Source organism: Saccostrea cucullata, unplaced genomic scaffold (assembly GCF_032062105.1).
Source record: "Saccostrea cucullata isolate Sc308-1 unplaced genomic scaffold, CSIRO_AGI_Scuc_v1 ctg1093, whole genome shotgun sequence".
In the NCBI taxonomy this organism is placed as follows: domain Eukaryota; kingdom Metazoa; phylum Mollusca; class Bivalvia; order Ostreida; family Ostreidae; genus Saccostrea; species Saccostrea cuccullata.
Genome location: NW_026923683.1, coordinates 2,942 through 75,030, shown reverse-complemented (window position 1 = coordinate 75,030; position 72,089 = coordinate 2,942). Strand labels below are relative to the sequence as shown.

The following is a 72,089-nucleotide window of genomic DNA, read 5'->3' as shown; positions in this document are numbered from 1 at the left end:
TTTTCTTCAATGCTCTTCAAAAACCTAAACAACAATTTTGAACTGAAATTTAACAAACTAATTTCATACCAGGCATCCGACAAACATCACCATCTACGCACTTACGACGCGCTCTGTACGCATACACGCTTATAAGTTCCCTAGGAGAGGAGACTACAGGTTTATTCCTCCTCTCTCCGTCTGTCTGTTTGAATAGCTATCTGTCTAGCTGTCCGTCTGTCTGTCAGTCTCTCCCATGTGGTTTTGCGCACTTTTTTCTAATTTTTGGAATGTGAGTGTATCTTGTTGAGTTACAGGATAATTTTGCATTTCATTAAGCATCTGATGACCTTTGCCAGAATAACGTCTTTTTCGCTTTTAAGGATTTTCCACATTTCTTTTCTAAACGCTTGTAGATTTTTGGTATGTTGGCTAACCTTGAGGAGTTATAAATCAAGTTCTCTCTTTGATTTGCTACGATGACTTTTAAAAGGAATTACGGCATTTTCAATGTTTTTTTTTTTAATTAATCTCACTGTTTACCTACCGAAGATCTTTCTTTTGTTTATTTAAATGATTTTTCTGTGATTTATGTATTCCTTGTGAATAAAGTGGACAAGACAAAGTTTTCTCCGTGATAGGAAGATTTTGTCTTCCACAAGTGAAAAATAATTCATTCAAAATTCATTCTGTACAACTGCAGTGAAAATATGCTTCAAAGTCATTCTCTTAAATCAAAAGTAAAACGTTTATTTGCCATGTAACATTAATTCATGTACAATTTGGCAATTTGTTTCACAGCACATTCATGCATGTGGCTCTTCTTTGATGTTCAGCAAGCACATATTTTCTTTCATTAAGTTTTAAATCAATTTACGACATCAAAGCAAAGTTCTGTTCAACATAAATCAATGAAATTTTACCAATTTCAAATTATCTGGAAATGTTTCTCTTACTGTGACAAAGTTCGCAGTGCGGAGCGCCCCCTATCAGTTCCTGCCAGTAGAAGAGATCGCCAGTTGACGTGAACGTCTGCGGGGTCCAGCTCACGTACGGGGAGGCGTTTGTGCAACATTCCTGTTTCGTCACGTTCAAATTGAAGGCCCCCAAACACATCTTCTGTTTCGTCATCGACCGCCAACAGGTGCCCGCTAGAAAAAAGTCACATTGTTTTATTTGAATTTTTACAAGACCCTTTCACAACATCTTCATGAAGTCAGGGTTTTGTGATGTCGTTCCTCTAGTCCTTGACAATTGCTATAATTTAAACAACGCGCTAAAAGCTTCATTTCATTCGTTTCCAGTCTTTGACTAGGAACCATCAGAAAACAATGGATTAACTGAAGATTTGTAAACAGAAATGACCACTTTGAATTGTCCGATTTGTGACCAATTAGCTATAAAAGAATATCAGAGGTTAATTGTTAGAAGATAAATCGCTTCTTTATCACATATATTGAGGTGTTAGGCTATGCGTCGCAAGGAAACTACTGTAATATAAATATTTACGGGTAGTCGAAATTTTTTGATTGTTTGTTTTTAAATTAACTTAACAAGACGTCAGAATAAAATCTGAATGATGAAAAAGAACTCTCGAGCTTAGAGGTCAATGTCATCCCCTTGATTTTTCTTCGAAAAAAATTTGTTTTTATCGTAAGTTCTCATTGGTTGGCTTATTGCATTTGTTCTCTACAGTTGGAATATTACATACATGTATGTTGTTATTGGTTGGATTATAACATATGTTGTCATTGTTTGGCTTTTTTACATATGTTCTCATTGGTTAATTCTTATATATGCTCTCATTGGGTGGCTTATTATGATGCTTTCATTGGTTGGATTTTATATATCTTGTCACAGGTTGGCTTATTATTTATTTTGTCATTGGCTGGTTTATTATATAATAAATAATTTATGTTCTCATTGGTTAGTTATTACACATGTATATGTTCTCATTGGTTAGTTATTATACATGTATATGTTCTCATTGGTTGGCTTATTATATATATCTAGTCATTGGTTGGCTTATAAATGTTCTCATTATTTCATGTATAAATGTTCTGATTGGTTGGATTATTACTTATGTTCTCATTGGTAACATTATTAAATATGTTCTTTGATATAATATGCGCTTAGATCAAAAATCAAATACATTTAAATCTTTGCAACATGATACTGAATTTGTAACAAATTCAAACATTCTTAATATTTTAACAGCCCAAATTAAGTCAACTGAACTCTTTATTTGTATGAATTTTCCCAATTTAAATAATTAACGAATTTCAAAGTAATTTCTAGCTAGTCTTTAGAACTTTGTTGTATTAGAACATTTCAGGATTCACTGTGGGTCTTCAACTTAGACTAACTTAACGTTCACGGAATGCTGATAAACTATTTGACATAACATTTGTTGTGTAATGTACCCAAACACTATATACGTGTTTTTTCTTTCGTACATTCTTATTATCGCCTTTAATTTTTTTTTTTATTAAATTACGTCAGAAACGCTGTATTAAACATACTGGTGTTGGTTTACTTTTAATTAGCCTTTGATATTTTCTAACTAATTTCAGACCTTGAAGTTAATTCGAAATTCAATAACAACTTAAAAAGCAATCAATTTAACTACAAATAATTGTTCTTCGTAGAATCCCTTCTATGACCTTGTTAGTTACAGGGTTCAATATTTTCAAGAGAATTATGACTGGGGTAATAATTCAAAATGCCATGTCAATCGATTGTTATTTAATTCTCTGCCATGTTTTAGGGATATATTCAGTTGTCCGGAAATTAGTCGAGACTAAAATTATACTGAAACTAAGTAGTAAACAATAGAATTTCTCGTAACTGTCACAAGGGCCCTATAAAAAGATTTCTATGAATTGTGACAAAACAACGAAATAAGTAGAAAACCGAGACTTTAAACTTCCTCACTTCCGCGTGTTGAAGCCGATGTAAATAATCGTAGTGGGAAAGAGGAAGTGGGAGAGCAGGTATTTTACACGGTCATCGACTGAAGCTGCCCGGCGAAAGCAAACCGAACGCGCCGAATCTAAATGAAATATTAATAGACGATATCTCAATCTGGGTAAACCTAGGACTGTGCTGTATGAAGTAAGTCGATAGGATTCAACGAAACCGATGCTTATTTCTGGGTATAGGAATGGGGAATTTACAAGTTGCCTTTTTAATGATAATTGTTGAATAAATGAAATTGTTATCAGCATTTTTCAAGGTCCAGCAGATAGGCAGAGAACATTCATCATCAAAAGTTATTACAATAAATTTTTTTATTCCTAAAAGTGTAGTTGTCAAATTCCAATTTTGTGTACTTTTTACTGTTCAAACGCACGTACCTAATTCTTTATACGACAAACAGTCAAATCATTCGGGAATGCTTCGTGCCAAGTTTTGTTGAAATTAGTCCATTAAATTCAAAAAATAACTTTAAACATACATGGTATTTTATTGAATAATTCAATAGGGATTAGTCAACAGATAAAGTCTGTGCACTCCCTATCCTTGTATACATGTAAAGTATATAGGTCAAGATACAGATATAAAATTTAAAACATTCCTTAAGTTGACAATAAAGGTGGGGGTTGGGCAAACCTCTGGTGATCTAATAATAAAACAAGGAAATTCCAGCCACCTTTGAAGGCAATGATCCTTGTCATCTATATCAACCTTCATGAGGGAATCTACAATCTACCATACTTTAAGGTTACAAATGCTGAGCTGTCTAAAATCATTCATGAACGTTTGATAAGTTCACATATTGAGAATGTTCAATTAGGCCTTTAGTTTTAGAAGTACGTGCTGATTACTGTTTGATATAGCATTTCTAAACTTAAGCACTCGTTTTATTAAAAGAATTTTAAAAGGCTTTAGTTCCTACTTGATTTTATTTCGGTCAATCGGTGCAGGGCGAGTAATAAGACAGAAGAGACACGTCCGGTAGAAAATCAGGCCTAAATTACTTATATATGTATAGCCTCATCACTCCTACAAAAATCTCAATCTTAGTATTTTGAAATGCGAAAGGTTTTTGTATAGTAAAGAATTATCGGAATCGTTTTGATATTCATCTTCTTATTTTCAAATACGTCCACTCTGACGCTTCGTTATTTCTCCTAGACGTTGCTTAAACATTGCTCTCGAATACGATATTAAGAATTCTGCAGAAAACGATACGAAAAGGTTCATGATTTTATAATCTTGGTTGCATATTAGAAAATTTTCTTTTTACTCCATTTCGAATTAAGTTTTCAATGAGTGAGGTTTCTAAAATGGTAGTTATTTCTGCAATTAAGGGTTTAAGCCCGATTACTACGTCCCTTTTCCCTATGCGTTTGTAGACAAATCGTCCGTCTGTTTGCCATTTCCACGTTTGACCTCGGGTTGAATGACCGTCCTCTTTCACCTGAAATCAACCCCGGAAACCATCAAACGTGGATTTATATGACGTTGTTTTTAAATCATCTAATAAATCAAGAAATTTCATTTAATCCCTTCATTGTGTATTGAAAAAGACATCATTTCAAGGGTGAAATTTCAATGAGTGAGGTTTCTAAAATGGTAGTTATTTCTGCAATTAAGGGTTTAAGCCCGATTACTACGCTACTATAAAAGTCTTTTAGGTCCCGGCACGCTCAGTAATTAGTTCCGTGAAGTTTTAAAATATCGAAATATAGGGCGTTCTTTTGCTGCGTAAATGTTATTTGAGATAGAGTAAATAATATGAAATAAATTTGTTTCACGCACATCAAACGGGTTGAATGGATTTACTTTGACACAAATGAAATTATCATGCACAAATATTCAGAAATTCTTGACATTCTGGTGGATATTAATAACAGGAATGTCTAAGAATGCGGACAAATATCTGCCTCATACCTTTGATATTTTTTTTTTCGGAAAATACAAGGAAAAAAAATTTTTCTCTGAAATTTTATGCAGTTCTTGAAAATATCTTTTATCATAGAATTATGATTCATACTTTTTAATTCAAATTCGAAGGTTTTATTTGAATTTTAAATTCTCCGCACCAAACGTTACGTTCTAAATTCCCAATTCCTGATGTACTACATGTATTTGGCATACGACTGTCTGTAGTATAACTCTGTGAAGACGCGCTATTACGTTGAGTTATTAACCTCTGTAAGCTCATCATTAGAGGGAGATCAGAAGCAAATAATCCAAAGAAATGGGTTTCAAATATAATTTATGGGTTTTGCGGGAGGTCTTGTGTAGTTGTAATGTTAGCACTTGCATGAACGCAATTAAAATTGGATGCGTCAATGTCTCTTATTAACATATATATACAAATTACTTATCTCTATCTTTTGGGTCACGAAGGTGGCAAACTTTTGATGGAATATTCGGTACGGGAGTAACTTTGCTTCTTTTGATGGGTTTTAATACATTTGTAGTAAAATAGGTACCAATAGATACATTTTATTTGTTAACTAAGTTTTTGATAATTGTCCTACTTAAATTCCGTTCGTCTGTACATAATATTATTCATTATTGATAGTCGCAGATTTCAGACACCAGCACATTTAACAAGCATGAGCACACTGAACAAGTTTCTCTCTCTCTCTCTCTCTCTCTCTCTCTCTCTCTCTCTCGTAAGAAGAAAAAAAAATTATCCCTTTGCTTCAAACGAAAGTTTAATATTTATATATTAATCAATATTTTATTCCAAAAAGATGATACTTTCGAAAAGTCGCAGCAAAGAAAAATAAAAAAAATCGCACAATCGACAATTTGTACATTTCGGCACTGAACGTAGAAGTTCTTAAAAAGTTTCGAAAATCCTTTAATTTTAGAACCAATTATTTTTTCATAAAAATTCCGTTCGAACAGTGCCTGACCGTAGTACAACAATTATATGGCCATTAAAAGAGAACTAACATCCCTCTCAAGTGTCATGAGTGAAAAATAGGAGAGTATAGAACTTGACGGCGTGCGAGTTCTGATAATTTTACTCTATAATAAAATGTCTTGAAATAGATTTAGTCCTAGTGGTATTCAGAAACATTTATACTTTGTACTTTTAACTTTCGTCTGGCTGGCTGCTTAAACTATTTGAATTTCTGTATCGATTCCTATATGGAATAAAATGTATGTCGATTGCGGTCATTAACTTATATACTTACTGAATACACGACCCCGGGGAGACTCCCCTTGACATTCTTTATTAAACCCTTTATTTGAGGTATCTTCAGTTAATAAAGACATGGGGAAAAGACATAACAAATACAACAAAAACTCGGTGCATTAAGTCTGGGGCAATACGATATCAGCCTAATCTCTGATCGATTCCGGACGCATGTTTTGAATAGGTATGAGGACTCGTCTTGCCAGGTAGCCAAACTATTCCCTTTGAAGTGGCTGTATTGTAACAGAAAACAATGTTCTGGGTGATCGGAAAGAACTATTTCACGTTGACTTATATTACAACTGAGTCAACAGCGAACAAGTGTAAATAATGTTTACGCAAATAGCCCGCGACATTCTATATCACATACTCCAAATGTTCAACAAAAAAAATGAAAAATGTGAAGTTTAAAATTCGATTGAGACTTTTGATCCGCTGTAGGAACTTCAAAGAGATTCTCCAAGTTATTTTCTTATTTTTTCCTTTCTTTGAGGTTTATTATTGACTTAAACGAAGTGCAGCACGCGGCAGCTACTGCATGTCACTTTTCAGCTAGCGACATATCTATGTATATGCTGTATTATAAATTATGTAACTTTATTTACTGCGTCTAGACATTGTAGAGGAATCAATAAACTCATATTGATCCCAAGTCAGTCATCGCAGCAGATAAGCTGGCTATTTACCACCTCACCTCGCCACACAGGTACGGCAGGAATGAGAACTTCAGGATGTTTGCTTAACGAAATATTGGTCGGAAACAAAACAGAATGTCAAAACTATGCCCGCACCTGCTTTTTTCCTTCTGCGGACCAGACAATTGGACAGACTCATTGTCATGTCTGCATTGTCAGTCATATACGGTCAAAGGATGAGGGACGAACTATATACAGCCGAACCCGGAATCGTGGGAATGCAAGACATTAAAAAAATAATTTGGCTGACAGTCAGACGATATTCTGTTGGGGTTTCGAATTCCAAGGACAGTGTGTGACTTCGATGTAACTCATCACGGCAGTGCATCGGGTAGATGCACAGTTTGACGATGTTTTCAACATAGGCCTCGTCCCTGACCCTCGGTCCGGGTAACTGGGTTCGTTTATACACAAAGGCATGATAAAACAACACGAACATCACTTATACTATAATCTATCGCCCACCGGAAACAGATTGATATCTTCTGCAAGTTTTGACGCATATATTATTAATTACTTCAATCATTCTTGTTGTGTTAGAATACTTTGATCATATCAAGAGGCCGGGGAGGCTATTTTGATTTTTTAATCGTTCCACACTATATTTATCATCACAGTAAATTTATCATAATCGTCAGCTATTACATAAACACGGTTTTTTATGAATGATGCAATGTGCTGCAGACTGCTAACGTCTGCTACAGGTGCGAGGGAAAAATTTTTGCGCTAAAAGTGCGTAAGCTCCCCGTTACGTGAAAATATAGAGTCCCACGCATCCTTTGTTAAGTTAATTGCTTTTCGCCATTCATATAGGCTTCTTTTGCCAACTTTACTATGCAGGTATATATTTTTTTATACAAGATCTACGCAAGAATATTTACCGAATTAAAGGTAAATTTTACGAGAAAAGATTTCAACAGGTTGTGGTGACGGAATAAATTAAAATAAAAAAATTATTATTTTTTTCATAGTCAGTTTGCATTAATATTTTTTTTTTATTTAGAGATAGAGAACTCCCTGCATGCCTCCATCTTGCACATGACATTCTTTGTAAAATCCAAATATTTTTTTCACGCTTGCTAATATTGAAAATATTTACATATTGTCAAAAAATTCCTAAGTAAGGTAAATACAAAAATTATCATAATTAAATCGTGAAAAGAATATGGGTGACAAGTGAAACACTTTTTTAATGACCGAAATTTCTTGATATTGCAAACAAATATTAGTGTTGTCAAAACTTAATCATAAATTTCATGGAAATCAAAACTTGTAAGAAGAAAAAAGATAACAGAACTTATGTAAAATAAGTGGGGTATATTTTTATACTTAAGTAATACAATACATGTACTTTTATACAGTAATTAGGCAGGTAATTAGAAACAGATCTATAGAGACAAGTTGTAAAAGTCTTGTGTGTGGTACTCACCCTTTATAGAACCGACCCATGACAGGAGGAAAAGTACAGTTAAACAGTTAGCATCCATCTGAACACGATCACACATCAAACCATTATCATTTGGGGGGAATAAAAAAAAGACAAAAAAAATCAAAGCTCACACACGAAGTTGAGTGATCATGATAGACTGGGTAATCTATCCTCAGATTTATGACGAGACGACAGTGCCCCCCGAATTCTTATAGTCTCACTGGAGCACGTGTGTGTCTGCTAGTAGTAGTTTTGATAGTAAGTTAGTGAACGATGTCACCGCATTTTATTTAGCATGACTGGTGGTCGGTCTAAGTCGGGAGTTGGGGGAGGGGCGAGCCGCGCGGAAGGCGAGCGTATTGGCGCGATCGGCAGGAAGGTGGCGTAGACAAATTCAGGATTTTACAATCAATTATATAACACGTAATAATTCCGCATTCAGGTGCACGGTCGCTGCTCTTGCATTAACAGGTAATTGCATTATTTACGACTGATATGTTTTGAATGGTTATTTTTGAGATTGGGCTTTATCAAAAGAAAACAGAACTATATAAATAGATACGGGACGACTTCTAAATGTCTTGTTGTAGACAGTCGATATTTACCTTTAGACAGGTGCGTTAATATAGTAGAGTGTATTGGCCACATTTTGTAGGTCATCAAATGCAATTGAAAACACGATTACACGAATTTCCTGGTTTGTATTTTGATATAGGCGTTTACAAGATACTGTGAATTATACCACAACAAAACCCGGCAATTGATACCCGTTTTCGATGAGATCTCTTTCAAAGGCAAATGAGTGCAAAGAATACATAACTACTCGTCCCAAGGAGATCTGCAAAATAATTACGTAACAATGCAAAAGCAGATAATATAACCCTCTATATACCCCTCCATACAAAAGATTTTTTTATACGCTGATACGCTAAGATTGTTCACAGCCCATTGTATAATTTTAATATTTTATGGTAAGAAGTTTTATAAAAAGGTATACATGTATATCATTTTCATATCAACGAAATCGACACTCATCGTCTGGGATGCGGTTTATATGAAAGGTAGATTTATGTAAACGTACAATGGGGTATACCACCCAGTTTCTTCAATTAGACTGATAACCAATTCCGCGTTTTTACATTTTATTTTAATTTGTAGCTCTTTTTGATCTTCTGAGACCTATCTTTTAATGCAACAATTTTTCACAGTCTAAAGGTTACAGAATGCAAAGCGAAAAATAAATCATATTATATAAGAGTTGCACACACAGTTAATATTGCGTAAGATGTGAAAGCAAAATTATAAGTAAGAAAATTTTTTAAAAAGTTGTATCTTGAAAATGCAATTAAAAAAATCTTTTCTATCAAGAAGATTTTTTTCCCTTCAACCGTAAACATTTGTCTTATCTAAACAGATCTAATAAGCTGCCAGAACTTCATCTCGTGAATTGTTTTCACAGTTTATGAATACGGTAAAAGGATTTGTCTCCTCTTAAAACTTTATCCAATGTTAATAATAAAATATTGAAATATGTTTAAAATCATAAGCCTTTGTTATTCATTATAAAGTTCTTTCCACAGCAAATATCTACACAACAAGAAGATATGAAAGGGGAAAAAAGGCAACAAACAAATATACATGTAACTGTGAGGTCAGAGGTCAAAGAAAGTTAAGATATACTTAAGTCACCTCTACCGACCGCCTAAGTTTTGCTGAGATTACCAAATCTTAGCACGTTTCTAGTTACGGTCTTAAGTTTTAGACTGTACTTAAGCACACGATCTTAGACTTAAGTAACCTTTATGCTGCGATCCCCAGGCCTGGGAGGGCATAAAACTTTAACGAGCTCACTTTTGATCTCAGACTCACTTTTCTACTATTAATTCCTTTTGAAAAGTAACTGAGATCGGAAGTGAGCTCGTTTAAGTTTTATGGCCCATGTTATCAGTTAAAAAAAAGCAGCAACAACACTGACAAAACAAAAACGAACAAAATTTATAATTTATTTTTTATACCAGCAATGGCATGGCCCATTGAATTTATTTTTTTTTACAATTGTCACTTTATCATTTTTTTGCATTGATAAGACTCTAATAAACATGAACCCTTTGTTTGTACAAATGTGAAATATAAAACTACGTAACAGGAAATCACTTTCCGCTTGAACACACAATACACAGAATCAATTTATTATTTATAAGTCACAGTATTTAAAGATCAGGTACCAACAACAGAAAACTAACTTTCTGAAAATTCTTTTCTTTTGCATGTTTTTAAAATGCTATTATTCAACATAAAAATTAAATAAAATAATTTTTCTAACAAAACCAGGTTGGCTTAGCAAACCCTTCTAGTTTTGACAGATTCTCCAGTATATGTAATTTTTTTTTCAGTTTGAAATTTCATTAATTGTACACGTGTTTGTATATTCCAAATCATATTTATATACTAAAGATATAAAGCACTAGAATTAAAATAATTCAAATTTTTAATTTTTTTAGTGTTTAAAAATTTTGCACATTATAGTCTTTGTTATTGACATATAGGACTAAATTAATTGTAGGTGCATTTAAAGTAAAGAAAACTTGAAGTCAACTTCTTGTATTCCTAAAATTGTCAGATTTAACAATTTTTTAAAGCAAAATTTGTGTGATTTTTTGAAAACATTTTATTAAAAAATTGTGATGAATAAAAAGCTACAAAAAGTAGCTGGAAAATGTTTTTTAAAACAAAACCCCCATGGCATCAGATACTTCCAACACATGAACTTTTGGATTAACTGATATGTAAAGATGGTATACCTAAATAACTTTCTGAAAATTTGTTCTTTTTGTCTAAAATGTATTTTAAAAAGTATAGTTCTATTACATAAATTAATTTTTCTAAAGATGTAAAACCAGACTCAGATTTTATCAGGTTGTATTAAATACCGAGTAACGATTCTTATGCTTATTAAAATAAAAACTGAAAATTCGGTTCTTGGGTCAATGTTCAAGGTCATGTGGGTTCGTGGTGAAAAAATAGCTCTTATCATAATGATATTCTCAAATACATATTACTAAAGATATAAGCTTGAATTAAATATGAAAATAAATTTTAACAATCTTTTAAATCAAAAGTCAAAGGTGAAATGTCGTTTTGATGGTACTTGACACATCGTATCACGTTAATACACTTGGAAGTTCTTCAAATTTTTTCAAAAAATATCATGGTAATTTTAGCAACACAACCTTTGCATTCTCGTCTTTAGGGCGAAGTTGCGAGAGTGTGAGGTTATGAAAACTGATGAGAGTTAACGAAGGCGAAGAAGCGATATTTATATCAAACTTCCCCCTTCGCAACTTCGCACGTTAGCCTTCGCATTTTCCTTTTGTAGAACTCTTTATCTGTATTCATGAGTTAGATTAAGTGAGCTAAATTCAGTAAATTTTCAGAGTTGCTGTGTAGGTTCGTTTATTTACTGCATTCGGCATAGCGTAGCATCGTTTTTGAAAGTGGGGGGGGGGCTTTTTTTTTACTTACCAAAAAGTTGACAAGCAAAATGTTGCCTAGAACAAAAATCCTAACTTGAAAGTATTTTTTAAACTATTTAAATTTTATTTTCAAACATCACTAAATAAGTCTACAAGGCTTTCAATTAACATTTCCTGACTAAGGTGCAAAAATCGCTGTTGCTATGCCCCTGCTTCGCACATTCGCCTTTTTTTTTGCGACGCGTTCACAGTATTTATTTTTCTCTCGGATATTACTGGTACGCATCCATCCGCTAGGTTAATGTGACAGCACAATAAAATTAACTTAAAACGTGAGCTATATATAGCCAAAGTTTAAAGAAAAGGCAAAAATGCGATATTAGTATCACTCCACCTTTGCACCATCGCGCTTTCGCCGTCGCATCTTCGCACTTTTGCTCCGTCGTTTTCGCAACTTCGCACTCTCGCATCCTCGACCTAAAGGTGAGAGTGCGAAGGTGCGAGTGCCCCAAATACCGTAGATCACTAAATATTCGCGACACCTTATTTTCGCTAGACAGTCATTGAATCTTTAAAAGCGAAACATAATTTTTACGAATTGTTGTTAGTCCTCTATATAATCGTAAGGAATACTTATATACGCGGGAATTAATTTTTCGCGATGTTCTCGCGTAATTACGGGGCTTTTGTATGTTTGAATTAACGGTGTATTTTCATCTCCATAAAAATAAGCTGATTTAGTTGGTGCAAAGCCCAGACTTTTTTGAGTATACACAGATGAAATATTTTAAGAAAGTGCACTTTTACTGTTTCGATCCTTGATTTTTTCACTAATTAAGTGTTGACTTGAAGGTGTTCTGAGTCATTATCGGGTAACAAACAACGGAAGAGGGGGTGGGACAAAGCCGACGGAATCTTCTATATGATCCACCGCCGTATTATTTCAGTCACAATCCCTCGATCGATCCAAGACAGCGTTACTTGTCGTGACAGACTTCGCTTGAAGTAAGGCACTGGCTAAGATGCTATATTTTTTTAACCCACTATCACTATTGAAAGTGCGTCATTGACTACATCACGCCAAGGACTTCTGGGTATCGAATGTTGTTTCAGGTGTCTAATGACTGAAGTCTGAATGAAGACCTTGAGCAATTGTAGTTGGTTTCTGGCACAGCCAACAAAGTTACTTCATTGTAAGCATTATTCCAAGAAATACAATTGTAGTTCTGTGGTGTATACTTTTTACTTTTGTTTGTTTTCTTGTAGATATTTCTATCGTATTGTTCGTGCAGTGCTGAAAATTAACCCTAAGCTGGTGCCCAGTCAGTCATGGCCATTGAGCAGTGGGTCCTATTTCGACATCTACTATGTCCATCATTAGATTCGAACTTTCATTGTTCGCTCTTTGTCATGCTGTGCTCTTGTAATAATCCTTGGTAAATGTTAGGGCTGTGCAATATTACCGGTATATCGGTATATTGCGGTATTATCCACCACGATAATATATCACGATATGAAAATCAGATACCGGTATTTCACGATATTTATGAAAATATATAAAAACCTCCTTTATTGTAGAAACTGCTGAAATTATACTTGCAACTTCAACAGGCCTTTTTAATGTGATTAAAAAAAATCAGCTTTCAGAGGCAGATAGAGAGAAAAGAGAGAGAGAGAGAGGAATCTTTTCATTCAGTCACTGTCGCAATTTTAAATATCTTACTTTAAAATAAAATTAATAATTAATAAAAAAAAGACCTTTAAATAGAATTATTGAGAAAGAAAATATAAAACATCTATACAGGGTGTATACTGTATACCATGTGTACTGTGGTTTTCAAAATCTCATGGAATCTACACGATCGACGATGAATGTTAAGTCAAAGATACAGATATTACAAATAAATGGCCATCCATGTTCTCAATTGATACAGTGTTGCTTTTTATTATTTTTTAACAAGTGCCATTTTAAACACCTTCATGCTATACCAGGAGCATGTATATTAAAACAACAGAAATAGGCCAATGCAGTTCCTTTGGTGAAATTAGGTCGGGTCAGACTTTCTGAAAAAAGGTCACAGTTTCTTTCTGGCTTTAATTTTATTCTGTGACCACATAAAATTTCCATATATCATGTATTGATTTAATCATTTAGTTACATTTTATGGTATTTCAATAACCTAAAAAAAAAAATTATAAAGAATATATTATGCATAAACTTTTTTTTTCAATTTGTATGTACATCAAATTAGTACATTTTCTTTTAATATTTTACCTGGTATTTGATTAAAAGTTATTATAATTATGTGTGCGATTAATGTCATATCCCCCGCCCCCTTTAAAATTTATAGGTAAATTCAAATAGTCTTTGAGCTTGACAGCATTTTAAACTTTCTGCACAAATTTATCAATGATAATTAATCTACAATATATCGCAATATATTGCAATATTCAATGTAAAATATTGCAATATATCGCAATATGGTTTTCACTCGCAATACCCAACTCTAGTAAATGTAATATTTATATTCAGTATTCCGTTTTTAGGGCGTGTTGCCTCATTTATTCTGCATTTTTAAACTAAACTTCACACCTCGTTAAACTGTAATTACTAAGTTACTACACTCTGTATTGTTAATTATATGGGGATCAACCCTGTAATTTTTTTGAAATATATTTATGTATACATTCTTAACCGAGTTTGCATACGCTTAAAACTCCGAAATCTTAAACTATGAACAATTTTTTTGAAATATATTTATTTATATTAAGAATTTAAAAAAAACAGTCCAACGGAGAGTCGCAGGCTTGGGCGCTCGAACGGTCTCCGCCTTTTCAGAATTTTTTTTTCAGATAATGAGCTATCGCAACTTTTCGGGCCTTTGCGGCATGCAGAGATTTCCGGAAAGGCCCGAAAAGATGCGACTGTGATAACATGGTTTCTTCTGCTTGAAATTCTGCAAGGAAGCAATCTCTACATGTGTTTGTGACACAGATACCACGACCTTTTGGGAGTACTTAGTACACCAGTTACTTGTACAATGTCTTACACAACACCGAATTTTTTTTATCCGTCATATGCAGATGGATCGCACACGCTTATAAGCTCTAATGCATCGTTTCACGAGTTCTTTTGTGAAAATAAATTCCTGCAAAAAATTCTACAAAAATGTTTAATCGGGTTTGAAAATATTTTATTGTAATTATAAATACAAATGTATTTCGCACAATTTTCAAAAAATTATAGAACCCTCTTACTAAAAATTGCATGACTAATCTGCATTAAGTAAGAGTTATGTATAAAGTTTTAAAAACAAGATAAATCTTTAAGAAAATTTTTAAAAACTTTTGAGAAAAGAAAGAAATATTACGTTTATTCTCTACAGTTCTAACCAAGTCACACCCACAATCCCCAGAATAAATTTAATATTACTCCACAATACCTTGAACAAATAAAAAAAAATGATGATTAATATCGTCTGCTATACCTGAGAAGTGAAATTAATTGCATCTACATATATCATTATTAAGTACACAATTTTGTCCAAACCTCGAGTGCAAAACATTAAAAATCAGAATATAATGGAGGAGAAGAATTTTTAATACTTATTTAGGTTTCTTTTTTTTTTAATCTGATATTTATAAATCAATGGATTACTTCCATTAACTACAGTTCCTGTAGAAACGAAAAATTAATATTTATAAGTATTTTAGAATGTTGCATAATTTTCAGTTTTCTTGTTAGTCCGAAATATCTGACGTTTGCCTGGCTTTTTTTACGATTTTAATATTTTACGTGCCAGGAAAACGTCAGAATCGGCGCCATTACGAAAACTGGGAATTCGCCGCCTCCAACTGGAGGCGGCTTTCTCGGGTCGATTTTCGTTACTTGCGAACCGAAATTAAATGTCAAATTCACAATTTATCAATAGTATAATACTTTATGTACTCACCAACATCGTTTTTATGGTTCATTTATAAAATATACGATCCGATGTAAACATTTTTTCTAAAATCGGTCATACGGTTATCTGATGAAAAAGTGTAAATTTTTTTAAACTCTTGTAGAAATAAAACCACATGCTTTGATAGAGATTTGTTTTTCTGTTGTAACAACGATGAGCACTTCGTGCATTTTAATATAACATCGTTTATGTTCAATTTATTCTCATGATCAAAACACAAGAAATAAAATCATAAGTGGTTCACAGAGTTTTTGTTTTAAAAATTAACCTGCTCGGTGTATTGTAATGTAATTCTTTGTTGCGTTTGACGTCAAGGTATCAGTCGTACAGTTTAACTTGAACTTGATCAAGTTCGCCTAACAGAGCGGATTTACGGTTTTAGTACACTTTTTGAACATAGATTTTCTAGTATTATGGGACGGTATTTTGTAGTTTGGTGCAATGATGGACATAAGTTTCTTTTAAGCCTTTGGCTTCAACCATTTGTATTGGCAGGTAATCAAACACAACCATATCAACAATCGCGCGGGCAATATCATCTTTCTCTTTTCCCGAGAATTTTTAAAAGAATTCTCGCAGAATTAACAAGATTGTCGAATTTATTAAATCATAATAGGCCTTTAACGATGTTCAGTAAAAACAAATAATTAAAGTTAATCAAAAATAAGGGTAGAAGACAGCCAAAGGTGAGAAAGCCAGGTTACCAATGTAAAACACTCTTTTTTCCCTAATTACTATATGTACAAGTGCAATGTATGTTTTAATGCATTAATAAATTTTTTAGCCACTTGTCCTCTCCAATTTAGTGCTTTCTAATCCGTTTTGGAGTAGAGTGAATAATTTAAAAGAAATATAAATTGACTTATTGAATTGAAGAAGTGTCACCTAACATAAATCTGTTCAGAAATGTATTTTTTCCTAACTGTACAGTGTGCCTTGCTTGAAATACTTTACAAACATTTTATAGGGGATGGGACTGCTTTTTTTTTAAACGTCTTTATTTATTCATTTATTTATCTATTCCAAAGCTAGTTACTTTATTTCCAAACAAATTTATTTTAATACTTTCAAAATGATTAACGGTTGCATATTTTCTAATAATTTGTAACAAATTAACGGTTTAACGGATTATTTTTATGCAATAAAATCATAAAAGAGGGTTTAATGATGCATACAATTTGAGTTGTATTTTGCAATGAGATGGGTTTTTTTTTTTTTTTTTTTCCTAGTTTTCTCGTCCTTCTTTGACCCGCCCATCTGATTAATGCTTCTTGTAATTAGGGCTTGAACTATCATGCCGTTGTAATGATTTTACAGAGGTGGCATAACTCTTTTGTAGTTTTATTTCTGAAGAATAAGACCTTTTCTAAGAATCACGCATTGTACGTTAATGTGATGTTGCAATGTACTGGGAAAAAATACCGTTTCAATTTTTATGCCTTCTCTTAACATATGAAATAATAAATTCAAATTTACAAAGCAAAAAACAAATATATGTATATCACGAACCGGAAATGAAGTGATATTAATAAATCTTTAGATCTGTCTGTTATAATCCGCTTGTGCAAACAGAAGTCAGCTATTTCAGAAAGGGTGGACCAAAAAATATGTTGTTTTCCATATCTCCGTAAGATGACGTATTGTTTCCTGTTTGTCTGGTGGCTCGAAGATTACCGGGTGCAGAAGATTTCATGTGATCTTGCGTCTGTTTATTTATATAACGACAAAACTGTGGTTTCATTTTTGCACTTTAAGAATTCGTTTGTTCAAGTTCAGATAGCGTATAACCTTGTCTGCGGCTTCGACCGATGCACACGTGCAGCCGAACACGCGTAAAAGAACATTTCAGATGCTTAATTTACTTTTTTGAAAAACCACAGCAGTCATGCATTTTTTTTCTTCTTCAAACAAGTCAAATGTTAATATCTTGGCGGTGGAAGTGGGGTCAATTTTTTCTAGGGGACGATTACACCTCCCCCATCTTTAGAAACCATTAAAATTGAAATTCTTTTGTATTGTTATATCAGATACAGGCAACTATGCATTAACATATACTTTTGTTCAAATTGTTCGGTATTTAAAAATTGCAGAATTATGAAAGATTTTCTATAATATTTTTAAAGATTTATTTAACGTTTATGGACAAAGATACGATTATAGCTGTTGTCGCTTTTTGTCATCAGATGTTTAACTAGGGGTTTTAAAGTATTGTAGAAATTTTATTTAGCAACGTTAAAGATGGAAGCTTATTTTATCCCTGATTTGACCTTCAATACTCGAAAGGTACAGGATTTTTTTATTCTTCAAATTTTAAAGGGGGGGGGGGGCATACTCATGTATAATTTCGCTGCCCATGGATAAGTGAGATTCTCGCAAATGACCACTTGATTAAAACAATCAAATTTTGCTCTAAAGTATGTACATAAAAATTGTAGGGACATTTTAAAACAGATCTAAATATTCTAAAAATGTTGGACTTTATTGCAATAGACTCTTCAGAGAACAATTAACCATGTTTACTTACAAATTGCAGAGCACTGCAAAAATGAAAACAATGTTCTCAATCCGTTTTATGTCTTCAATGTTGTGTTTGTGATGTACGTCTTCCCTTATATCAAAACAAGATAAAATCTTATTGATGAGAAGTGTTTCCACCAAGGAAGTATGTAATGTATTCAGATGAATCAAGAAGTTGAATGTTATTAACCTTTTAAAGTGCGATAACTCCTACAGGTTCCTTGTAATCTTAAGAATCCTGGAATTAAGTGCCAATACACAAGGAACTTACTTTCTGTAACCCGGCACGTAGTACCGATTAAGAAAATGGAGCAACCACAGAAAAAAATCAACTCAACTAGAAAAAACATCCAATTGGAGTACTTTATTTTATATTCAACATTTCCACATTACTTGATTCACTATATTGCAACAAAGAGTAGTTAGGAGGCCATTCAGCCTTTTAATACTCACTTTCAATTGTTAAAAGTCTTGGGTTTTTTTAAATATTGTCGAGGGAGGGGTGTAACCTACCCCTGGTCTACCCTGATAAGTTCATGAAATAATAATTTATATAATAATTTATATATTTGATAAATAAAATGTTTACTTTTGGGAAGAATTAGGTTTTATACCCGTGGAACAGTACCGAAGCTCTATCATGTTCTTCTTTTAAGTAGAATAAAGGTTTGTTGCAGCAAACCACATAGTGTAAGGATTGTAAGGCTGTTGAAGGATACTTGTTTTTATACTCACCGATAACTAGCAGTGCAATATCCATCCAGAATATAGCGTGCAATATCTGCATTTGACTATTTAACCTTATAAACTACCTGAAATACGAAGATAACGAACAACATGCCATACTTAGCCATGCAGAAGTGACCATGGTATAACTTCACACAAGATAATTATAAACCGTGCAACAAATCATTAGTGTCTAGATAGGCCTACTGCGCAGTAAAACCAAGCCCTCACTGGATGAAGGCATTCAAATAATATTAAATGCAAAGAAGATGAATACAATTCTTTACAACAAGCTAATTCAAACAGATGTTTATCACCCCATTTGTTATTATATGTGGTTTAATTAGATATTACATCGTGTTTCATTATATAATCCCATGGCAGTGAACGCATATGGGTGTCCGTATTTTAAAATCTATTTTTCTAAACGTATTTCTGTAGAACGACTTAAAAGATATTTGAAATACAAAAGAATGTACTTAGAGTTTTCTTTTTCGTCAACATAATCGTCTGCTAAAGAGTCTTACCTCCAAATATGGTAATAAGTCCAAATATGGAGTTCGAGGTGTTAAAGATCATGTGGAAATCTTCAAGGTCATAGGTATCCAATGAAAGGTCTTGCCACAAAAATACATATGTAAAGTATGGACACCCTAGTCCGTCTCCGTCTGTCTGTCCGTCTGTTAACTTTTCACATTTTCGACTTCTCAAGAACCACTGGGCTAATTTTAACTAAACTTGGTACAAAGCATCCTTTAGTAAAGGGAAATTTAAATTTTTAAAATGAAGGACTAGGTCCTCTCACAAGGGGAGATAACTAAGAAAGGACAAAAATATGGTGGCGTCATTAAAAGAACCACTGGGTCAGAAAAGCTGAAATTTAGGTGGAGGCATCCTGGGGTAGTGTGGATTCTAAATTGTTCAAACCATGACCCCCGGGGTTTGGGCGGGGCCACAATAGGGAATCAAAGTTTTACATAGAAAAATATAGGAAAAATCTCCTTCTCAAGAACCACAGGACCAGAAAAGCTAAAACTTATGTGGAAGCATCCTGGGGTAGTGTGGATTTTAAATTGTTCAAATCATGCCCCCGGGGGTTGGGCGCGACCACAATAGGGAATCAAAGTTTAACTTTGAAATATATAGGAAAAATCTTGAAAAATCTTCTTGTCCAGAACCACTGGGCCAGAAAAGCTGAAACTTATTTGGAAGCACCTGGGGTGGTGTGGATTTTAAATTGTTTAAATCATGCCCCCGGGGGTTGGGCGCGGCCACAATAGGGAATCAAAGTTTTACTTTGAAATATATAGGAAAATTCTTGAAAAATCTTCTTTTCAAGCATCACTGGGCCAGAAAAGCTGAAACTTATTTGGAAGCATCCTGGGTAATGTAGATTCTAAATTGTTCAAATCTTGACCCCAGGGGTTGGGTGGGGCCCCTTTGGGGAATCAAAGTTTTACATAGAAATATTAGGAAAAAACTTTTAAAATCTTCTTCTCAAGAACTACTGGGCGAGAAAAGCTGAAACTTATGTGGAGGCATCCTGGGATAGTGTAGATTCTAAATTGTTCAAATCATGACGCCCGGGGTTGGTTGGGGCCACGATAGGGAATCTAAGTTTTACTTATTCAAATCATCACCCCCGGATGGGCGGGACCACAATAGGAAATCAAAGTTTTACATAGAAATATATAGGAAAAAAACTTTAAAAATCTTCTCACGAACTACTTGGACAGAAAAGCTGAAACTTATGTGGAAGCATCCTGTGGTAGTGTAGATTTGAAATTGTTCAAATCATGACCCCTGGGGGTTGGGTGGGGTCACAATAGGTATTACAAGGGGGAATTTGGTTAAGAATAGCATGGTCAAAGCTTCTCAGGTGAGCGACATGGCCCATTGGCCTCTTGTTTTCATAAGTACATAAATCTCCAATGCCAAGGTCAAAAGGTCAAGGTATCCAACGAAATGTCTTGCCACATAGAATACATAGTATGTAAAGTATGGAAGCCCTCGCCCTAACTGTTCAGAAGTCATGGCCAAGTATAATTTTTTTTAAAGTAGGTCTAACTCCAAGGTCAAAGGATCAAAGGTCTTGCTATCAAATGAAAGGTCTTGTCACAAAAATTAAATATGTAAAGTATGAAAACACCAGCCCTAACCCTTTAAAAGTTATGGTCAAGGTTTGCTTTTGAAAAGTATGTCAAACTCCAAGGTCAAAGTCAAAGGGTCAAAGTTCTTGGTATCCAATGAAAGATCTTTTCACAAGGATTACATATGTAAAGTATGAAAGCCCTATCCCTCAGCGTTCAAAAGTTATGGCCAAGGTTAAAGTTTTTTCATAAGTACGAAAAACGTCAAGGTCAAAAGGTCAAAGTTGTTGGTATCGAATGAAAGGTCTTTCAACAAAGAATACATATGTGAAAAATAAATGTCCTGGTATCTACATGTACTGTTAAAAAGATATGACCAAGTAAAAGTTTGGAATTTTTGTGTTAAAGTTGGTCAAACTTTAAGGTCAAAAGGTCAAATTTGGTGATACCCAAAGAAAAGTCTTGTCACAAGGAATACACATGTGAAATATGAAAGTCATAACCCCACTAAATCAAAAGTTATGGGCTAGGTTAAAGTTTTTGCAGTCAAACAGCTAGACAGACGGACTGGCGGACACGACAAAAACTATATATCCCCGAAACTTCGTTTACGGGGGCATAAAATGCTTTTCTTTATTGATTATTGCAAAAACATAAACCACAAGGGCGAAAATTTCCCTGTATACAGTACTACATGTAAGTTTATAATAAAATAAATTCTTAGAACAGATTGTGGCATAAATGGATTTTCATATAAACCTCTAGCGTATAGGTAATAATATTTAAGAACCCTCTCTACACTGCACACTAAAGAGTTCTGATTCTAAGGTATTTTTCTGCAGTTAGAGTGATCTGCCCTTATATCTAAATTCTAAAAAATAAAAATTTACAATATATTACTCAATTTGTAATTATTTTTTGTATTCTTAACATTTTAAAAGGCCAAGATAAATTAACTGAACATGTTATTTACATGTATTTTCTCTATTGAAGTAATTAACAGTGATATCTATTTACTAATACTGTGTTGTCTTTGAACATTTTTCCCGGGGGTAAATGCCACGCACCATACAGTGAAAATTAAATAAATAAGCTCAATATTAACTCCTTTATACAATATATTTTTCTCAATTTCCAAAAAAAAGATTTTCACTTGTGAAGAGAGGGTCCTTAAGTTGTGAATATCCAAAGATATAAACAACAAAATAAAAATGAGGACAAAACATGTACATTATCCTCCAACACGATTTATACAAATGTTTGATGCGTGGGCACTGTTCAGTCAGCGGAATTTGCATTGTCACACGTGTTGTGACTAGAAATTTTTACAAATTAAATACCGACCGACTGTGAATGTGAGTAATTTAGATAAATAAGCTCTCGGGATCTAGGTCGTGCATTGTGATCAATCACTTTAAATTGTCATACATGTATAACTTTTAGGGTCAGGGTTAAATGTTAAACTTAGCTTTGTTTCAAGGACTAGACAGCGGTGAATTATGAAACACAAAAGCTTTTGAATTTAACTCACCAGAGTCAAAGGTCCAAGTGATTTTCTGATAAAAGAATCTTTGACGTTTCAGTTTTTAGCTCACCTGAGCAAGGAATATATAGGGAAAATATTCTTCTCAAGAACAGAAAAATCATTTCTATTTGTAAGCATCATTGGGTAGTTTAATTCAAGTTTGTTCAAATAACAATGAAGCGCATTGAAGTGGTAAAATTTTTCGTTCGAATGGAACGTTTTGAGCTATCTTTAGAACGTTTATTGTCATCTTATGACACGCCCATTTCTTAAGAAATGGATAATTTAAGGTCAATTTGTTTATTCGAATACCTTTAGAACATAACCTACTTATTCAGCCAATCAAATGCTTCCATTTCTCTCGAAGAATTGATTCTTCATGGTGAAGAATTCTTCTATTTCTGAAAAATTCATCGGTTTCTGATTGGTTCACTTGACAGTTATATGGGTGTGTCTTCCTTGGTCTTTGTTCAGCACACAAAAGGAAACTATTCAAAACCCACGTGCTGTTTACAATCATGATATTTAAACTTTCTAGGCCTTGCTACATTTTTCCCTCTGTAATCTTTTGTCGCCTTTTTGAATATTATTTTTTTCACATTTCGGTACATACAGAAAATACAACCATTGTCATGTATATCAGAGACGAACCTTGTCTTTGAAGACAGATTTAATCACAATTTTCATCAAATTTTTATTTGATATTTGACAGCCATACCCACTCTTGCTGACTAGGGCCTTGTCATCTTAAAACAATCATTTTTAAAAAATGTAGATATTACGATTCTTGTTACATGGGTATTCTTAAGCGTCAGAACCGGGGGTGGGGGCATAGCCCCCCCCCCTTTTTTTGCAAATATATACATAATATAGGCATTGAAAATTGGGGTTTACCTTTTATTGTTGGTTTAGCCCCCCCCCCCCCCCCAAACACACACACATACACACTTTCAATTTGCTTCCGACGCCTATGGTATTCATTCGTTCAGTAACTTTTATATCTTCACCATACCATTTCCCCAGTAAATCAAGGTATTTCATATAATCCCATGCTAACTTGAATGGCTTTGGAGTCCATTCTGAAACCGCGTGTGTTCGATATTGATTGCGTGCTCGATATGTACAACGGCGGTCAAAATTTTTATATATGACACAGCCGTGGGAGGAGTTCATTTTTAATCCATGCATTTGATTGGCTGAGGTTCTGTTCAAGAAGATCATACAAAGCCTCAGGTAGTTTAAATTTCAAGCTCCACTCCGCCCAACTTTTCATGACGAAGATTTCTCTTCATATGATCTTACTATTACGTAGAACAGGGCTTCCATAAATATAATAGCCAATGAAATTGACGGTCTAAATAAATACCGAGTAAACACGTGTTCGACCAAAATATGTGTTGTGGTAACTTCAATAGACATGATCAGTTAAAAAATGTACATATTCGTGGCAATTTGTGTTTTACAGAAGCGGAGAGTCTCTAACCTTCTCTTCTATTTTTTTTTTTTACAGCTCCATTTCAGTGTAACGCATATTGCTTGTCGCGAAGAATGGGGTGTCCTTAAACATTTCGACGAATATTTCTTTCTCGTTTCTAAAACTATGGGTGTCTCATTATGTTGTAATTGACGTTCAAAACATGACTCAGAACGTTTCATCCAAACGGAAAATTTTACCACTTCAATGCGCTTCATTGTATAAACCTCGGGGAAAGGGAGGGACCACAAAGGGGGTCAAAATTTTTACAAAGAAATATGTCGGGGGATTTTTCAAAAAATTCTGCTCAAGAATAACAAAGCCTCAGGTAGTTTAAATTTCAAGCCTCCACCTCCAACAAACTTTTCAATGCTGAACTGATTTGTGTTTTTTCCTAGTAAACGTGCTTGGGTAAGCGATATGACCCATGGGCCTCTTGTTTAAAAAAGACTACACCACATTGTCTTCGTTTGTAAGGCTCATTGTATAAATTGTATTTTAGAAGAACTTGGATTTAATTCTACAAGTGGTAATCCAACTTATAGTTCCCTTTCTAAGGAAGAAATTCTTCATACTAGTATGTCAGTTTTGAATTGTTTTAATATCAAAGAGCCAAAATGAATTTGAATTACCATACATATATTGGATTCCAAACTTCATAAAAATCCTTACAAAGATACATAGCGGGTTACAGTAAATGCTCGACCAACTTGTGAGCCTCTTTCTTCACTGCTCTCAAAGATATTAACAGTAGTGAAGGAGAAATTAAATTTCAAGAATAATGTGCAACAATATATTCAAGAAGTGGTGTAAATCAGATGTGGATACTTAGAAATTCCAAGGAACTTTTGGACAATTTGAAATCACGAGAATTTACCAAAATCAACAGCTTAAAATAGTACAACTTTTCAACTTCATACACAACCATTCCTAACAATAAATTAAAGTCAAGGCTTTTTAATATCAGAGACAGCTGGGGGTTTTTTTTCAATAAAAAAATGGAACTCGTTCATTTACTTACCTTGGCATTGGTCATTGGCAAAATTATTTTGTTAAAAGCATTCTGATTGTACACACAAGTACTCTGAAGTTGAACGTCAGAGAGATTCTTGAGTTTCTTATTGACAATATCTATGTGGTTTTTTGGTGACCAGGTCTTCCAACAATCTATTGGAATTCCCATGGGTACTAAGAAAAACTTTCTGTGGCCTTTGACTCGACATTTAGATATATAGACGACGTATTGTCAATTAAAAATGGTAATTTCCATTTTTATATCTTATAAGATATATCCCGTTAAGCTTGAGATAAAAGATTTCACAGAATCTGAAACATCTGTTTCACATGCATATATTTGGATATTTTACTTGAAAAAAAACGTAATCTAACAACCAAGCTCTATGATAAACGTGTTGACATTAACTTTACAATCATCAACTCCCCTTACTTATGCAATATACGTACATGTACTTTCATCACATGCATACGGAGTTCATATCTCAGTTGATTTGATACGCAAGAGCAGCCTCTACGTGGGTAAAATTTATAAAACGTGGTAAATTATTGACAAACAAGGAATGAAACAGGGATATCGGCAGTCTCGTTTAAAGTCATCATTTCGTAAGTTCTATATTCGATACAATGAACTTGTCAGCAAATACAATTTATCATTGAGTCAAATGCTGACGAAAGTTTTTTTTTATAATAATTGCTAGTCCATCATTTAAACGCTGAATTGAGGACGGATTTTTCCTATATTTCCCGATCATGATATGACAAGGAGCACACGTCGAGTGTGAACGGTCGGCAGGGAATCCTCTCTCCTCAATGGCACCTGATCCCACCTCTAATGTTTTGGAGGTCCGTGTTTGCTCTGCTCCTATTTTAGTATTATTTTATGGCCTATTGTATTCACTTTAATGAATTCATGAAAATAACAACTAAAGACATCTCTTTAAAATGAAAAGTAAAAGAAAGAAGCAAATTTAAAGAATTGCGGTCCCCTGCTTTCAATGTCTTAGTGGGTAAGATGCCATGCATTATTTATGGCATACTGTGTCAAATCTTAACACTCCATCATATATCATTCAAAAGTAATCACCAAACCTAATCTTTTTGAAAATATAACGAAGGTGGAGTATGGCATGTAAAACGTTGCTTTATTCGATAATCTTGTGATGTTAGTTCAAAATCTTGTGATTTCTTGTGATTGTGGGTAATATTCGATTTATTTCGATAACCTTTGTAAGAACTTTTTTTCATGGGTCTAAAAAGTGAAAGTAAAACTAGATCAGAACGCTGTGAAAAGGAGAGTCGATGATTTTTGGACTTCACTCTATTTATTACATTTACAGGGGACGCGGTCTAATACGGGATCCGCGTTGCCTGTACCGTACATCTTCCTCAATATATCTGCATGCATAATCCATATGTTATGTCTCTTTTCGTTGTATGATCTACGTATGCATCACCCCCGCACTACTTTCAATTCGTAATATTTCCAAGCAATAAAAATTGTCCTTACTTAACTAAAACACTATTGCATCATATTACCCACAATGTTATTTTTGCACATACCTCACAAGTTTATTGAATATACATCATAAGATTATCGAATATACATCACAAAATTATAGAACATACATGTTAACAAGATTTTGCATATACATAACAAGATTTTGCATATACATCACAAGGTATTGCACAAACATCACAAGATTATAGAACATACATCACAAGATTATAGAATTTACATAACAAGATTTTAAATACTAGTATACATCACAAGATATTGAACATACATCATAAGATCATAGAAAATGCATCACAAGATTTTGAATATACATCACAAGATTTTGCACATACATCACAAGAATATAGAACATACATCACAAGATTTGATCAGACATCACAAGATTTTGAATATACATCACAAGATTACAATGTATTGAATAAAGCAACGTTTTACACACCATAGTCAAGGGGTCAAAATCATAGAACCCTCGGAAACATCTTGTCATAGGTAATGCACATGTCAAATATGAAAACCATATATATCTTCTCAATCAAAAGTTAACATTTTTGAAAAGTAGGTCAAACTTCATGGTAAAGGTCAAAGGTTAAAAACTCATAGTATATTTAGAAAGGTCTTGTCACAGAAAATATGCAGTTTTAATATGAAAGCCTCGTGCTAAATTGACAAACTTCGGAGGGTAAAAAATCATGGCATATTCGAAAAGGTCTTATCACAGGTAATATGCATGTGAAATATGAAAACCCTGTCTCTTCTCATTCAGAAGTTATGAGCAAGGTGAAAGTTTTTGTAACAATCGGACAGATTGACAGACAGACAGACAAATGGGATTTAATTTCCCCTCGCTTTCGCAAAAGCGGGGGGCGATAAGTTTAGCCTCATAGATCTTTTTTTTCATTCAAAGTGTCACAACAGTGTCCTATAAAGTAATAATAAAAAAAACAGATTTATTCGGAAAAAATTAAAGTTTACAATATTTTATATTTCAGAAATTTGGTATGCATCAATTTCAACCAAAATAGATCCAAAACTATGCATGAATCCAGACACCCACTAAATATTTGTTGTATTATCTCATCTTAAACAAAAACTTATGTAAATTTCATTAAGATGGAGACATAGTCTCCACATTTTCTCAATTTTTTCCAACCTAATAATCACATAACATTGAGAAGCACATTTTAATCTAGACATGCATAGAATTTGTATTTGTTTATAGAAGTATAACATTATGTATTCCATATATGTCTTTTAATAGAAGTCCAGTCATGTATAAAATCTAAAAGTCATCGTGAAAACCATCCTTAACAGGTGTTTTGTTAAGAATGATAAAAAAAACGTTATAATAAAATAAAAATTTATTATGAGTATTTTTGATCCTGGAAGCATTGCCTGAACTTAACTGAATTGACAGATATAATTTATTGAGAACTACCATTATATAGATAACAAAAAACGGAAAGAGGGCAGGTGCCCTTTAGTTTGTTTCCATCCAGAAAGGGAAATGAATTTTCAGATAATGTGCATGTGTAGGTTGATTTCAATGGTCTTAAATAAAATATTGTTTTGTTTCAGGATAATGAAGTATCTAACTTTTTTATGGAATACCACGGTTATTTTTATATAAGTTATCACTTCAATCATTTTCTTCATGGGGTTGCTCATTGTGTTTTATTCATATAAACAGGATTCTTTCTGTATCATCTACATGTATATACGCCTACAAAGCATGGTGAATTTTCAAGTTATTGGCACTTTTTCTATGAATTGTATCCTTTATTTTCTTTTTGAAATGCTACCAGCTTTGTTCGTACATTGCTATGTCTATGGATCTTGCTGTTAGATTTGTCTCTTTCCGACAAATGGAGAATCAAACTGGAGAAAAAGAGACATTTAATCCTGAATACAACAGGAAAATAGCAGTCCATTTAGGTGTACAACATGAAATAAAATTATATACCAAGTAGTAATTGTAAAAAATCAGCTGATTTTGAGTTTCATTTATTTATTTGCGTTTTCGTATCCTTGATGTCGTTTTACACTTTCAAGAAAAGAGTCTAACAAGCGAAAAGATTGGAAACGGAGAACTATTTGCAAATTTTGAACATGAAATGGCATGATAATAAGAGAACCATTTTGCCCGATAAGGTCAACCACAAAACAACTGTTGGAGAAACAACATATCGGACTGATCACTCTGATCACCAAGAAAACTAGGAAGATACAAGGTCATACAGAAAATGGCAGGCATTGATCCCGATTGGCTACAGGTTGCCAAACTAAAGATCAAAATACAAAAAAGCAAAAAGAATTAGACATCCTCGACATCAAAAAGCTCAAAGACTCTTATAAGCAGACAAAATTCTATAATGTTATACAACTTCCAAATTGTTTCCAAGCTCTACCAACTATTGAAGACAGCCCAGTGAAGAGTGGAAACCATACAATTCATGTAAAAACGGGAGGACTGGGTCATGAAGAAAGAATGCAAAATTTGGCAGTCAACAGAAATCATAAAAGTGATTGTACTAAGGAGAAATGTTAAAAAGAAACTTTGCAAAGTAAAACCTAAAGCACAGGCACGAGGATTAAAACATGAGTATAGTGCATGCAGTGATATAAAAACATTAAACTATGCAAGAACAAATAATAGATAACAGATCAACTAGTCTGTTAAACAAAAGAACCCATGGCCAAAAAAAGAAACAAAGACAGAATACATAAAAAATACCGATGAACAATGAAGGTAATGGGATTTGAAGATAGATGCAGAAACAGTAGCGATTCGAACGTGGACAAAGATGGAAAGACATTTACAAAACTCAATCAACAACTTGAGTGCTCAAAAGAACACCATTGTGGAGCAGTTATTTGTATGAAATTAATTCAAATAGCCACCTGACATTCCTCTCAGGGGAGATCTGAATATTTATATCACCAACGAGCGTCCCATAACAGATAGATACATAGAGAGATATTTGTGATGAATATTTGGACTATTTTAAGGCCTCTCAGCAGTATCGTGAAGCATGCTCTAGACTCGAACCCTCGGGTCGTCCGATGACGATTCGGAGAATAAAGCCTGGCGAGGAATAAAGATAAATTTATTTTATGCCTAGGGTATATAAATTCTCCATTATTTAACTGTATTTATACAGATTGACTTGTCACATTGGATTAAAGTCAATTTGTACAGCTAAAGTCTTCACAGGAGTGTTTTGTGTGTTTTCGTGTTGCTTAAAATTTCTGCCCAATATCAACTCTCAAGGAACTTTTCCATAGTCACCCATTCTCAATATAAGGGCACAAATGCCTCTCTGATTTTTTAAAAAATGAAGTTCAAGATAACAATTTTTCTATCAATTACCTTTGAAAGAAAGTATCTGAAGATTTTGTTTCCAGATTTTTTTCATCAAATTATAATACATGGAATAATGACAAGACGATAAAGTAGAGGGTGATTTTATTCCGAAATATAGCTTGAAATGTACGTTACTCTTTCTTCAATGTCCAAAAAGATATGTAAAAAAAAATGTAGTCATTCAAATCACAATTGGAATATCTCATCTTGACACCAGCACATCCTACCAACTCTGTCAGCAACATATTTTCTCGGCATACGAACGTGCGTTTTATTTTTCCTTTCAAAAAACAAGGGTTACTTTTTGATCCAGATGTATAAAAACATTTTTTAAATATATGCTTTAAATTTCTCTCTCTGTTTTGTTTAGAGCGATCAGTTTGGAATCTTGTCATTTTCTATAGATACTGGAACCTAACATGTACATGTAGTAAAATTCTATTTTGTAGTTACTGTCTTTTTAACATATATCCATGCCGATTTAGAAAACTGCGTAAATGTAACGTACATTTCAAGATAAATTTCTGTTTAATAAAAAGCTTAAAATTAATCTAAAAATTCATCGTTTTGTTTCAGTTCATTCCAAAAAGATTCTCTATGTAATCGCATTGTGTTATATGTCACAATCACCACTATAAAGATACGATTGCTCAGAATATGAGTAGGTACGTACATTTCAAGCTTGTAATAATATGTAAATAAGTAATAAGAAAATATTGAGAAAAAAAAGCAATTATTGACATAAAAATCATTTCAATGAAGCGTTTTAAGGCAGTAATTTAAGAAATTATAATGTAACAAAAGAGGTTATTTATCATCGACTATGTCTCGTCACTTCGGTAACGTTCATTTTACATATTATTGGGGAGTCCCCTCCACCTCAGTTCATTTCCATTCTTTTGTGCTCTTTCGCTGAAATTGACACCGGTCGTAGCCTAGTTACTTCTAACTGTGTGCAAGGGTACAGACAAAAAAATATAAGAGTCAGACGTATTTTGCTATGATCTAACAAATGTTCGTGTATGGCCATTGAAACTTAACATAAATCTATATTCCGAATATATCCATCGACAGTTTGTTAACAATTTCTTTTAGTATGTTGCAACATCGTTTTTCAAATCACAAACATACGTGCTTTTCAGCAGATCTGGAAAAATATAACCCAAAATGCAATGATTCAAACAAAACTGAGTATTGTGTGCCTTTCAGTATTTGAAATGTACGTGACCGTCTTGTGTTCTGGGTTTATTTGTTTTGTTTTGTTTCTTTTTTTTATACCAATTATAAGCCTATGCATACATTGTTTTATTTTGAATTATCAAAAACAATTAAATTAATATTGACGAAAAGTCGCATATTAAAAGTAAACCACCTGCAAAAAGGTTGTCAAAGATGAATTTAAAACACTTAAAAATAAATTTTCTAGCATGTGGTAACAGTCTAAAACATTTACGAGGATTGGGGGTGCATTTAGATGGATTTATGTGGCCAGTTGTCAAATGGATTGTAACGATAATTTTGTTTCGCTCGTGTAAACGCAATTCATTGACTAAATTAAAAAAAAATGTCAGTTAGAAATACGTAAAATGTACGTTACCATACGTAACGTACATTTCAAATATAAAAATCAATTCTCTTCCACAAGCGTACGTTAGACACGCAATATATTGATACTATTTGAACTTGCATATCATAAGAAATGCATCATACAGGTTTCGTATTCAGAAATATATACCAGGTATCAAAATTATATTACATAAAATTGACCTTAATATATTTTATTTTCCTAAGCAGAAACGTTTCTTTTCATTAATTTGGGATTTAGCCGACCTCCAACCTTTGAAACTTTCCTTTGTGTACACATTCGAGTGTGTGAAAGTATGAGAATACATGAAAATTCGTGCGAGATTCACTTAATTCGAATTTCATGGTAACGTACATTTCAGTAACGTACATTTCAAATGATCACTTTTAATGTAAAAAATAATTTTTAATTGTGTTAAGCAAAACGTCTTTGCCAGTTTACAGGATACAAGGGGTTGCTTATTCAGAGTCGTCTCATATTTTCTACTTAATATATATTCTTAATGGAAGAATATAGGTAACGTACATTTCTTTCTTATCTCTACGATTGAAAATGTCTTTCATTCCGTAAACATATTTATAAAAGTTGCTCAAATTGTTCATTTTCATGTTACATTATCTAAGTAGGAGTAATTAATCCTTTGAAATTTCAAATTTAGCCCATCAATAAATAAAGGAGAACAAAACTATCAAGTGTATAATCTTTGTGTTTGCTTGTAATTTGGTTGAAATAGAATTAAGCGACAGGGACATTGAACAATAAAAATTATTTATTATCACAAAGAAAATGTATTTATTGTTATGAAAAGAAATATATATGATACAAGGTTTAACTTATCAGAAAATTTTTACTTGAGAATCAAAACTATATATTACACAGAGGGGATTCAGAATAATATTTGCCTCGGCGACAGTAACGTACATTTCAAATAGGCTACTATATTTGAATTTGGAACTCCTTAAATACCTTTTCAGATCGATAATTATATGAATTCTTATTTATTGTTATATGACTATTTATAATGTTGATTTAAAAATTACATCAGTGGTATTTCTTTTAAATGAAAATGAGGCGACATTATTTGAGCCCTTATATTGAGAATGGGTGAGTATTCAATGTACAAATAAACCACTGATTTCCATTTGATTTCTCATAGGCTTTCGCTGGACGTTGTACCACATCTACGTATTCCGCTATTAGCCTTGTACCATGTTTTTAGTTCCTCTATTGTCGTAGGAAGTTCACGTCCACGTGTTTCCGGTAGCATGAGAATCAAAATGGCGGAGAGGAAGCACATAACACTGAATACCACACCAGGACCCCACGCCACGTAGGAGTGCTACAATACAGTAAACTCAAGTGTTTGATTAAACTGATAAGAAAGTTTGAATTGTGTATTTGAATCATAAACTCGTAAGTATATCAAATTAGATTAATACAATATTATGCTATAATTTACTGCATTATTTGCTAAAGTGTTTACTTTAATAATTAAACAAAGATTCAAATTTTTCTCTTTACAGAGTTGCATGTGCAAGACACATAAAGAAAATACAGCCCTTAATGTATTCATGAACATTTTTTGGAATACTGAGTATTTACAAAATACTTCCGCAGAACAAATCCATATACATGTATTGGAACCCCATGTACCAATATTTTGGTTTGGAAGAATAATTGAACTTGAACTTGAAAAATATACTGTCTTGTATGATTTTTTCGTATTGCATCCAAGTAGTCCTGCATAATCATACGCAGGCCCATACCTGCGCTATTTTAAATAAAGACAACAGAGTTATCTATCTCTATCAATCTTCCAGCAATTTTGTTCATTTATGAATTGTTTGCTAGTATTTCATACACTCTAGATGATAATGATCTTTCATTCCAAATATATAGAGAAAAGGGTTGATCCACTTTTTTTGCCATATTTTTTGGGGTCATGCTTTTATCTGCATTATTTCATTATGTACATAAATTTCTTTCTAAGTAATATACATGTATTCCAATTTATAAGCACGGGTAATTTGTCCAAATTTGTTTGGTATTGTAATAGATACCCATTTACTACAATTCGATATTTTGCAAAAAAAGAGCAGAGTAGTAATAATTTGAAGAAAGGCAAAGACGACGGTTTAATTCAAATTATTACTAATGAATCAGCGAATTTCTTTTATCCAATGTTTTTATAAGTTAGTTTGAATACTCGAAGAAAACTGTTTGTCGATTGTCTCGTCCGGTGTATAAATGCATGTACTTACTAAAGACACAGAAAATGGCGCTAATATTCCACCGATTCTGGCAAAAATGGACGCGTAACCATATCCAGCATTTCTGTAAAGATGCATTTAATTTAATTAAGTTCTTGTAGACCGGTGTGCATTATCAATTACATTTCTTTACTTTCCTCGCCGTTTCACGAAAACGACTGTTGAGTCCATTTGACATTTATTATACAAAACTGAAAATCCAGGACTAAAATAATGTTTATGATCCATATTAATATTATAGTTGTTTTTTTTTAATTCTGACAATAAATTGAAATACAAGCTACCTTAGATTAGTGGGATATATTTCGGATGTATATAAGAATGTGGAACTAAACGAGCCTGTTATACCAAACTTTCCTACCAAAACCAAAAATGTGGACAGGTGACCTAATGCTTCACTATCACCTGGAAATAAAGCAATCGTCAAAACAAAAGAGAAAACTGCATTTTATGATACTGTAGATTCCTTATTTTTCGCGAGTACTTAATTTAGCGAAAGGCCTCTTCAAAGTCAAATCGCGAGAATAATTATTCGCGAATAAACGATTGATCAGGAGAATTTACATGGAATTTAGCACGATAAAAATAAAAGCGAGTAACTCAATTTCGCGTTTAATGCTTCTCGTGAAATTACGCGATAATTAATACCTCGCTAATAATTAGGTATCTACAGTATCTAAGATTTAATTTTATAAATGTACCCAGAAATATAAATAAAAGCGTATCAATGAATAACCAAAGTAACAATACCATATATCATAAAACAATAAATTAATATATTAAGCATCTTATTGAGGAATCCATTACGGTACTTGGTTCGTTTGTTTACTTGTTTAAGCATCTCTTCAAAAATTGTCTAGTATACATATCTATGAATTAACTGTATAATAAACGCGACAGAAACAGTTTTTCCTTTGAGTATACAGAATTTATAAAATAAGTTAACTCGAAGGATAGAAGTCGGCAACTGGAAGTGTTTGTTCGTTTGTTTATGCCCTTTGAGAATTTTTCACTCATATTGAGACCATACCATTTGTGCGAAGAGGTCTGCAAATTTAGTCCTATAGTCGGCACTTATGACCTTTGAGCATCAAGGAATCTAATTTTTTGCCAGGTCCTATTGCAGCACGGAATTTTGGTAAATGCAGTCTCATCTGAAGGACCAGTCTTCATTTCGCACAATGGATTTAAACCCGCGACGTAAGGGTCAACTCCTTACGTCACAAATCTAGAGCAAACGTTCTAACCACTGCGCCACGCATAGAAAATTTCAGCTTAAATTTAGAATAGTTGCATGCCGCAGGCAAAGAATGTAATGATTTATCTATGCGAACGACATGGCACGAAATTCATACTAACCTCTGAACATCGATAGCAGTGTAGCTACCAGAAGAGAAACCCCGGATGTCGCGAGAAGAAGAAAGAGTGTTCTTCTGCGACCAATTCTGTTGTTTGAAAAAAATATATACCCATTCAGTAGCAAAATATTGAGGCATACATGAATATCATGGATGTTTATGCTGAAATAAACATTTCGACGTTGGAATCAACGATAAAACAAGTACGAACATAATGCAAGCATTAAATTATTATTTTTTGAAGCATCCTTTCTCATAATTACAACGATTTGTACTGTGCAATGTTCTTACCTGTTTAAAAGAATAAATTCGGCCAAAGCCGACAGATATTCTATGGCCCCAAGAAAGAAGAAAATGACAAAGCGGTTTCCGTATAGAGTGGTTGATATAAGATTCAATCCGTAGTAAGTCAAGATATTCGTCAACCTGGTAAGATATAAGAGTTTTTGCCCTTTTATAAACAAAACTTAATTCCCTTCAAAAAACTCTGTGGAAAGTTTGATTGAAATATAGTCCAAATCAAAATTCTAAAAAAATGTTGAAGGACAGCATACATACAAGCAGACATATGCAGGAGAAGGGTGACCAGAGAAGCTTGCATGAGTTTTTGGCTCATGAGAACTAAAAGGGCAATTCAGTGTTACATTTCGTTGAAATATTGAAATGTTCACTTTATACACAACCATTCCCCACGATAAATTAAAATCCAGGCTTTTTGATATCATTGACAGCTGCTTTTTCAATAAAAATGGACCTCGTAAATTTACTTACCTGGTCATTGGTCATTTACAAAATTATTTTGTTAAAACAGATTCTGACACACAAGTACTCTGAAGTTGACATCAAGAAGATGCTCGAGATTCTGATTGACAATATCTATGTGGTTTTTGGAGACCAGGTCTTCCAACAATCTATTGGAATTCCCATGGGTACCAATTGCACTCCATTATTGGCAGCTCTATTTTAAATTTGTATTCATATGAAGCAGAATTTGTGCAAAATCTTATGCGTTAAAAGAAGAAAACACTTGCTGTGGCCTTCAACGAGACTTTCAGATATATCTATGGCACGCAAAATTCATAAAAATGAGCAAAACATAGTTTCACAGTCGATAAACTAGGTTTATCGATTGTAAACTATAGTTTACGGACTGTAAACTATAGTTAACAACGTTAATCTATATTTTACATCTGTAAACTATAGTTAACGCGATAATCTATGTTTCACAACCGTAAACTATACTTAACACCAAAAAACAATCATTTGCGATTGCAAATCATAGATTATCTGATAAATAAAGTTTCACGATTGTAAACTATGGTTTACAACTCTTAACTATAGCTAACAATCGTAAATTATAGTTTACAGACGTGAATCTATGATTATCAGCAAAATCTATTGTTAACGTTTTATTACAGACAGATAAACTTAGATTAGCATTCGTAAACTATTGTTAACAACCGTTAAATATAGTTTTACAAATGAAAACTATACTTAACGAATCGTTAACTATAGTTTACGGTTTGTAAACTATAGTTTACAGTCGATAAACCTAGTTTATCAATTGTGAAACTAGGTTTATCTCATTTTTGTGAATTTTGCGTGCCATATATATCGACGACGTATTTTCTATTAACAATGGTAATTTCCATTCCTACGTCGATACGATATAACCAAGAGAGCTTGAGATAAAAGATACCACAGAGTCTGACACATCTGTTTCATACTTAGATATTTTACTCGAAAAAGACGTTAATGGTAACCTAACAACCAAGCTATATGATAAACGTGACGACTTTAACTTTTCTATCGTCAACTTCCCTTACTTATGCAGCAATATACCTTCATCACCTGCATACAGTGTGTATATATCTCAGTTGATTCGATATGCAAGAGAATGCTCTTCGTATGAACAATTTCTAAAACGAGGTATATTATTGACAAGCAAGTTGATGAAACAAGAATATCAGCAATCCCGTTTAAAGTCATCATTTCGTAAGTTCTATGGTCGATACAATGACATTGTCAGCAAATACAATTTATAATTTTTCATTGAGTCAAATGCTGACTGACGTTTTTCATACTAACTGTTCGTCAATTATTTATACACTGAATTGACGACGGATTTTTCCGTTATTTCACGATCAAGACAAGGAGCATACGGCGGGTGTGACCGGTCAGCAGGGGATGCTCACTCCTCCATGGCACCTGATCCAACCTCTGATGTATCGGAGGTCCGTGTTTTCTCTGCTCCTATTTTGTATTGTTTTATCGACTTTGATATTGAATATTGTTCTTTATCTCCATATCCTTCACTTAAACAAGATTTTTTAAAAAAAAATTTATATTTAGGTTTTAATATAGATTTTTTTTTATTGAATTCAATAAATATTAGCTTAATTTGTTTTAAATTAAATTAATGATTTTTAAAAATCTTACCAAGTAAGCCAAATAATGGCAGAATTGATGAGAATCACTCGGTCTTTAAGAATAGCAAACATGCCATATTTCTTCACCTCTGTATTTCTTGGATTGTAAGTTTCAATAAGAACTTCTGGGTCCGCCGATACCTTTTCTATTTCCTTTTTGCTGCCACTCAGATTTTCTAATTCTATTGTTTTTGCTTTGGCTTCACTAATGACTTTGTCAAAATTCTTTTTGTTCATTTTAGCAGCCTTTCGTACTACTTTTTCTGCTTCTTCCAAATGACCATTTGCCATTAGCCATCTTAGAGATTCATCAAAAAGCCTGCAAAATATATTCGAAAGTCATGTGTACAGATACATCATTATTAAATATTTCATAGAATGGCAAACTGTAAAAAAAAAAAAAATCTTTAAAACATTTAATAGCACTGGATACATGTAACCGAGAAAGAAGTGTAAATAGTGCTTTATTTCTAAATTTTTGTACAACATGGATTTGTACGCATTGATTCCACAGGATTTTTTCTTATTCTTTTTTCGCACTCAAATCCGATTCCCATAGAAAATTTGTGCTTGAGCAGGTTATGTAATTTGTAGACACGTTTGTTTAATTTGAGCAAATACTTGTATTCTCATATATGTGGCTAAAGTAAAATTTAACAAAATTACCAATATTCTACGAGGCTGTAGAGAGAAAGTAAGGCCAGCAGAAGCTGTAGGTATCTCCAAGAAAACCCATACATAAGGTAAGCCAAAGGCGTTAACAGAACGATTCCAGTGGTCCACCAGACCAACCCCATCACTTCTGCGCAGAATCGCCACTCCTCCGGAAGTGTCTCTACATACTGCGTCACGCTTGATAACAACAGGCCCTGGATATGCAAAGATAATAAAAATGTAATAAATGTATGAAAATATTTTTTAAAAAATGTGACGAAATGAATGGCAGGGAGAACATATTGTGAAATTGTGACATTATTATATTTCCTATGTCTCGATAAAAAAAAAAACTTTTGGGGAATTATGTGTGTATATGTTGTGCTAATGAATATTTGATTTTCTTTTACATGGCTTTACAGAAAGCAAATTTTATTCATTCAAAAGTTTATTTTCATTTCTTTTTTTTTTTTTTTTAAATCTTCCTTCTAGATTTACACTAAATACCTCAATGGCGGCGCCTGTGAGGAATCTGAGAACGGCAAGTGCTGTATACGATGGAATAACAGCTGTAGCAATGCACAGAAGGAGGAGCGATATATGGGATATGATGTGGACCCGTTTTCTACCGAATTTATCAGAGAGGCCAGTGCACAGAAGCCCGCCAAAACCTTGTCCTAGGAGCAAAAGGGCCTGCGAGATGTCCAACTTTGTTGACTCATCACAAACTAGATCCCACTAGGAAAAAAAAACATTTTTCTGACAAACGGTCATTTTCAAGGAAATTTGAAAATTTGGTAAATTATCACGTTTGTTAGAAAAAAAAGTCATACGTTTCTGAAAATAGAATATTTTTTTATTAATATTCAGAGATTTTTTAATTAAGGAAGTTAACCTCAGTTGGGCAAGGATCAGCTATTTGTAAATAATAACGGCCGTCACTTTTGAAATTGAAATAAACAAGAATATAATTTTTTTATGATTCATAAAGTTGTATTTATAATTTTGTAATATGAAAGAGAAACAATAAACAATTAAACCTTTTTATTTTAAGAAATAAAATTATTATTACCGAATTTGTATAAAATTGTCCAACTTTTGCGCATGCTTATAAGAGATTTTCCAACCTATGTGTCAAAAATGCAATTTTTAGAAATACCTTTAATTAACACATTTTTATATACAACTATTCTAAAAGATGGATGTTTACCTTACAATTCTAGATAAAAATAATTACTATTTGCTTATCATTTTCCCGAGAAAAATAGCTTTGAAATTGAATAACGGACGTTACGAGTGTCGGTCAACATGATGGGTTAACTTTAAACGTTGAAATTAATGTAATTGTATTAAAAATACACGAATATTTCATATTTAGCTTTAACTTTAAAGCATACTCAACGGATTCTTTTCAATAACGTTTGTGTAAAAGGATTAAAATAATAAATTTTCGCACATTTATCAAAGGTGCACAGGTGTCGGTCAAATTCGTAACGTCCGTAATTTGGGTCGTAAAATGGCTTTAACAATGCGGAATATAGAATCAGTTCAGTTTTTTCTATTAGTTTTACCACACATTTGCAGTAAACGTCATGAAAAGCGACCGTGATACGTAAAATGGAGGCAAAGTGGGCGAGTTTGTATTGTCGGTCAATAACTTCTTACTAGATAACAGACGTCACGCTAATTACTGAATTAGATTCATATAAAATTTAATGATAAAATGGACAAGCTATGTTCTCCAATGTGTTAAAATCTATAATAGTTTTTGTTTGACACAAACGTTTAAGTATTTTTCTAGAACTATTACGATCATAGAGGTCATTTGGTGTTCGGCAGTTAAATTTTGACTGACATAACAATGTCAAACCATAACTGCTGAAGCACAGTGATTCGATTATGTTACGTAGAAATTTTATGGACATATTTTTTTCAATAAGATAGAAAGAAAATATAATATTTACCATTACTTATCTGTTAAAGTCGAATTTTTTCCTGTCTTCGTACATTATTAACATAACAATATTTGGCTGTTACATGTTGACAAGAAATTGAAAAACGGATATGACATGTTGACACCTTTTCTGGTCAAATAATAACTTCTTTACGCAGTATGATAATATTATCATGAAATTTGGAGTTTTGTTTTTTAAGGTAATTAGCAGAGGTTTAACTCATTTATTTTCTTTTCAGATGCTATGCTACCAGCTCCTTAGGATTTCCTTGGCTGATTGTCTGTTATTATTTGACCATTGTCAAAATTTAAATCTGTGCTGATACAAGATTTTTTTCTTATTATTTTGTTAAAGATAAAATTTTATTAGTAAACTTCAGTTGTATATTAATGAAGAACAAATAATAAAATTACTAAAGAAAAATTACAAAGCTGTAGAGAGTTAAAATATCCCTTCCACGAAAAACTGTGAGGGATATTATAATGTAACATCCGTCACAGCGCTTAAAATTCATGGAAATACTTTCAGAAGTTTTAATTAGTATTAGACGAATGTTTAAATGGAGTTGTATTTGACAAATTAACTTCATTGCATGTATTAAAAGTCGTGTGTATTCTTAACAAAACTTACGAAATGCGTTAAAAAGCGTCGGCAATGTAACCTCCGTAACTACCTTACTTTAGTTTGTCAATTTGTCAAATATAACATCCGTTTATTAAACAGGATAAAAAATTCTTCAAGAAAGAACTAATGTATTCTGTTCTGCTTTTTAATGAAAAACTAGTGTTATTTCCTCATTTAGTGAAGAAAAAACTCACGGTAAACATGACTTCTGTGCAGAAAAACGAATGATGAAAATGCTATAGTAGGAAAAATTGATGTCACCTCCGTCACGATTAATTGTGCCTTATTAATTTTACAGATAGGTCATAGAAATTTGTCTACTTCGTCCCAAGTAAAAGTGTGGTCAGGTCCATGCATATGATGGTCTTTTTTTTGGTTCTCTGTAACGCGAAATAACTTAAAAATTCACATTACATGTGTCAACATAACGCCCATCACTTTTTGATCACCTATATTTGGATGCGATTTTCTTAAAAAATAAAAATGCAACTATCTTTTCTTATTAAATTAATGAAAGAAGGTATAGATATAAATGTATTTAATTAGAAAAAATGTAAAAATATTGACACAATTTTTTTAACTGTGACGGCCGTTATTATTTACAAATAGCTGATCCTTGCCCAGTTACAAACGATATGTCATTGTATTCATTATAGCTGTAACCATTGGGACAAGAAGACGTCGTACTTGAAGAATTTGTCAGGTTTGAGGACAACGTCACTGAACATTTATCATATGTTGCGTAAAATGCCGAGGCGTTCCAAGTTTTATTATCTGGAGGTGATGTAGTGGCACACCGGAAATCTGGTCGATATCCTGAAAAAAAAAATTACAAAAATCTAAAATGATTTATCTATTTTCGTATTTAATCAATTAAATTATTTAATAATAGATTATTTATGTTCACCGTGGGAATTAAACAACATGTTCATATGACGTTATTGAGTTACTCATCTAAAAAAGACTGAAATAGTCCCAGTTTGCCATATTATAAGCACAATTCCAACAGAACTGATTGGTTTGTATTATACAGTTCACTATCGCAATAAGAACATATAATGCTAACCTCATGATCATCAATTCCTTCTATATGTCATTTGAACAAAGGAAGTTATGAATGAGCTTGCTCTGCAAAACACTAACTACGGGATAAAAAATAATCGGTTTTTGTGTGCAAACTCTAAAATTCGCAGTCTGGGTCAAATGCCATGGGTTTATGGGACCGCGATGGCTTTTTAGGGTAAAGTACTTTAGTCGTGTCTCAGAACAAAAGCATTTTATACATGTACAGGTCTAAGTTATACATATACAATTGATCGAGTTGCTCATTTTATATATACGGTGGCTACTTATACAATTGACAAAAAAAATTCCAGTGACTGTATATTTAGAGAATGAATTAAAATGTGTTCTTTTGGAACATGAACATCCAAGGCAAGGAAAACTGCATGTTGTTCATCATCATTCAATTTTGTAATTACTCACCTATGAAAACAATCGAAAGAAGATGGAAGGAGCAGGGAATCATAGCAGCCCACATAAAACACAGTTGTCTGACCTGATAGCGACCCCAGGGCCGTAAGGCTCGCCAGATCTCGTCCACGTCCACACTTTGTTCCATAATAGCCTTATAAGATTTTGATAGAATTTAAATCAAGGCAAACAACTGTTAAAAAAAACAAACAAGTTAAAACACTGATGCCCCCGCATGGCAGCTTATGGTGAGGGTTTAATTTTTTAAATGCAAATCAAAGTCCAAGGTCAAGACGTAGCATTTACTATTCAAATGGTATGGCCAAGGATTTTTGTAAAAGTGAGTCAAATATCAAGGTCAAGAAATCGAATTTGGTAGTTACCAAAAAAAATTCTTTTCACAAAGAAAACACCTGTGAAAATATGGAAGCCATACCTCAAAACACTCAAAAGTTATAAGCATACGGGGTTTATGTCTCTTAGTTGATTCGATACGCAATCTTGAGCATGTTCTACGTACGAGCAATTTCTGAAAAAAGGTAAATTATTAACAAACAAGTTGATGAAACAAAAATATCAGCAGTCCGTTTAAAGTCATCATTTCGTAAGTTCTATGTCGATGCAATGCAAATTCAGCAGAGCAAACACTGGTCTCTTAATCATCCAGGAAAGTGGGATCATGTGCCAAGGAGGAGTGAGCTTCTCCTGCCGACCAGTCATACCCGCCGTGTGCTCTCTGTCATGATCGGTTCATAACGAAAAAATCCGTTGATAATTGATGTATTGTGTATATAATATCCAAATAATTCATATGAAAAACGTCAGTCAGCATTTGAGTTAATGATAAATTGTAATTACTGACGTCAGGCAATTGTAACGATCATAGAACTTGCAGAATGATAGCTGTAAACGAGACTACTGATATTCTTGTTTCATAAACTTTTACAACTTACCCTCTTTTAAAAATTGTTATTCGTAGTGCATGCATTTGCCTATAGAATCAAACAAGAGGCCCAGGGGCCACAGCACTCACCTGAGCTAGGAAAAAGCACATATCAGATCAGAACTGTAATTTTATTGAGGTGGGAGGGGGGCTTGAATTTTAACCCCCCCCCCCCCAGGGATTCATGATTTGAACAAACTAGAATCTACACTACCTGAGGATGATTCCATATAAACATCACTAATCATGGCTTTGAAGTACTTGAAAAGAAGATTTTAAAAGGTATCCCTATATATTCCTATGTAAAACTTGGGTCGGCCATTTTGGCCCCACCCTAGCCCCGGGGGTCATGATTTGATCAAACTTGAATCTACACTACCTGAGGATGATTTCACATGAGTTTCATCTTTCCTGGCCTAGTGGTTCTGGAGAAGAAGATTTTGTAAAAATGCCATTAATTTTTCTCTAATTCATAATTATCTCCCCTTGGAAAAGGGCGTGGCCCTTCATTTGAACAAACTTGAATCCCCTTTACCCAAGGATACTTTATAGCAAGTTTGGTTGAAATTGGCCCAGTGGTTCTTGGGAAGAAGATGAAAATGTGAAAAGTTTATGACAACGACAACGACAGACAACTGACAAATTTTGATCAGAAAAGCTCACTTGAGCCTTCGGCTCAGGTGAGCTAAAAAGATGTCAACCCCGTATGCGGGTGATAGGTAAGGGACGACTGAAAATTTAAAGTCATCATGTTTATCATAAAGATTTGTTAACATTATTACATTGTAGGTTAAAATTAACGTTTTCTTTTTACAGTAAAATATAAAAGTATGAAACAGATTTGTCAGACTCTGTGGTATCTTAATTTCAAGCTCACTCGGACATATCGTGTCGACATATATGTATGGAAATAATTATTTTAATTGATGATACGTTGTAGATATAACAAAATGTCCAGTTGAAGGTCACAGCAAGTGTTTAATTTCTTTTTCTCATTTGTAAGATTTTGAAATACAATCTGATTAATAGGTCTGCTAATAACGGAGCGCAGTTGGGACCCATGTGAATTCAAGCAGATTATTGGAAAACCTGGTCTCAAAAAACCAAATGAGATAAGGAGATCACGATTAGAATTCACGCACAAAAGTCTTACAGCAATATGAATCGGGAGTAGAGCAGACATGGACCTCCAAAAACATTAGAGAAGGATCAGGTGCCATAGAGGAGAAAGTGTCCCTTGTCTACCGATCAAACTCCCCATGTGCGCCTTATCAAGACCAGGCAAACAGGAAAATCTGTAGAAATGTAGTTTTTAAATGACTGGCAATTTAAATAGATGTGATTACATGTATTTAATTTGTAGTAAAGATACCGCGGAAAAAATGACTTATTATACAGTATCAGCATGTGTCAGCAGTATGTGTCAAAAGTAATGAGAACTTTTTCGATGTCACGATCAATCTAATACTAGTATTCAAAGATGTGCAACACTTTGGACCAGATATTTTCTACCTTTGTCATGCGTTGAATCATAATTTGTTTTGTTTCATCTGTATTCTTAAGAACGCCTGTTAAAGGTCCGCATCAAATCGTGCTAGTTTTGCTTCAAACTAGCATTAAGAATAAATTTTCCAGAGCGTTTTAATCATGCAAAAGTTAGAAGAAAAAATATTTTTAAAATATTTATAAATAACAAAACTTATTATATATGATTGAGGCTTAGGGGTAGAAAGGGGTCAAATTTTCCATCCTTGATAAATTAGTGCAATTGTTTTACGGAAATTAATAAAGATTTTTCAATTTTTGTAATGACAAATAAAAAAAAAATTTGGATGTATATATTTATCTATTTGTTTGTATAGATTAGATGATATTCCAACAGTAAAATGAACTTACTTAAAATGTTGACCTACCTTTTACCTGGTCTGCGTTTCAGCTCCAGTATATAAATACAATATGTACTAAGTACAAGTATCTGTTTATTCTCCTCTCATGCATGCTCATGTGTCCACTTTCCCCTTATATAGAGTAACCTGGAAAGTTTGACCAAAAAAAATACACCTCTTTTTTATCCTCTGTCTCCACGAAACAAAGATGACAGTAATGGGTTTTGTTTCAGGTAAATTATTATCATAAGGGGTCAAAGTAAGGCTAATGCCAGGATAAATTGACATGGATTTAACTTAAAGACTTTTAGTCAAATACTTTGATAAGAAATATGAAAAATTTTCAGTGACAGTTTTTCAACCCAAACTGTGAATATACTTTTCCCTCAAACCAGAGATTTATTTTCACTATATAATTTAAGTACATGTATTCTATTTCTGTTTTACACACTTTTGATTTTTTGTTTTTGCGTGTGTTGGGGGGGGGGGGGGTTCCATTGGAAAGAAAATTAATGAAATTATTTAATCCATATATCACAAATAATAATCCTAACAAGTCACTTTGCAATGCAGTTTTTTTTCAAATAAAAACACATAAAAACGCAAAAGTAGCAAAATTTTTCAAAAGTTTTATGATATCTAATTATAGAATTCAAGAAAATGGGAAAAGGGGAGAATATTTTTTTAAATGGCTCAAAAATTAGAAAGTGTTCTATGAAAAAAGGAAAAATGACAACTTTAATAAAACCACTTACCTGTATCTTACTTTTGGACTAACAAAAGCAATAAGGAAAGCTTAAATTTCTTATCTAAATAAGACAAGTGCAAGTCGTGAAGAGAAAGATATTATCTGTTATTACTAACTGAATACTAGTATCAAAGATATCAGACGAGTATGTTCTGTTGTGCAGATAGAAAAATACTTTAGTCTAGTAGATGATTGATTTCTTTATTAAAATAAAATTAACTGAGTAACCAACTTTATCAATATTCATTTTAAAAAGTTCGAATACAACCAGCTTCTACTATAGTATTATTGGAAGGAAAGGGAGACTATTGGAAGGAAAGGGAGACCTTTAAAAGAATTTTAAGCCCCTTGACGAAATTAACTTCCTTTTCCGTTTGAGTTTAATAATTGTTCATCTGTTTTGTATATTTCACAAAGTCTGAAACAGGGCAAAGTCACAGATCTAAGGGAAAACTCAGAGATGGGATCAGGTGCGCTGAATGAGAGAAAATACTCCTTTGTTCTATTGAAATTGCCAATGTCCGTCTGAATTGATAAGTAAAACAAAATAAACCGTAATTTCACTATAAAAACAAAACCATAACAATTATTGTGAAACATGTCTGTCATATTACGACCCATTGATGGTTTCAAACCAAGATCAGAATTTGCGAAATGCTAACTTAATTTAAACATTCAAGGATTTGCATGCCTGAATCATGTTTCAGTTACTAAAGTAAAAGAAAAATGTAATTATACATTTAGTACCGAATCTGATTGGGAAATAAAAACACCAAAATGCAGGTGATAATGAAATATTACCACATGAATAGAGAAACTGATGGAAGAAAAAACTGAAGTCGGTCTATTTATCATAGTTCTTCTTAGTTGTGCGTTTGACATTTTAACCTGCAGTCACAACTCAAGCCTAACTAGTTAACGTCTTTAATATAATTTGTTAGGCCATTATTTTTTCCTTCACTAAATTGTCTGTGGAGTTTTAGTGTACCCGACCACACACGGAGTTGTAAACCGGTCAACATGGGATACACTTTCCTCCATGACCCTACCCCTTTTGTAGCTCATAATTTGTACATGTATTGTGCTAACTGTAATGGTATCTTCTCATTCATTAAAGACAGAGATTTGAGCCTTCAAGAATACCTAGTCAGGGTACCCCTGTCAATCAACTGCATCTAGGTCCATCATTGGATGCTAGAACTTGATGGACTTTTGCTTTTTAGTCCCTGTGTATACCAGGGGCTTGCATCTCTTCCAGATTGTTTAATTTAAAATAAATTAATTTAAAAAATTAAATCTTCATTAAATACACTTGGAAGTTGTTAAAATAAAAGATTCTGACACTTTCAGTCAAGAAAAAACACAATTTAAAAAAGACGTACCACACCCATATGCAGCGATCTTCAAATTAACTTTGATCCTTACAGCGCATAGTATACAGAAGCTGTATTATTATGACAATTTTTAGATAGATGAAATATAATTATTAAAAGAATTGTTTATATTATTTAAAGTACCCGATACAAATCACCTGACACACAGCTGTTATCACCTACGTAATTTGGTGCCTTTTATTTTATTTTTTGTGGATATATTCAATAATTTGTTTTTAATGGACATAGGTTTAGAGTATTCTAGTTTAAGGTCAGCCGACACGTTCCTCAAAAATATATAATTTTTTGCCAAGAATTTGTCATCGAATTTTTAACTCAAAGAAAACAGGTCATTTGAATGAGACCATATAAAATGAGGTCAAAGTCGCACTAGGTGTTGGCCATTTTTCAATTGACATACAAGATTGTTCTCGATCGCGAGGACAGCAGAGCAATAAAAACAAGAGGCCCAAGGGCCTTGAATCGCTCTTCTGATAAATTGTACAATCTATCACTTCTAATTGAAGCCTCCAACTCCAAGTATCTCATGATGCAGGAATTAACAAAGTTTGATGATTCTTAGCCAGTTAGAACAAAAGATATTTCAGTATAGCTATAAAATACCATAAGAAGGTCACGATGACCTACTTTTTGATTAGAAATTTTCTGAGGACTCAAGATGCATCAACTGACAAAGTTTGATGATTCATAAAATACCTGAGATAATTAAAAGTAGGTCATCCTGACCTACTTTTTGGTCAACATTCTCCGAAAACCCAAGATGCCTCAGCTGACAAAGTTTTACAATTCCAGGCCAATAAGTACCCGGGATACTTAAATATAGTCATAAAAATACAAAACTAGGTCACAGTGACCTACTTTTTGGTTGACATTCTCTGAAAACCCAAGATGCATCAACTGACAAAGTTTGATGATTCTAGACCAATAAGTACCTAAGATACTTAAATATAGCCATAAAATGTCAAAAGTAGGTCACCGTGACTTTTTCTGAAGACCCAAGATGCATCAACTGACAAAGTTTGATGATTCTAGACCAATAAGTACCTAAGATACTTAAATATAGCCATAAAATGTCAAAAGTAGGTCACCGTGACTTTTTCTGAAGACCCAAGATGCATCAACTGACAAAGTTTGATGATTCTGAGCCAATAAGTACCTAAGATATTTAAATATAGCCATAAAATGTCAAAAGTAGGTCACCATGACCTACTTTTTGTTGAAATTTTTCCCAAAGACTGAAAATGCATCAACTGACAAAGTTTGATGATCATAGGTCTGAAAGTATTAAAAATATGCCTTTTAAACAATTTGAAAACAAATGCCCACAAAATTCAAAAAGTAGGTCACAGTGACCTACTTTTTCATAAATATGTTTAAAGCTCCCAAGATGCATCAACTTACAAGATTTGGTGATTCTAAACCTCTCAGTGTCTGAATTAATGGGATTAAATGTTTAAGAAAAGATTAGCCATAAAATTCAAAAAGCAGGTCACGGTGACCTACTTTTAAGTTGACGTTGTTTGAGGACCCAAGATGCATCAACTGACAAAGTTTGATGATCATAGGCCTTAAAGTGTAAAAAATATGTCTCCAAATCAATTTGAAAACAAAAGCCCGTAAAATTTAAAAAGTAGGTCACCAGACCTACTTTTGTGTTGACATGATGTGAAGTCCTAAGATGCATCAACATACAAAATTTGATGATCCTAGACTTCATAGTAAGCAAAATATAAACGTTTTTATCAAGTGTAAATTTTGGTTAACTTTGAAGTGATCTTGAGACCATGCCCTTTGCCCCAGGGTCATGCCTTGAACAATTTTTAATCTTCAACATATCCTGACCCTTGTATGTAAGTTTGATGAAAATCTGCCTGGTGGTTCTGGAGAAGAAGATTTTTTAGCAACCAGTACTTTTGGTTTTATTTTCCTGATTATCTCCCCTTGTTTGAGGGTCCTACCCCTAGTTTTAGTACAAATGGTAGCCCTTGGACCAAGGATACCCTGTGACAAATTTGACAATGATTGGCCAAGGGGTTCTTGAGTTATGGCCCATATTCTAAAAAGTTAACGCACACCAAACGACGCACACCGCACAAATGGCCATAGCATTAGCTCTTTGAGCCTTTAGCTTAAAAGAGCTAAAAATAGTGTAAATAATGACCCCTTGTAGAATCATGTATCGAGGAAAAATTTTCAAACAACTGTAGAATAGCAAGGCTACATGTATGTTGGGAATTTAACTTGGTTAAGTTCTTCCCACTCCTTAAAGCCAAGATAGATCTACAATGTCAAAAATTTCACCAGGAAATTATCTTTTTTAAACATTTATAAAGATTCTAGAGCCTAGGTAATACATGTAATAAAGGTGGGCTGTGGGCCTCTCACTTGAATTGTGGTTTTCTTGTAGTGCTTTTTGAAAAAAAAAAAATGCTTAACCTCAGCTACTTTTCAATTGACATGCTTTCAATTTCTTAAATTTCATCACCCACTTGAACAAAGTTTCTTTAAGAAGAATTCAAAAGTATATTTCTCTTTCTAGGTACTAGTACCTTTTTGATATCTGTTTTATTTACCATACATATTTTAGTTTGAGATTGTTCTCACTCTGTTTCCATCGAGGATAAAAAAAAACCTTTCATTAATAAGTTTCACTAATGTCTTAATATAAATACTAAGTATAAAGTGTTGTACAGTTTTCCTGGCCCTCCACATCAAAAATATTTTTATCTTAGGATGTAAAAAAATGGAAATTTGTTCAAAAGCAATAGTAAAACACGCTGATATTACATTTTCAATGATCACAGAATACTTAAATCATGCAATTTTTTTCCCATCAAAGTGAAATAAAATCAACAAACTTCCTTTCAAATAAAAGCTATTTTTAATTAACAGCTTTCAACATAGTTGAAAATTTCTAAGTAAAATGAAGAAAATTATGACAAGATGAATTTATGAACCAATGAAAAAAACACATAAATCAAATATAAAAGCAGCATACAATTCTTGTATTCTGACTTTTAAAAATTTTACAGAGCTGCTCATTATATGTCATATATTCATGCATAGACATTTTTTTTTCAAATTACAACAAATTCAGATTTATCTCCCTTAATATTTCCAGTTGACCAATATACATAAACAGAATTGAAAACACTCTAACTTCAGTAATAGTATGGTCTTCTATGGTCATTATATTGATCGTAGTAGTGTCTGGGGGGTGGGGGTCCGGGCCTCTCCCTGTAAGGGGGCTCTCTCCACCCGGAGTCTCGCCCCCCTCTGTACGGACCAGGGTGTCTGTATTGTGGTCCACCCCTACCACCCCTTAATGGAGGCCCATAGTCATCTCTATACCCACCATTATCGTGTCTCTCATAGTTATCATGTCTCTCGTAGTTATCATGTCTCTCATAATTATCATGTCTCTCGTAATTGTCTTCGTATCTATAGTCTTTGTGCACTGAGGGTTTCTCCGGCAAGCGAATGTCGTCGTGTTTGGCCTGGTAGCGACGCTCCACTCTCACAGTCTCTATTTTAGATATGCCTTGTTCTTCCTCCATTTGCTCCCCTGTGTTGGATCCAGGGAAAGAGTTATTATTTTCTGAATAATCCGTCACTGGGACATTAGAGACGTTAGACTTGGCTGGGGCTTTATCAACATTCTCCTCAATAACCGGAGGAGATACGAGATTACTGCCTGCACCCCCTGTGGTCTTCTTTTTAAGTTTCTCCAAAAATTCTCTGTGATCATCAGGTGCACTGTTGGCAGTTTTATCCTTAGCTGCTGGTTTGGGCTTGCCTTCTGTGGGTGAAGGGGGTTCCCCAGGGGGAACCGGGAGAGAATTATCCTCTAGGGATTCACTAGGCGTTATTGGCACCTCTTTAAGACTAGACTTCCTGTTTCGTAAAATTCCCTTGGGTGGTGGAGGGAGTGAAGACACGTTTGCAGACGATTCATCTTCTGTGGGGGTAGCCTCTTTCTTCTGGTCCCATGGCGGATTCCACGCCCCCTCACCCTGGTTCCCCCATTTCTGCTCTGTCTTGTTGACTGGGGGATTCCAATTGTTTCCAGGTGGAGGCCCAGCTCCTGGCTGATTCCAAACTTGGCTGGAATGATTCTGGGGTCCAGAGGGAGGGTTCCATCCTGGTGATGTTCTGCCAGAATTTGGAGCACTTGGTGGATTCCATGTTGGAGAAACCCTGTCCCCCTGACCCACCTGAAATCCTCCCCCAGAAAAATTAGGCTGAGTGGGAAATGGCTGTGGAGGAATTGGGGGTCTAGGATTCCAAGCCTCTGGGCTGGATGCTTGCTGAGGAATGAAATTAGGCTGAGGGGCCTGAAGAGGGGGTGGTCTGACCACACCCATAGGAGGAGAAATAATTGGAGGGGAAACAATAGTGGGGGCAGGTGCAGAGATTGGTTGTGGTGCTGATGACATAGAATTCATTTGTGAAAACATTGGTGGTGGCAGACGAGGTGGTGGATTGGCCTGTAGCACTCCCAAAGCTGGAGCCACTGGCTGTGGCACCTCGTCTGGTTTCATCTGAGCCTTCCATTCTGCCCAAGAGTTGGGTGCCTCCGACGCAGGGGGTTGGAGAGGTGCCTGGGGTTGTTTTACATCTTTGTTGTGCTGAAACTGGGATTTCACTGTGTTTGTGAGCAGAGAAAGATTTTGAAGAAAATTAGAACTGGGAGTGGAGGCTTTAGGAGTTTTTGACAGAATCTGAGTGAGAAAATCAATAGGATTCTGATGTGATCTAGGGGGAGAGTCCTCCTTTTCGTCCATGACCGGGGTTGAACTGCCTTCGTCTTTTGTGGGGGTACCTCCCTCTTGTTGTAGCACCTTGATGACTGCAGGTTTTGGGGGGATGTAGACAGGAGGGTTGTCTGCTAGTGGTGGCAGTTGAGATCGCGGGTCCACACTATGGTGAATGCTGCCCGTTTGGACCGCCGGGGTGTGCTGGACACTGCCCGTGGGGAGTGATGGTATCATTGTGGCTATTCTCGACTCTAGTGCATTTGGTCCAGCTGGAATGATAGAAAAAGATAAGTACTGTATGTTTTTTCAGTCACTACAGTGCAACAATGATACCAAAATTTTAAGTTCATATCAACTCACCAACATATTTAGGTTTTGAGGGCATTTGTTCCTCCGGATCATACACTTCACTTTCAGCTGGACCCACACTGTTACTGATGCTAGTAGACTGCTGTGCAGCTGGAAAAAAAAGTATGTAGAATAATTAAAAACTGTTTGTAATTCACATTATTGTACAATCCTATAAGAGTTACTTCCCTTTATAGCTACAACCAAATGCAAAGCGGTTGTGCACTGAAATAAATCTATAGTAAAGTAAAAGGATCAATGGCCCACTTATGACATAACTTAAATTTCAATATCTGAAAAAGGAAAATAATGTCAGTAAATATAATACACTGTGCAACCTTAATTAAGGTTTTTTTGCAAATCTCTAGCAAAAGCAGAGCAAAATTTACATGTGTATATTTAAAGTATGAGAATTTTATTTGGGGAAAAACAGTTAAAAATAAAACAGATGAAAAAAAGGCTCTTCTCAATGGTTACAATGAATATACATGTAGAGTTTTGAGGCTTTTAGAACCCTTTTTAGATGTCGGTTTATTTTAAACCACTCAAAAATCAAACATTTCTTTAGAGTGATGACAGTAAATTCACTAAAGAAGACATTTGCCCATTTTAAGAAATTCAGTATCCTATGTCCCTACACTTACCCAGAATAGTGCTGGCCCCTGGATTATCATCGTCGTCTAGGTCCATATCGACCGCCTCTGTGTTGTCAATTTCCTCCAAGGGAGGGGTGTTGCCTGGAGACGGGGCGTCATATGAGGGGGAGGGGACGGGACTGGGGAGGGACTTCATCAGATCCTCCAACTTCTTACGCAGATTGTTGATCCGCGTCCCAAAGTTCTTGTAGGCCTAGAATAAAATCATTAATGTTACAGTAGAATAAAAGAAGACTCAGTACTGGAAATATGTATATCAGATTGTGCTTTCTATTAAATTAAAGTTAAATATGAGAATAGTGTAATAGAACCATTTCTGTTGATCATTATTTCTAGAATTTTATTACTTGAACTAGAAAACTGACCAGTAAGCAAGGGCCCCGCCATGGGGTAAAATTAAAAGGGTGCAGCCTACGGAATGATTAAAAAATGTACGAAGAATAAGCAACAGCAACTGTATTCTTAAAATTTCAAGATAATTCCTGAACATTCAAAAATCTGAAAATAATATTCTTGTACTTACATTAGGCAGTAAAGAACGACTTAACATTGAATGTATATTTAAACAATTATGAAGCTTGTTTTATATAAAATCCAGCCTTCAATGAATGCAAATATCATGAAGGCTTGACCTTAACTTTGAACAAACAGCAGTTGCAGACAAAGGTTTTCATTAATCTTAAAGTGACAGATAAAGAAAAGCCTACTCAATTTTCTGCAGCAGGCTAGATAATTAATCCCAAGGGATTAATTGTACCTCTCTCATCATTTTCTTCTAAAGTTACAATAAGAACTTTTTCAGTATTAATGATAGAATGGGGTTTTTATACAACTACCTTAAAAATTAATAATATTCTTGAATTAACATAAAGTGAAAAAAAAGTAAATCAAAAAATCTTCTTTAATCTATTTCTTGTTTTTAGAATTCAATGAAATCATAACTATTAAGCAAAAATAAATTATGAAAATTTATATTTAAATCCACATTTCAGAGTGTTCATAGCATTCCAAATTGACTTAACTTCAAAACAAACTTCATTTGCAGACAGAGGTGGTAATTCATCTCAATGTGACAGATGAAGATAATGCTCTGGATTTTCTTCAGGAGGAAAGCTAATTAATCCCAAGGGACTCATAGCAGCATTCAGTTTACAATGGGAACATCTTCAGCAGTTATCTCTCTTTGCCAATGCATTCTTATATAAAGTTAAGGAATCTACCCCACCACCCCAGCTCTAAACCGGGTGACATAGAGAAACAAACTTAGCTCCAAAATATGTATTTCTGCCTACTGAACTACCATACCAAATTTGTACTTGATTGGGCAACCATAAAAAAAGTTGCCCATTCATTCTTATGCATAGTTAAGGAATCTACCCCACCACCCCAGCTCCAAACCAGAAGACATAGAGAACTAAACTTAGCATCAAAATATGTATTTTTGCCTACTGAACTACCATACCAAATTTGAACTTGATTGGGCAACCATAAAAAAAGTTATTAGAAAAAAACAGAAAATTTGTGGACGGAAGAGTGACAGACGGACAGACAGACAGACAGACGGACAGACAGAGTGATTACTATAGGGCACCCGCAAATCCTTGCGGGGCCCTAATTAATTGAATGCAATATTTCAATGGAAAATCTGGCACACCAATCTTCTGTAATGCTTTCATACACTTTGGAGTAAATCCAGCTCTTATCTGTTTGTCAGTTTTGCTGGTTATTATCACCTTGTCCATAAAACAAACATATCAGGTATGAAAATAATCTGTAATGAAAGACAAAAAAAAAACGAGCCTTACATTAGCTACAATCCTGGCCTCGCGGTACTGCTCATCGTAAAACACCTGACTCTGTTCTAGAAGCTCGATCATCACCTTCTGTTCCTGTATCTGCTGCTCGGCGCTGGACACGTAATTCTCCAGCTTAGAACACGAGTCCTCAAACTGCTGACTGAACTGCTTCCCATGGGCTCGGTCTGTTTACAGAGAACAGAAACATGTATGCAAAGAGTGTTTTTAGGCATCCTTTTTAGCACTCTATGTTATTTTGCATTAAAGCAATATCTTAACACATGTATTGAACTATCTGTAATACTCAAATCAGTACACGTACTTCAGAGTTGTATACAGCAATAGCACATTCTATAAAAATTTTATCATCTTTTAACTGCTACAATAAGATAGAATTCTCCTTAGATTTGTAAATATGAAATGTTAGCAAAATATGAATAGCCCAGAGTAAAATTCACTTTTTAAAATTTTGTCATTCAAGTTGTTAAGACACCAAGTTTCAGAATCCTCTAATTAATGAACATCAATTTCATGTACACACAATTTCTACAATGAAAGTAGAGTACCTGATGTCAAACGTTTGAGCCCTTACATTATGAAATGTCTGGGCCTACTTCTGAGCTGTGAGACTGCACCTACCTTTGAGTTGTGTGACTGCCTCTACACTGGAGGCATCCAGCTTTAGACTTGAGATCTGTTTGAATTTGAGTTCCACTTCTCCCTCCAATCTTTTGTAGCTGTTGATCTTATCAATTAGTATCTGGGGCTGTAATGTAAGGCACAACAGTTAGCTTGCTTCAATTACATCATACATACATCTTAAAGAAAATTATCAAAATTTGCAATGAAAAACAAATCAATTTGAATAGATAGCATTTTGAATACCAATATAAATATTGCAATGTGTGGAGAAATTTTAGGGGTGCATCAAACCTTGAATTCTGCCAGTATCTTTTCCTCATCCTTTATTTTTGCTGTTGGTTTGTATGCTTGTGTGGGAGTAGCCGGGGTGGATCCAGCTGGGGTGGCAGGGCTGACAGCATTATTTCCCAATGGAGTCAGGGCTGGGGAATCTACGAAAAAATCATTGGTAATAAATAGGTAGGAAAAGGTCTAAATGAAGGCTATGAGTCATAAAGGTTGATATTTATGAGTAATAAATAATCCACTGACAAATTTTTGTATATACAATTTTTTTTTTCTAAAATGTTAATATTTTTTTGCATATTATATACATAAATACTTAATTTAAAGAAATACTTCAGAATGATATTGTCTTTTAAACATGTTAAAAATCATGATAAGAAAGTTTATTAATCATGAATATATGTACCTTTCATTAACATTTCTGTCAGCTCGTCTAAGTAACCCTTTGGAAAGATGCTTCTTTCTCCCCATATTTTCAATATTCTGCCTATATTTGGCTGGATTGACTTGTCACTAAAAACAATATAAAATTCATTTTAGATTTGTTTACATAGTGATATACAATGTTTTTCTATTATATAAAAAAAGAAATCCTCCCTTATAACCATCAGTACTAAGGTAAACCATTCAGAAATAATGGAGAAGTCAAAGTTCTTTCAAAAAGTAGGTCAAACTCCAAGGTCAAAAGGTCACAAATTGTTAGTATCCATAATGAGTTCTTGTCATATGGTATATGCAAGTGAAATACAAAGGTCCTGGGGAAAAGCATTTAAAAGTTATGATCAAATTGAAGTTTTACAAAAGAAGGTTTAACTGCAAGGTCATAAAGGTCAATCTGCTGGTACCCAAAGGAAGGTCTTTTTCCATGAAATATGCCTGTAGAACAAATAAATGTCCAAAAGTCAAAGCTAAGATTTAAGATTTTCAAAAGAAAGTCTTGGGACTAATTGAATAATTCCATGTGAAGGCCAACAGCTATAAATGTCGGTATTCAAGAGAAGTTCTTTTCACAAGGGTAACTATACACTGTAGGATTCTAAATCTTTGATTACCAAGGCATCACAGTTTAGTTTCTTGGGCATGCCAGGGCATCTAGGACAGTTGAGAGCCAGGGATAATTTGCATACTGTAAATTCCTTATTTTTCACGAGTACTAATTATTGCGAAATAGCTCTTCAACGTCAAATCGCGAGAATAAAAGTACCTTAAATTCACATTTAATGTTTCTTGTGAAATTATGCGATTATTAATTCCTCACTAATAATTAGGATTCTACAGAAACAGCCATGAACAGGCGAAGCCTGTTATGCATAAATTATCCCATGTTTCCAACTAACTGACGTCAGACACAAAAACAGATGCACAAGATCTGCATGCATATTCATGAAATTACTTCTTAGCTCCCAACCTTCCACTTGGCAAAATTTACATTCCAGTTGAATGATCAAGAAATTAACTCACCTAACTTTCATAGAGATATCACAGAGAAACAAAAAGAAATGGAAATATTAAGATATTTACATGTATCATACAGCTGTAGCACTTTATGATACTCAAAATGAAAATACAATACATGTTAACCTATTGTGATGAAAAATAGGGAGATTCAGACCTCAAAAGCGGTAGCATTGCATGCGCGTTGTTTTACGCTTGGATTATCGATATATTTCATGTAATATACATGCGAATGTAGCCTTAAATGAAACCTACAATAATTAATCTTAAATATCGACTGCACTTTAAAGTAGAAGACAGAAACACCTTAAGTTTGACAAAAATTGTACAAATATTTTTCATGCTCATCATTATACCCCCCGCTTGAAAAGTGGGAGGGTATATAGTAATCGGTATTTCCGTCCGTCCGTTACGCTTTGGGGTACCCATCTCTTATCTGCAACTCCTCTCATACCACTGAAGGAAATTTAATGAAACTTTCACAGATTCTTAATTATATATTCCCATTGTGCACCTCCTATTTTACTTTTTGATCTGACGTATATTTTTGATTTTCCAGAGCAAGACATGGACACTGCCATTATATTCATATGGGAGGCGGGGGGTATCATTTAGTGAGCTAATTGCTCAAAGTACCTCTAGTTTTGCTTGGATTGGGTGTTTAACTTAGCTTTTTGAAGAGTGATCTTTGCTGATATAGCCTAGAAGCAATAATTCTGAATTTAATGTTTATTCACTTATTAAAAAAACAAATAATGACATGGTTTAAACTAGATCTAAAACAAGTTCCTATCTTTAGTTACAGGTGACTCTCGATGGCTCGAACTCTGATCTCTCGAAGTTCTCGATCTCTCGAAGTAAACCTACGGTCCCGTTTTTTTCCCCTCTATATAACTAAGCAAATTTACTCCTGATCTCTCGAACTTCTATCTCTCGAAGCTCTCTATCTCTCGAACCAAAACCTGGGTCCCGTTACACATATTTAATTGAATTTTACTCTCTATCTCTCGAAGTTTTGATTGCGCGTGTATACACGCCGATCAAGCGTGAAATTGAGCCTGGACTTACCTGGAAAAACAGTGAACGCTTGGGGTTGGCAAGGAGGTGTTAATTGGGTGTTTACATAGATGACACTACACCTATGGGTCGTCCGTGTGTTGATATAATTAATTGGTTATAATTGGTAAATCATAAACAAATTCACAACTCATTTTGACTTGAAACATAGACGATAATTTTTAGAGAATAAATTCATCGACGTTCGTTTCAGTTAGTTCCAATAGACTATGAACTTTTATTAGAGTCTACATAATCCCAGTATATCAAATATTGCACAAGAAATTGAAGAAATTCCTTTCTCAAGGACTGAATACCGAGTAAGAAAAATCTGGTGGACACTGGTGAAGGACCCGATCAAGCAGCCGAGTAGCCAAACCGACAATTGCTATTCGGGTTTCATGTTATCATGAAATAAGAATAAATAAATATTGAAACATTAGGAATTCGTTTTATTTATTCGAAATACGATCATTGCTGTCAATAGCAAGTATATTACCTGTAAAATACGATTGAAAACGTGCAATAACTTTATTTACATATATACTTCCGGTATTTATAATAATAGAACATCGATGATCGGAACTGAAAATTCCGGATTTTATTTACTTTCTATCTCTCGAACCCCTCGATCTCTCGAACTTTTCTTGCGGTCCCTTGAACTTCGAGAGATCGAGAGTCACCTGTATATAAATCAGATTTCCCGCGATGATCGAAAACGAAAGTAGAGATGTGCCAAATGGCTTGTCATTCAAGTGATTTCTATTGACTTTATTGATAACATTGTGAACTCCTGTGCTTTTATAGACGATGTCAAACGTTTTTATCTAATTCTTAAAAGCTGTATCTCCTTTTTCATGGCAATGATGTTGACTAAATTTATCGTAACCAATGTAATCACTGGAAATCTTGTGCTGTTGTTGTTGTCAAATTCGTGCTTGAAATCTATGTACACATCGATACTAAAAAAGCGTTTGTATGCTTCCGAGTCAAATCACACAACATCTAACGAGATTTTATGAGAGTGGCTTCAAAAATGGATACCCAAGCGAACCAAAAATACTTAAGACGCAACTTTTGTAGAAAAGCGGTAGATTTCTGAATTAAATCGGTAGGCGGGAGATGGAATGAAAAAGCGGTAGACTCCCGCCTAAATCGGTAGAGTTAACATGTATGAAAATACCGAGAATGTGGGATAGCTTCTGTCAGCACCCTCTTAAAGCTCTCAATGTAGATACCAGCCCTCTTTCTTTTTCCATTCTGACAAACATCATTACATAGGTTGAACAGCACCAGCTTCTGCTTGGATGGAACTAATACAAGAGTGACATTTTAAATTTGAGTTATAGAAAGCAAAGTAAAAAATACTTCAGAACAGAGGAATATGTAAATTATATGCTTAAACAAACAAACAAACATAAACTGCAGTGTGAAACACCTCTAAATCAATGGTCTTTTAGGGTGAATAGTCACAGCATGATGTCAATATGGGGAAAATTTCCAAAACTATTTGAGGAGGACTGAGTGTATAAACATTGAGATAAGATAGATTTTCACCTTTATCATCCTCATAATGCCAAGGGTCCCGAGTCAACATGTTGCTGTTTGACCCCTGGTATATTTTATTTGATATTCATGGACTTGCTTCTCTCATTGATAAGCACCTATCAAATTAAAGCTTTGAAATTCATGAATAGTAAGAAAATGTAAAAAGAGGTTTCAAATTATGCACGTTACAAATTGCAGATCTCAAATGGATTAATGTGATTGGTTGAGAGATAAGTAAATCAATCAAAATTTTAAATTTTTTTTCAAAAGACGGCCCACGAATATCTGCAATGTGTTGACTCAGTACCCATGGCACAGTCGCACTGCAAGGATGCATTTTAAATGGACTATCTTTTATGATAAAACGCAAAAACAATCATAACAAGGTTTGTTTAGATCAATTTGATAGTTATTTTCAATGCAATTCGTTTTGCATTCTTCAAAATAATTTTGGAGCAGATCTGCTCTGATTTGTATATTGCAACTATCAGGATGTATTCTGAATGTGGTATGGACTTGTACCAAGACACAGTAATACTATTCTAACCATTATATTGCAAAAAACAATTATTCTTGTGACATTAACGCCTTTTAAATATTCTTTGAAGAATTAAGGTGCATATACTTTCAGTTTCACATCTTACCTTTTTTAAAGGTATTTAGCCACACATCCACTACACGTTTGTGGTGGGATTTGTGGTGTATCAACCAAAGTGAAAGGCTTTGAATACTGTCTTGTGTATTAGATACATTTAACATCTTCTTTTCCAAATTTTCTTCACTCATTTTAAGAGAAGGCGACGCCATGTTTTACAGCTTGATAAATAAACCTAACTTTAGAAGCGATATTTAAAAGTTATTCATCAATGTCCATTTAAATGCATTGCAGATTATTAAGATAAATATCCTAGATTTCAATTGTCAACATCGCTTTGAAGAAAAATGATTCCTGGCAAGAGAAAAGCAGCAGAAATGTAACTTGCTCCTGGACTTGTGGTGGTCAACCATATTGGAAATTAAGATTTGACTAATTGACGAAATGTAATTTCAAATCTCGATCCCGATCAGTATAAATAACTGTCCTCTGCATGCCTCTGGTATATGATCACATACATAATTAATTACATGTATGTTTTTGAAAATAAAATTGATACATTTAAATATAATCCAGAATCATAGAAATATTTCAAGGGGGTCTATTTCTCTCAAAATCTTTTCATCAATATTTTCAGGGTGATATTTTTTTAAAATTAACTTTTGAGTTATTTTGATGCCAAAAATGGAGCAGAAAAACATCAAATAGAAAAAAAAAATGACAGTAACAAATGGCGAGGCCCGAATCTTTTAAAGTTACCCGACAAAGAAAAAGAGCTATATCATGCAGCAAATTGGAGAGGTGGCGCTAAGCTTTCTGTCATATGCAGTGTATATTGTTCAAGAGTTACGTCAGGAGCGTTCGGTAAAATCCATAGTACTTTATTATTTTAAAATAATAATCTCGTCACAAAGAAATACCCCATATATATATATATATATATATATATATATATATATATATATATATATATATATATATATATATATATATATATATATATATATATATATATATATATATATATATATATATATATATTTATAATACTTAATGTTTATTCACCAATCAAGCGAGTTATTACATATATTGTCATTGATATTAATGTAATGTAACATGACTTGTGATTAAGTTTGACATTTTTCTTCACCAAATCAAAGGCAAGAGCCAATTTTTGATAAAAGAAAAAACAATTAAATAAAAATGTCATTAAAGAAATATTTAACATGAATATTTAAATAAAATCAACTAAATTAGCTTTTGAACTTAATACAAGCGTTGTTTCCAGGTTGATATGGATTTTCGGATGGTCGGTCAAAAAAAAAAAAAAATCATTTAAGTATTAACAGAAATAGTAATTTCATGGATTTTCGGAAACTTAATGCAAACTAATCTCTTGGGCAGTGATATTTGGTATATGTGACATACACAAACACACACTTACTGTTACACAAATCCATGCATACAAAAATAATAATTTATATACAAATATATGTATATGTATATATTAGTAAACATAATATTGTTACACATATCAGCATACAAAAATAATAATTTACACACAAATATATGTATATATATAAACAAATGGTAGCTATCCTGTATAAATGTAAATCTTGTTTGTTTGTTTATTTGTCTGTCTGGGTTTTTTTTATTAGTGTACGTCATTATTTTAATATAATAATCTTGTCAAAAAGAAATACGCATATACATGTATACATGAAATATAAAATTCCAATGTGCCAAATTAAACAGTCAAAAAAAAAAAAATGGCCAAGATTCAAATTTTTCAAAAGAAGATAATAAACGAAAGTCAAGGTCATGAGGCCATGAGTTCAAAAATATTTGTTCTAAAAGAAGATCTTGTCACAAATCCTAGCACCAAGTTTTCAAAGTTATAGGGAAAATAAACTTTTTTTCTAATATGTAGGTCAAACTCAAAGGTCAATATAAGGAGATCAAAAGTGTTGCATGGTACCCAAAGAAAGGCCGATCCTTTCACAAGAAATATTGTATGCGATATTTGAAACCTCAAGCACTAATCCGTTCATAGTCAAAAGATATTATCAAGGTTAAAATTTTTCAAGGTAGGTCAAACTCTTGAGGTCAAAGTTAACAAAAATTTGGTACCCAAATAAATGTGTTGTCGCAAGAAATATATGAATTTGAAATATGAAATTAAGGCCCTGGCACCAACCATTCAAAAGTAATTGCCATGGTTAAAGACAGGCATTTTTTGGAAAAGAAGAACAAACTCACAAAAAGATTGGTAATTGTCCCTAAGTATATTAATGCATTCTTGGAACCTTGACTTTAAAATTACTGCTAAGGTTAATGTTAATATTTTTTTTTTTCAAAATTGGTTAATCCTTGTCTGCTCAATATGCTTCAAATTAATATCAGAGTAGTGTGTAGATTGGCAGAAAATAAGGTCCTATTAATATTGATTCATTTGTATTTGCCAAATATGCACAAATATGCAGGTGTTTTGTTAATTGTTGTTAAGTGTTGGGTTTTTTTTCAACTTGTTGTTGTAATGCTGTGTTGTTTTTGCATGGTCATAACTTCATGTTTTCAGAATATTATGTTTTCTGTTATATCAATCTTTAATTTTGTTTTATTAAATGATTTACACTTTTTGTCACAAAGAAACTAAATTCTTCAAATTCTGTGTAATAGCTGTAATATGCGTCAAGTAGCTCATCCCCGGAAGTTACGTTTCTTGACCCGGTGACCGGAATATTTTGCTCCCCATTCATAAGTGTGTGTAAATTCAGTGGAGCGTTGATCGTCCGAGAAAATGTTTCAAAAGTGGTATACTCTCGCTGTAACCTGGTCAGGGGTGACACGGGATCGACCAAAGGTTACAGTGTCCACTTAGAGCGATGAAAAGGCGCAAAAGGAATCGTAGACAAAATATCATACACATGACAAACACGTTGTTAGCTTTTGTTTACTTGCGTATGTGCAGAAGTTACGTTTTCGAGCTCTCCCACGGGTAACATGTTTTGTGAAATTATAATCCCCTTGTTAACATTAGTGAAGCCACATCGAGTTGAGGACTCTCAGGATTAAATATTCAATGATTTACAGAAGTTTACAATGGCGAGAAGATATGGATGTCGGTGGAAACTTCAGAAGTTGGCCGGTTTAGTTTTGGGAATTTGTTTAGGTGTGTTATTATCTTCATGGTGTCGTCATACATTACTTCCATGCGGATCTCAGAAGGACCGATGCTGTATCCACATCAATTATCATGTTAACATCGCTGTGGAACATTTCCATGTAAGTGACCAACTGCCTCAAAACACACTGCCAGTATCTGAAACCAAGGAATTCCAACTCAACAGGTACATTAAACCAGATGAAAGAGGATTCTTATTAATTGGTGTTATAACTGCCAAGAAGTTTCTAGACACTCGCGCTGTTGCTGCGTTTGATACCTGGACAAGCACCTGTCAGGGTGTATGTAAGGTATTGTTTTTTTCCAGTGAGGGATCTTTTTCAAATAAAATTCCCATCATTAGCATTGATGGTGTAGATGACTCTTACCCACCCCAGAGAAAATCCCTCCTCATGTTAAAATACATGTATGACAATTATATTAATAACTTTGAGTGGTTCATGAGAGTGGACGATGATGTTTTCATTAAAGGGGATCGTATTGAAAAACTACTACGATCCATCAATAGTTCAATACCTCAGTACATTGGACAGGCAGGAATTGGGAAGAAGGAAGAGTTGGGGAAACTATACCTGAACAAGAATGAGAACTTTTGTATGGGAGGCCCCGGGGTGGCGTTTAGCCACATGACCCTGAGGATGTTTGCCCCCCATGTGGGGGAGTGTCTGCAGAACCTCCTGACCACCCATGAGGACGTAGAGGTGGGGCGTTGCGTAAGGGACCACACAGGCGTGTCCTGTACCTGGGCGTTTGAGGTAAAGTCTGGATTTCAGATCAATTTTTCATGTAACATTTTATGTAAATGTATAATAAAAATTTTGCTTGATCTTTTATTAAGATCACAAGATCATTGAGATCACAAATGTTAAAGAATGGTCCTAAATTACTAGTATTCATTGTGTTTTATAAAATCTGTTTTATTTTCCTGAATTAGCTTAAAATTAGCCTTCATTTACAAGGCCAACATAGCCTTCATTTTATTTACAAGGCTATTCTAATTCAGCCACTGCTTAAAAGAGAATAAATTGAAAAGTACATTATTTTATTTCGAAGTGTTTAAAGTACATGTGTATTACATAAAAATAATAATGGCTATTGATATTTCAATTTGTATTGAAATTAAACATTGAATTTATATATATAGAATATATGGATGTTAAACATAGCACAGAATCATGACAGCAGTTTTACAGTTTGCCCTTGCTGTCAAGTACACAATCTACACAGTAGATTTAACTTAAATAGTAATTTAGCTTTTATATTTCAATTTGTCTTGTCAGCTTGTCAAAAGTTGGGGTTTGATAATTACGAAGCTATGACGGTGCATTGCTAAGCAGTATTATATGCACAGTTATTCTAATTTGATAATTACACATGCAGGTGATTATAGTAAATTATTTAAATTTTGAGTTGCATATGTACATGATATAGGTATCTCATTAGGGAAAATGCTTGATAGACTTGTTTGATTTTTTTAAAGTACTGTACAGGTATTAAGACTTAATTGCTATAGTCATTCAGTATTATAATCTTTATGGTCATTATGAGTCTGTGAGAGCATGGAGACCTTTTGGTCCATACTCAAGCATATGATCTATCTGATAATGGCATCTTTCAGGAGGTGCATGTTTTTATAGAATCAATGGTGAATAACACATGGCCATGGTATTTTGCATATTTTAGACCTGGTAAATTTTTTAAAAGAAAAAAGTCCTATTGTTTGGGGGGTTCACAACATCTATAAAACGACAAAGGATCAAATAGATGGCATTATTAGGAGTATTTATGTCTGCTATGGGGTACGATTACAGTGTGTTGTCCGGTAGATAGGGGGAATAAACAGGGTAGCGGGATAAAGCAGTGGATTCTAGACAGGTGAATTATGCTGCGGAATAAAGACCCCAATTTCCCTGAGGGCAGTAGTACAAAAAAAAAACAAAAAACGATGTAGCCTCGGATTCCCGATTTCTCTAGACAGACTTAATGATCAGGAAGTGAATGAACCTGGAGAGGTTCATCTGAGGTCTCCCTCGGCAGATTTTAATGGGGTTTCCATCCCCCATCAAACTCGGAAGTTAAATCATTACCCTCAAAGATAAAAAAAAAAGCTTTATGGATCTAAGAGTCATTTCATTTCTGAATCAGTAAATGCTGGGGGTTAACACCGGTAGTCATCTGATGAGCTGATCGCATGTGTATACTTCACAAAAGTTCATACTAGAAGGGGTCAATTTTTTTGAAGTATTTTTATACTTGCCAACAAGTCTACATTCACACATACTTGTAGGGGTAAGATTGTAAATATTGTACACATTGTGTGTTGGAATTACTTGGCACTTCTCCCAATTAAGTTAATTCCCAAACATAAAATGTCAGCTTTTGTTGACCTCAGTGCTGTAAAGTTGTGAAATTTAAGGATGGTTCAGAGTCTGTCTGATAACTGGGGTAAACACTGAACAAGATTTCAGAGTACATTCCCAGTGCTTGCTGGAGTACCAAAGACAATTAAAGCCATCTGTTGAATTTGGGGGGGGGGTGCTATATTTTCAACAAGAAATAAAGTTCCAAAGCCTGCATGGATATCGATTCCAATGATTTTTGCTGAATTGCCCATTTTAGATTTCTGGACCATCTTTTTAATAATTAATTTTGTTGCATGTTGGTTTCTTTTTTTATACCTTTATCGGAAATTATCCAATATGAAGAGAATCCCTTTGCACAGAGCAGGGAGCAATAGCTGTTGCATGTGAACTGTATAGTGCTGTACTATAAAGGGCAGAAAGATTAAGGTTAAAGGGCCACTTACACACTTAGTTTGACGGGTCAACAAACAATTTTCAAAATTATCCCACCATACAAAGTTGGATGTTGTTTAATTTGTCGTCACCTTCGATATTTGATATACATGTGATGTTTAAAATCTTTATAGTAAACACGACATAGCCATTGAAAGAGTCTCTAATATTGTCATTGAAAATGTTTCATGAGTTTTTACTAAGAAATGGATCCCATTCATAAACTTTTATCTTTAACTTCTTATCAATAAAATACCCAGGTGTTAGTGATAAAGAAACCTATCCTTATGTAAGACTTTTAAAAATGGTACTATAACATTGCTTGCCATTGCACAGTTGCAGGGACCTTGCAAACTTCTTGTATTGTTCTGCGTGACAGTTTGATTAAGGAGGCAGTTTTGTTTGGGTTAGGGATTGAATGGAAGTTCTGGATAAACCTGGTGGCATTGAAGAAGATTTTGTAAATTACATAATCTTATTGATTCTAGTGACTCATGTGCCAGAGAGATAACCCAAATTTCAACTCCTCGTTCATTTTTCTTGTCAAACTACCTGCAAACTTGAACAGGAAACAGAAATCTGGTCAAGGAAGTGGCCAAGTCAAAAAGAACATGTCAGTTTAATAGTCAGGGAGAGAAGGCTGTAAATTGTGTAATTAGCTGTATCTAATTATAATACATCTGAATTAGGAAGGCAGACAGTGTGACAGGCGTAATTAAGTTGTATCAGACACTCGGAGGATTTCTGCTGACTTTGCCATGTCAATCAGACAAAAGTTAACCTGCGTACCGGGGGTCATTGTACCTATAAACCTGTAGACAGCTCGTATCACTTTTTAGGAACTTTGAGACCTATGTATAAATACATGTACAAAATTAATTTAGTAGATTCCACTCCCATACAAACAATACTGCTGAAGGAAAACATATGGTTATATTTATCATCCATCACATTATAATGCTCTCAATTTCCAATTTGATAATCTTGATGAATTCAATTTTCAAAGCGTTACAAAATTTGACAAGAATGTAGATTAAGGTCTCCCTCTTCTGATGTATTGTAAAAGAGAATGACATTAATGACTTAAGATGTAGAAGATTTTTTTTTTAGCTATAAAGTGGTAAGGTATGTAAGCTATTGAGATGTGGGTCACTAGGTTACGGTATTCTTTGATGCTAGCTGTTGATAGGGGTGATAAAACTGCATTAATCCAGATAAAATGAAGTTTATTGTTAAATACTTCATAAATATCTCAACATGATCATAGGGGGCATATTCTTGTGTTAAATTTCAAAAATTTTAATCAAGATGAAAAACAGCTTTATGTTATTTTCATTTGAAAAACAGAACATGGCACCAAAGGCCAAGTTGCTTTCCGGCAATTATCTCACATTTTCTTTTCCCATAATTTTATTCTCCTCTTTAGTAGCAGCAGGTATCCACTCTGTATAAAGTCTCAAGCTTTTAGATCAGGAGATTTAGCATTGTATTAAAAATTTTCTTTATACCATTCATTGGACAATTACATCTTCAGTGAATTCCATTTGTATAACAGAGTGCAATAGGCCATATAGTAAAAAATATTTTTTTCATTGAACAGTGTATGGACTTGTCGTGAGTTCGTGTAGGTCTGTAACCTGATTTGACCTCTGGAGGAGGGGGAAGGATTTTTGTGGGGGGATATCAGGTGATGGCAACAGCTGCCTAATTACCCCCAGTCAATCTGTTACACACAATTGCTGAGGGTGAGACATTGACCCCCGTATTGAGGCGTTTGATCTCTCTGCTAGAGTACAGAAACAATTGTGTCAGAGGTTGTCTGATGTCCATATAACTCATACAGTCTCTAAAGAGGAACATTCATGTCTGTGGCCCATGATTTACACATTGGCTATTTAGAGACTCAGTTTCCCAATTTAGTAAACTGCATGTTTTAGGGGGTGTATTTTGAGTTTGCTGAGTAATATTGCTGATCAAAATTAAAACCATTACTCAGAGTTTTCATTAAAAAAGTTATAGTGCAGTTAAATGCTGAGTAATGTTTGAAGGTTCATTGACTCTCATGTTGCTAATATGTAAAAAATTCATTGGTCTTTAACACCTGTATTACTTCTAATGAAGTTGTGTCAGAAAATAAGAGGATTACAAGCTGCATTGTTAATAACAGTGGGATAATACTCTAAAACCTGGCCTGGCCCCTTTGGCCTGGCCTGGCCTCTAGTTGCACCTGGCTTCAAAAAATTTTGGCTGGCCTCAAAAGTGATCAGAATTTTGGCCTCAAAAAATAATTTCTTTTTCAGAATTTGATTGATTTTATTGATTTTTTTATTGGTTTCATTTTTTCACTTAAGACTTTATTAATGTGCTAATAATACATGTTTATTTTATTGATTTTCTAAAATTTATATGTAAGTGTTACACCAATTTAAATTATCAAGAAAACAAAGAAATGCAGATACCTAAAACTTAAAAAGAATTTTAAATTTGCTATTTCAAGTATCACTTGTTACATGTTTTATAAACTCTTTATCCAGTAAAAAAAAAATCTTTCTGATAACGTGGACTTTTACAAACTGATAGAAAAAGTGTCAATACCATATGCAAGTAATTGGCCATTTTATATGAAAGGGTTCTAATGGTTGGTTGTAGGATGCAAATGTTTTACAGCACAAATGTTAATAAACTATCATCAAACTCAACTTTTGTTTTGATAATTAGTGAAACTTGTAGTAGGAAATTCTTTACAAATAATATTTTGGTATCTGCATTGGTATATGGTAGTTTATTTATTTAAAAATTCTTTGGTGCCTGTATTCATATATCACATTTAAGACACACACAACACAACACTCTACAGTGTGTGAAAAGTGATGATTCATCACTTAACAAGTGGGAATTTTTCAAAGCTATTAATGACATTTGATATGACTTAGAGATTTTTCAATGTGCACAATTTGGAAAACACAAAATAAACTCTCAGACTGATACTTTTTTTCTAAATAATTAAGCAAGAGTGTCGGTAGTGTCGGTATAAGATACCTGTCATCAAATCATAAAATGAAATAAGTGTACACTGATTGATTGATAATCAATAAAATAAATCATATTGGTGGTAGTACATAATTATTTTTAATGTTAACATTTACATATCAACAGAAATATGTTATTTATCTGCTTTGATTTTTAAAAACTGAAACTAATTTTAAAAAATCAATAAAATCAATTGAATTCTGAAAAAGAAATAATTTAAATTGATGTTTCAAAATGTTTTACTTTGTAAAATCCTCAATCCTACTATGGAAAGTCTCCAGAATTGCAACTGATCAATAGAAAATCAATAAAATAAATCATATTGGTGGTAGAGTATTATTATTTTAATATTCACATCTACATATCAACAGAAATATATTATTTACCTTCTTAATCTTTGAAAAAATGAAACCAATAAAAAATCAATAAAATCAATCAAATTCTGAAAAAGAAATTATTTTTGAGTGAGGCCAAAATTGAGGCCAAAAATTTTTACAGAGGCCAAATCTGAGGCCAGGCCAACTTTTGAGGCCAGGCCAAAATTTGGTTTGAAGCCAAATTAGAGGCCAAAATAGAGGCCAGGCCAACTTAGAGGCCAGGCCAGGCCAAAGGGGCCAGGCCAGGTTTTAGAGTATGCCGGATTTTCCTCAGAAGTGGGGAGTTCTCCTGATAATGACCAGAGGCTGTTTCTGGAATGTCTTGGTGGCTGGGTTTATCATTAGAAGGAGGGAGGTTCCACTCATTAACAATTACCTGAAGACCCAGAGTTGTGTCTTAGTCGGGGTCTGTTAACACTTACACACAAACAGAGGCAACTAGGAAAGTTTGTTTTGATGCTTGCCTGCTTATGAAGTCAAAATTTGCAAGTGCAGATGTTGTTGCATTGAGCAATCATTGAAAGAAATGGTAGATAATGTAACTTGTAATATTTATTTGGAGAATCAGATTTATTTGAGAGTATACACTAGAGTTATGTTGAGTGTGTATAAGTCATCTGTACTGAGTGCTTCATACAGTCATGCACTAGTAGTATTCACTTCATTACTCTACTTGACTTACTTAGTGCAGCTCAAAAGAAATAAAACTACACTAAATTCTTATTGGTATATATTTTTACACATCGGTACATATTTACTGAGTTTAGTGCAAGCTAGTTCATTCTCCAGACAGACATATGCAAGAAACCAGAGTTTAGATTCTGTCAGTTGTAATTTCCTTTTCAACTTCAAAAGTTCTTAAGGAAATTTTTTTTTTATCATTACAATGATGAATCAAGTGTTTATAGTTTAAAGTGATTTTTAAGGAAGCCCCTTTTTGTTTGTAATGAGCATACAAGTAAAGCATGTAATTAATCTTTATATAGAAATTCTTTCCTAGTGGGAGAAATCTTTTTTTGTAAGAGGGTACCTTGTTTGTACAAATGACTATTGAAGCATTTCATATTGGATTACAAATGTTGGAAAGTTATAAAGTGGCAATTTAACATTGATTTTACATTGTAATGGCCCTCATTCATCTTTTGTACCAAATAAAATTTTATAAATGTATTAAGTTACATGTATTAATAAATTTTAGCTGATAACATCGGATGTTCTTGAAAACTATGTTTTTTAATTTGAAGGATCCGCTGTTCACATGATGCATATTTATCATTCTTTGGGGTTAATTTGACTTTGAGCATTCAACATGTTCAACTCATAACAATTAAAAAAAAAAACCTTGTTGTTTGAAAACACTCCACTATTATTTAATGAAAACATTACTACACAAGTGCTTCATTGGTGGCATTTAGCTTATAAAGAACATAATATAGAGAGTATTGACCGTGGGTATTTTGATAAAGGGGTGGCCGCTAGACATTGTAACAGACCCTTCATTTCAGAGTCAACAAAGTCCAGCCAAGACAAAACAAATGCAGAGGCTTGGTCAAAAGAGAAAAAGTTCATTAATGCTTGCCAAAATTCCTTTTTCCTTCAACAAATGATGAATTCACTCTGTTGAACAGGCCTCTGGGTTACTGCGGTATATGCTTTACCTGTTCCTTTCCATTTGGTACTGATGTTTTTTGCCAAGATCTTGTAATGCTCAGTGGGTTTCTAACAAATAGGCTTAAATTTCCTTCTTGTTCAAAAGAGCTCCTGCTTTATAAACTAGTGGTAATACCTTGTTCATGTACAAGTTCTGTAATTCATCTGGGTCATAGTTCAAAGGATATGATGCAAAGCAATTAGGATAGATATTATCAACTTAATGTTGATTCTGTCTGGCTTTTATGACCAAATACTTAAAACAAACATTTTAGAAAAAGAAAAGGTTTAAAGATTTAGTAATTAAATGGTGTAAGTGATATTTTTGTGTTTTATTCATTTCAGATGCAGCGCTTGTTTTTCCAAAACTACAAAGAGGAGAAAGGTTCTTTTAGGACGACCCTGAAAGATAAAGCCGTGAAAAAAGCTGTTACATTGCATTCCGTCAAAGAACCCAAGCAGCAGTACAAAATTTACAACTACCTCAAGTCCCTTCACATCCAAGATCTCCAACAAAAAGGCCTTCTTTTACAGCGGGAGGTAGCTAACATTGACCGCATGCTAGGGGCTCAAACTTCCATGGGCAAGCAAGGGTTGTCTCCAAGTCTTGGCAAGATCATTCCCAAATCTACAAAAGACATATTAACCTGGGACTATATATCAAAA

The 72,089-nt window shown here is 33.8% G+C and overlaps 4 protein-coding genes across 4 annotated transcripts in view; 1 reads left to right on the top strand and 3 right to left on the bottom strand.

Annotated features, from left to right (window-relative positions):
* The window catches only part of LOC134264664 (follistatin-related protein 3-like), a 12,673-nt gene extending 4,008 nt beyond the window's left edge, over window positions 1-8,665 (bottom strand). The window contains exons 1-2 of the mRNA XM_062746927.1: window positions 8,267-8,665; window positions 936-1,130 (exon numbers count right to left, since the gene is read on the bottom strand). Of these exons, the coding sequence (XP_062602911.1) occupies window positions 936-1,130; window positions 8,267-8,342 (271 nt within the window). The 5' untranslated portion in view covers window positions 8,343-8,665. The remainder of the gene's footprint in view (window positions 1-935; window positions 1,131-8,266) is intronic.
* Window positions 8,666-32,628: 23,963 nt separating this feature from the next.
* LOC134264661 (organic cation transporter protein-like) lies at window positions 32,629-44,464 on the bottom strand. The gene is made up of 11 exons (XM_062746924.1): window positions 44,375-44,464; window positions 42,291-42,432; window positions 41,427-41,621; window positions 38,734-38,966; window positions 38,239-38,441; window positions 37,583-37,891; window positions 35,435-35,569; window positions 35,145-35,230; window positions 34,070-34,190; window positions 33,777-33,849; window positions 32,629-32,854 (listed from the first exon to the last, which is right to left on the bottom strand). The coding sequence occupies exons 1-11, from the start codon at window positions 44,402-44,404 to the stop codon at window positions 32,666-32,668; spliced, it is 1,716 nt and encodes a 571-aa protein (XP_062602908.1). The 5' UTR covers window positions 44,405-44,464; the 3' UTR covers window positions 32,629-32,665.
* Window positions 44,465-50,128: 5,664 nt separating this feature from the next.
* LOC134264663 (regulation of nuclear pre-mRNA domain-containing protein 2-like) lies at window positions 50,129-60,806 on the bottom strand. Its single transcript, XM_062746926.1, has 9 exons — window positions 60,437-60,806; window positions 59,428-59,557; window positions 56,140-56,246; window positions 55,740-55,879; window positions 55,446-55,572; window positions 54,816-54,991; window positions 52,999-53,203; window positions 52,367-52,465; window positions 50,129-52,275 (listed from the first exon to the last, which is right to left on the bottom strand). Exons 1-9 carry the CDS (start codon window positions 60,597-60,599, stop codon window positions 50,411-50,413), a joined length of 3,012 nt encoding a protein of 1,003 aa, XP_062602910.1. The 5' UTR covers window positions 60,600-60,806; the 3' UTR covers window positions 50,129-50,410.
* Window positions 60,807-63,112: 2,306 nt separating this feature from the next.
* LOC134264662 (chondroitin sulfate synthase 1-like) overlaps window positions 63,113-72,089 on the top strand; it is a 10,303-nt gene continuing 1,326 nt past the window's right edge. Inside the window, exons 1-2 of the mRNA XM_062746925.1 lie at window positions 63,113-64,326; window positions 71,769-72,089. The exon at window positions 71,769-72,089 is cut by the window's right edge and continues 1,326 nt beyond it. Coding sequence (XP_062602909.1) covers window positions 63,490-64,326; window positions 71,769-72,089 — 1,158 coding nt within the window. The 5' untranslated portion in view covers window positions 63,113-63,489. The remainder of the gene's footprint in view (window positions 64,327-71,768) is intronic.

Excerpts from the sequence above, each read along its gene's own strand:
- LOC134264661 (XM_062746924.1), bottom strand. The coding sequence starts at position 44,404 with ATGTCTGCTCTACTCCCGATTCATATTGCT. Across the intron at positions 37,892-38,238 it reads TACAGCCTCGTAGAATATTG|GCTTTTTGATGAATCTCTAA; the intron begins GTAATTTTGTTA and ends TATATTTTGCAG. Across the intron at positions 32,855-33,776 it reads CGCCATTTTCTGTGTCTTTA|CACTCCTACGTGGCGTGGGG; the intron begins GTAAGTACATGC and ends ACTGTATTGTAG.
- LOC134264663 (XM_062746926.1), bottom strand. The coding sequence starts at position 60,599 with ATGGCGTCGCCTTCTCTTAAAATGAGTGAAGAAAATTTGGAAAAGAAG. Across the intron at positions 54,992-55,445 it reads GGCAGTCACACAACTCAAAG|ACCGAGCCCATGGGAAGCAG; the intron begins GTAGGTGCAGTC and ends CTCTGTAAACAG. Across the intron at positions 52,276-52,366 it reads CTCAAAACCTAAATATGTTG|CTGGACCAAATGCACTAGAG; the intron begins GTGAGTTGATAT and ends CTATCATTCCAG.